This window comes from Heloderma suspectum, chromosome 2 (genome assembly GCF_057233095.1).
Source record: "Heloderma suspectum isolate Gila_16-S chromosome 2, 16-S_ref, whole genome shotgun sequence".
Classification (NCBI taxonomy): domain Eukaryota; kingdom Metazoa; phylum Chordata; class Lepidosauria; order Squamata; family Helodermatidae; genus Heloderma; species Heloderma suspectum.
This window is the reverse complement of record NC_139459.1, coordinates 17,953,714-18,025,802: the sequence shown is the minus strand read 5'-3', so window position 1 is coordinate 18,025,802 and position 72,089 is coordinate 17,953,714.

Sequence of the window (72,089 nt, the reverse complement as noted above, 5' to 3'; positions counted from 1 at the left end):
AGATTTAATTAGAGAACAGGTCTGGGTTTCTGGAAGAATTGTGGGGCATTTGTTTAGGACTAACTATTGTAATGTCTGCCACAAAAGTGAAAGGGAAATATGCTATAGCAAATCCATTCAAGCATCTGACGACACGGTTGTCACTTTACTGCCAGCCACGGCTGGTACAAAATTTCATGGAGAATACTGGAATAAAATGCACACCCTTTGGCTACAGAAATCAATATTGTGCTACAGGGTTCTCTCATGTCAATGAAGCCTATTGCAGTGGTTGGTTCAGCTGCACAGGTGTCACAGAGCCAGAGGGGTCTCTGACTGCCATTGGCTGAGTTACTCAGATGAAGTCCCCAGTTCAAATAACATCTCTCCCATCAACACACTAGATGGACCAAGGCTTCTCTCAGCCTCAGCACCTCCACCTCTGCAATACAGGATGATAAATAATATAGGGATGTTCCAAAAGTTATGGAAATGTTTATTATTTATTTTTTTATTTATTTGATAAAGTTCTGTGGCATTCCTGCCACTTCTCAGGGAGAATACCCCTTCTCTAAGGCTTTTCTCACCTTAATAATACCTTCCCCACACACAATCACACTGCCACCAGGACCTTTAAGGCTCAGGTCCAACCCACACTCAGTCCTCTATCTGTGAGGACACACTCCTTTATAATATCACCTGTATTATTTCCTTTATTACATTCCCCTTACATAGTCAAGAGCAGAAGGTGTAGGATTTGGTTAAACAAATAAACTTTTTAGCCACAGCAAATAAGTTGTTGAATTACCGTTAAGTAGCTCTTAATGGTTCTATTAATGTATGTTCTCTCATACACAATACTCCAGATCACACTCTCGATCAATCACTTCACAAATCACCACAGACCTCCCTCTCTCTCTCTCTCTCTCTCTCTCTCTCTCAGTTCTCAGTCCTAAAATCCTATATCCCTATCATATCATATCCCTGTCTCTATCTGACTCTCTCAAGCAAAGCACAGTTTATGTAGCACACACTCCACCCCCTTCACTTACTCAGCCAATCATCACATATAGGCAAATCCACCATTCTTCCTGTCACTCATCTCTCTCTCTCTCACACACACACATCACAGAAATACTCACCATAAAATACAGAAATAACAGGAATACATAACGATAGTCATAGACTTCTTATATACAAACGTGTAACATCACAAGTTCTATCTTGGTTTTTATGATATTCTCCCTCTGAAGGTGGCTTACAAACTAATTAGTAAAACAGCAATACAATAAACATTATAAGGTATTAAAACAATTTAGGGTGTAATTATATCCATGTTTAGACTGCACACTTAAAAAAAAAAAAAAAAGTAAAATCACCCCAAAGCAGACTGGAATAAAGATTTGTTGTGATCCTCCAATCATTGTTGGATTGCAACTCCCATCAGCTAGCCAATAAATAAATAAATAAATAAAATGGCACTATTGCAGTTCCTCAGACTTTGGCATTGTTGCAGTAGGATATGGGGGCTAGAGGGTTGCAGCAAAGGTAGGTCTTGAGGAGGGATTTGATGGAAGTAAGAGCAGTGGCCAGGGCCAGCATCAAAGGTAGGCACAGTTGGACACCTGCTCAGGGCCCACACATTGACAGGGGCGTTACTAACAGGAGTTCCCTGGACTTGCTCCTCCTCTTCACCATCGCAACCTGCTGGTTCACCTGCCTCTCTCTCTGGCCCAGACAATGGTTGGGGTGAGAAGGAGGAACAGTAGATGCCACGGCCTGCTTGCTCACTGGCTCTCTGCTTGTCAAGCAAGCACATGGTAGCAATGATGAGAAAGAGCAGTGATGAGGAGCAGTAGCAACTGATGACAATGGCAGTGAGAGAAGGTAGATTCCTTGCGGTAGTGGGGAAGCATTGCAGGTGTCTGGCCCAAGGGCCTCAAAAACCTGGAGCCAGTGCTGGCCGTGGCATCACAGAAGCATTCTGGGAGGAAATTCAACCTAAGAGACAGCAAAGGAGAAAGCAATCCACCCTTTGCCTGACTTTGCCTTCATAGGATTCCCTGCCAGTTTCAGCCAAGCCTCTTCCTGGACTCTTGTCACCCTTCAACCCATCCACAGTCAAGCAAAGGAACAGGCCAATTCCTGGACAAAATTAAACTGAGATTTTAATTGCACTCGGTACACCAGCAACTGGGGTACAGAGGCAGTGAGCCTATGTACACCACTTGCTGGGGAACGTGGGAGGGAGGGTGCTGTTGCGCTCATGTCCTGCTTGCGGGTTTCCTGCGAGCAGTTTGTAAACAGAATGCTGGACTAGATGGACCCTTGGTCTGATCCAGCAGGGCTCTTCTTACGTTCTTATGAGATGACTATGATCAGGTTAGATTCTTTGGCAGAGCTCTGCTCACAAAACAAGACCGAGGCAGCACTCGACAGCAGGCTACCTCGTTTAGTTGCAAAAATATGGATGTAGGTTGGTCTTAACCTCCCGGTGGTGTAAAGTGAAGATCCTGCAGCTCTGATTATATCAGGAAAAGAAAAGTGCTATTATTACCGAAATGAAGGATGAGGCGGGAGTGGGCAGGGAAGCCATTCGAAGTGTCTAGATTTAGTGCAAAACCTGATCTGAACAAATCTAGCAACACACAGTCCATACCAGGGGCAATGCTGTGTGCCATTTTTAGCTACCCTACCTCAAAACAGATCTAGCAGAGTTGGCAAAGGTACAAAGAGATGCAATCTGAAATATCAGTGGGATTTATTATTTAAGGGATTACACTCCACTGTCTTTTCCCCTCCAATAAGGGAGCCACTTAAAGCAGCTTACACAATATAAAACCCATAACCAAGCATTAGAACACATTTACAGCGAGTGAAGAGCAGCAGCGAAGGCAATCACAAAGAGCCCAAACTAACAGTCAATAAATAAAATTAAGCAAGAGTCAAATGCGTGTTTAAAGATAAATGCCTTCAATTACCAGCAGAACACAGATAAAATGGAAGAAGACCTCAGAAGTGTAGAGCTTCTGGCAGTACTCATACACAAATGCTAAAAAAGTATCCCTTGCATCCAAAGCAGCATCTATAGAGCAGCCACAGGTGGGTACATAGAGTTGTTTCAAAGAAAACTAAAATCCCACCGATCAGCTGTTTGATATGGGAGGGGATGACTGAATAACCAAGCAGCAGAATTTTATCCTTCATGAACAGGCTCTGCATGCATGCTGGACTGAAGAGGGGAAGCATAACCCAGCACCTGTTTACCTACACCGTTGCCCATCTGGCTAAGGTTATGTTCTGGGAAGCATGCTTCCTCATGTGTAGTGTCCTGCGCTGGGTCAGGGCATTTGCCAGCATTCCATACCTCCCTGTACCACTTGTGAAGATCAGGGTGGCCACTTATGCATTGCCAAAAAGAGGACTGTGATGTGCATAAAATTTGCATATGTTAATGTACGCATACAGATCATAGAACCATAGAATCATAGGGTCGGAAGGGGCCTGCAAGGCCACTGAGTCCAACCCCCTGCTCAGTGCAGGAAGCCTGATTCCCAGGCAGTCTCCCATCCAAGTACTAACCAGGGCTGACCCTGCTTAGCTTCCGAGATCAGATGGAGATTAGGTAATTATTACTACAATTTAGATAGAAATAAAATACACATCACCATGTTGAAGTCATCTGTGTGCTGTCCAGGTGCTACCTATTGATGGACAACTCCAAGGCCCATGCTCTTCCACTATGGGGGTTCTTTATCTTTAAACCAGCTTTGGACCGGACAGCCCTTCATAACAATGGACAGTCCTCTGGCAGCCCATCAAATAGAGGACTGTGTTCTGGAAAGGTAGGACACACGGCCACCCTGGTGAAGATGCTGCAGTAGCAGCCGTGACAGTGCAAGATAGACCAGGCCATCTTGCCATGTTGGCCTGGCACTTGCATACCCCAACCTTGAAGATTTTTTTCAACTTCTGCCAGGACCAGGGGAAAAGCTGGGGCTTCGAATGAGTTGCAGATCACAGCTAATTGCCTTCCTAAAGCTATTATCTGAGTCTCTCAGTGCACTTTTAAAGTCAGAATATGATTTGTCAATATTCCTGGAGGGCCATTGCAGCAGATCATTTTTTCTTCTTTTATTTTTTGGCAGCTAAAGTATCTGGTGTTTGGCTTTTGCCCTTTGCGGCAAAACATTTGATTAACTGCCGTCCTAAGGCAAAATCCGTCCCCTGAGCTGTATCCGGCGGATCACTCTTGATACACTGACCACCAAGTAATCCCATTTCTCTGATGGCCTTGAGCTGAGCAATGCAGGAGCATCGTGACTGCTCCTTACCCTAACATTGCAACACCAGTTATGACAGGAAATGGATCCAGGCAGCTTTGAGAGCATTTCGACTCAGCAATCATCATCATCAATATATCAAATCCTCCTGCTCTAGCAACGGATAGGTTGACCAGTAATTCTATTTATTTATTGCATTTGCATCCTGCCATTCTGCCAGGCAGAGACCATTCATTCTGTTTGTCTCGGTTCTTAGAGCAAACATGTAAGAGCCAGTGTGATGTAGCAGAATTTTAGGGCATTACTGGGGTGACCAACATTCTAATCCCCACTTAGCCATGAAGCCAGTTGCTCTCAGTGTCACCTACCTCACATGCTCGTTGTGAGGATTACAGGGGGAAAGAGCCACATATGGTACCTTGAGCTCCTTCAATGAAGCATGTGATAAAAAACATAATAAATAAGCTGTGTCTGAATCCACTGCCATAGAACCAAACTGCACAAATTCAAAACTTGTCCCCTGTTCCCAATATCAAAGGCAACTTTTTTTGAAATTCAGCTTTGAGAGGAGGCTTTTAACTCTTGTTTCTAAAAGGGCCAGAGACTAGAAACGAAAATCCCCCCCGCCCAAATCATCCTTTCCCTATATAATTACACACACAAAAAACCCTCTTAGAGCACAATCCTATGGTCTTTGGAAAGTGTCCCAGGGACCGAAAGATTTTTCGGAGTCCCCCTCCTGAAGCTGTAGACACTGCTACAACCTTGGGAGCAGGACTTCAAGATCCAATCCCTCCCCTGCTGCCCCACCGCAGAAAGAACAGTGGTGGCTGCCTCCCAAGGTCACAAATGCAACTTTGGGGAGACAGGAAAGCAGGCATTTCAATGGGTGCAGAGGGCAGCAGAGAGGAGAGGCCTGGATACACAGTGTCCTATGGCCTCTCCTGCTCCAGTCATGCCCCTGGCAGCATGACCTCTCCTGATGGACTCAGAAGCCCACCTAGAGAAAACAACAACAACAACAACAACAACAACAACGAAGATGGAGAGGTGAAAATCACCTCCATCACTTCTTTTGCTCTGCCAGGCATCTGCTCACTGAGCATAGGATATCCGGACCACTCTGACGTTTCGAAAGCATAGGGTTGCTTTGTTAAACAATGAAAATCTGAAAATCACCACTGTAGTTCCTGTAGTTTCACAGCATTCTACTGTTTCACCATGAGTAACCTGGTATTGGGTTGCTGCACACGGACTGCCCGTGCATGCACAGAATCTCACTTGACATTCCAAGTAGAAGAAGAACTTCTGCAGAAAGTAAAGAGTGCTCAATTTGTAATAGCATTTTATATTGTATTTTATGCTGTATCTTGTGATTTTAATTTTTGTGAACCGTCCAAAGAGCTTCAGCTATTGGGCGGTATAGAAATGTAATAAATACGTACATACGTACATACATACATACAGTACAGCCAAACATTTTGAGTTGAGTAGATTTGTATGCTTAACCTTGTAACATCACCTTTTGGCATCATCGCTATCTTTAAGGCATGTCTTCCGCCTCCACACATACCCTAGAGTAGCTGTGTTGGTATGTTATGTAGCAAGCCATTGTCCACTTCATGCATCTGAAGGAGGCTCTTTTCTTCTGAAAGTACCACAACACATTTGTTAGCTTCTGACAAATACGATTCATTGTTGTTGTTTTTCCACCCCCACCCCCCCACCCCAGTAATTCTTTTTCAGAGAAAGGTATCTGCAAAGCCATTAAAACCCTTAACATAATAACCTTTATACTAGAACATCTTGTCTAGTAGAGTGAAGTGCAATATTTCCATTGGCACAGTTCGCTAGAGATTGCTAAAGAAAAGATTATTTGTAGTTAGTTGTTTGGGATAAAATGTGAGAGTGTGTGTGCACGCACGCACACGGCAGGAAATAATGAGAGGAGAATGCATCAAGCAGAACCAAACCAAACTTTTACAGTTTGTGAATAACAATCCCATTTTGGAACCCTTCCATGTCTCTTGCTAATTGTGTCCATCCCTCTTGAGAATATGGTGATGACATAACTGGTTGGTTTGTTATGAGACCCTCGCCTCTGCAGCTCTTTTTTTTCTGGTGAATTGTAATGAAGTATCATGTGACTGGCTACATGAACATTCTCAACAGGTCACAATATAGTGTGTCTGTCAATTTTGGACACCGGTTTGGCCATTCGTACATTTTCAGTCTCAACCTCCTGCCCACCTCCCACAAAAGTAGGCTGCACTGGAACACGTGGAGAATGCAGGGATGTGATGGCAGGTTTGACACACCCTGTCCCAATTTCACAAGTGCTGTTGCTGCCAGAAGGGTGGTATCTGTGCTGGTACTGTTTTCCCCCTGCCGAGGCCTATGTATCAGGGGAGAGGGCTGCTGCCAACCCAGAGAATCTCCTGGGCCTTCTGCTCTTCCTTTATGCTGCTGCTTGTTTGAGAGAGTGAGCTGTGACAGGGAAGGCTGGTACAGCCCCTGCTTTGCCTACAAAAGGTCCCAGGTTCAATTCCTGGCATCTCTAAGGAGGGCTGGAAAAACTCCTATCTGAAACTGTGGAGAGCCACTGCCAATCAGCATAGACGGTACTGAGCTAGGTGGGCCACTAGTCTGACTTGGTCCAAGGAAGCTTCCTATGTTCCTATTCCTATGACTGGACAGGAGCAAGCCGCAGTCCCCATTCAGCATGAAGCCAACACTGATGCCTAGGACTCTCAGACTTGCTTCAGTAAACATTCTCCTTTCAGCTCCTCCTTGGCTTAATCTCCCCATCCCCACCACTCTCTTTTTTTCTTTTCTTACCCCATGGCCAAACTAGATGTTTTGAAGACTATAGAGCTGCTGTTGAGAGCAGCAGCCCTAAGCCTCCTTCCCATACCTCCCCAATCATGCCTAGCAAAAGGAGACACATCAGGACACTATCCTGCTTTGCATTTCCCCACCCCAGTGGGTAGCAGCCAATGAAGTGGAAGGGTGGGGAAACTGTCAGTGCGATGGTGTCATGGATCTTCTTCTTTCACTACAAGATGCACAAACTGGGGGATATCCCATTGTCTGTCCTTTGTTTACTAACTGTTACAAGGAAGACTGGGGGGGGGGGAGCTTTCAGTAGCAGGCCCTTATCCCTGGTAACATTCTCATTTCAGCCACCAATCCAGCCCCCCTCCCCCTGCCTCTCTCTCTCTCTCGTAATCTTTGGCTGACACAAATGCCCCAATCTCTTCTTTCCTCAATTTCCTGCAACTATTCCCTTGAGGGAGAAAAATATCCACCAGGAGGCTACGCTTACAGTGTAACATACCTTAGATGGAAGCTCTCCATTGGAATAGCAATGGCAGGGGATCGCACCACATGAAGGTACAAGCTAAGGGTTAATTTGTTCTTGGGGTTTCAAAGTGGGTCAATGGGTGCAATAGCAAGAGTCACTCAGGCTGCAGAGGTAATTAATAGCTCCGGATGCATCAGATCATATGCTCATCCTGCATTGAGCAGGGGGTTGGACTCGATGGCCTTGTAGGCCCCTTCCAACTCTACTATTCTATGATTCTATGATTCCATGAGAGCCTCAATGCAAACAGGAGTCACAAAGAGGGGGAGGGGGGATGTTGCCTAGCAGCCAGGTGAAGCCTGGGTTTCTTGTGTATTAAACACTAGCATGTTCGCTGTGTTCCATAGTAGTGGTGGTTTCATTCCTTTCTGTCCTGAAAGGCAACCTAGGAATATTTTAAATAAATAAATAATAGAAGCCGGGCCTGATTTGCTCTGCTGGTTTGTACTTCTGACTCCTTAGCTAGAGGACTATCTGTTCATGACTTTGTAAAGTTTGCCAGTTCCTTCACTTTCCAGATTCAGTCTGCTTTATTCAGCTACTTCTGCTACCACTCCTCACAACAATTTTAAAAAACATACAGCCATGGGGGTGGGGGGCTGTCAATGTCTTTAGAGAAGCAGTTAGAGGACAGGATGCTTAACCATTTCCCTTGCACTGTTTTTGCTTGTTCACCACTCTGGCTGCTGTTTGTACCTGTATTTTTTTTTCCCCACAGGACAAACAGCAGGGGAGAAAATTTGATCAGGAAAATGGTACAGGGCTTAGGATTGAACATTCCTTCCCCTTGCTACCTCTCCAAAGAAATGGGCAGCCCCTGCACTTTCAATTTCAGAAAAGTCAGGAGATGGAATCACACATCTCCTGGGCAGTGGGGGCTCCTGGCTTCAATTTTGGTGGGGCTGTAAATCCATTCTGGGTTTCAGTCAGAACCAGCCAGAACTCTAAAGGAGCTATCCAAAGTGGTGACCTCTACCCCCCAAATGGGTTCAGCACCTTGGATAGCTCCTGTAGAGTTCTGCCTGGTTCTGACTGAAACCCAGAATGGATTTACAGCTCCACCGAAATCAAAGCCAAGAGCCTCCACTGCTCCTGGATAATGTGTAATTTCGTCCTGAAGCCAGAAAAATCCCTATGGTAAATCTCCCAAAGATAACGTTTTCTTACTGCTACAGGCCCAATACACTCCATCCTGCATCTCTTTTCTTTTCCAGTTCTCTGCATCTCAGATACGATGTGCATTTATCAAGCACATCTAGGTTTTTCCAAGGGTCTACCCAACTGCCTTATGATTAGGATGAGAGTCAGGAGTATGAAGAGAAAAGATTTGTGCCATAGAAGGGTATTATTTTTCTGTTAAATGACAATTCATTGAAGCTTGATCATCTCTCCTTGGCTAACAACATTTTTATCCTTTCTCGCATCAAGTATATGCTAAATCTTTTCCTCTTCCTTCCCCCCCCCCTCACTATCCCTTTACCTCACCTTGTGCCACGAAGTTGAAATTCCACTATTGCGTCCAGTGGTTCTAATCAGCCATTTGAAAGGATGCAACTGCAGGAGAAATGAAGGGCAAATGAAAAAAGAATGTGGTTCTGACTTAACAGGAAATAATTCATTATATTTTCCCCAAAGAGAAATACTTCGCAGGGGGAGGAGATTTTCATCAGTACCCTTCCCCAACCTGGTCCCCTCCAAAGTGATCCCAGCGTTATTGTATGGGGCGGGGGGAGAATACGTTCCATGGGGGCAGACATCTTTTTTTCCCCAATCAATGATGCTAGGAACAATTCTATATCATCACATATTGATGTTCCCAGCCAGCACCATTCTTTAAAAGATTTTTAATCCTATTGGCAGCCACTGTTGAACATAGTGGCTTGCCCTTGTTTAATGTTTAAAAAACAACAACGAAAGGACTTCTTTGCTGCCTTGTTAAATTGTAAGGGCAGTATCCAAATGTGTCATTCCATTAGCGCAAATGATGTGGTGCTAGCGGAAACTAGGTTGTGAACTGTGCACAAGAGACGAATCCAACTAAAGTTACATTTGCGCAAGCACGGTTGCGCAAGCAGTTGTGCATTATGCTTGTGCATCACATTGTGCAACGTGTTGCCCATGTCTTGTACAACTGTTATGCACCCATTGTGCAATGTGGTGCAAATAACTCTTGTGCACCCATTGTGCAATCTGTTGCACATAACTCTTGTGCACCCATTGTGCAGCCCATTGTGCAACTGGTTGCACAAGTGTAATGGGCAATTGCTTGTGCAATGGAAAGATTAAGAAGATCTCTGCTAGCGCTATTTGAGTTTGCAGAATGACACCATTGGATATTGCCCTAAGTATCCCACATGCCCGAAAGTGTTGCAACTAGCGATGCTGCCAAAAATTTTAATTAATTGGATGGTTTGTCGAAACGCATCTGTACGTAATGCTTACCTTTGTAGAGAGCCTGGATTGATGTATTACAGCTTTGCTATTAAGTTCAGAATCGATTGCGAGCTTTGGAGCATGTGCACAGTACACAGATCCCCCCCCCAAAAAAAATTTTTTTTTAGTCGTCCTACCACCTACACTGTCATTCCCCCATTGGAAGACTCCTCTACGGAGGGAGAGTTAGAGGTCCAAGTAGAGGATGATACCCAGGCCCTGCCAGAGCTTGCACTGCGACAGGGGTCTGCGCCTGTGAGAAGCCCACTGAGGTCCCAGCCCCTCAGGAAGATGGGGTGTCAGCCTCAGAGGAGAAGGCTGCACATCCCCAAGTCAGGGAGTGACAGCACCAGAGGAGGCAGGACCAACTCATCGAACCTTGAGGGAGTGCCAGGCTGTAGCCAAAATCTAATAGGGGGGAAAGGGGCTCCTCATGAGTAGAAGCCTGTCCTCATGAGGATTCTCTGCCATTGAAATGAATGACTGCAGCTAGGGCTTGGCCAGGGCATTGGCAATCCCAGGATAAAGGGCCCAGTAGAAGCTTACAGAAGCTCCTGAAACAGTGTCTGCATTAGACTCTGACTTCAGCCTTCTACCTGTGGCCCCTGTCTTCTGCTTAGACCTTGGCCTGGGTATGACTACTTCCTCTGCATAACCCATTTGTCTATACGGCCTGGCTTGGTATTTGCTACTTTGGATCTCAGGAGGACTGTTTGTGGACTCTGACTTGGCTTGCCCCTCTGTTGTACCTTCTGCTACTGACTCACCAGACCACAGGCTAGCCTGAACACCTGGGGGGAAATAGGACATGGACCCCACCCCCCCAGTACTTGAAGCAGTATCCTTAGCTGCTTCCCTCATAGTTGTTGCCGCACTTCTGGCTCCCCGAGGAGGGTCCACCTTCATACCGGCAATTGGCAATGGTGAGCAGACATCGCATGACATCATCATGCAGGCAGGGAGGCCATGTGAAAACAGCCGATGCAAGAGGCGGCATAACAGGGTAACACATGTCATGCCACACCTCCTGATATCACGCTGCGGTGCCCAAGATATACCTTGATATTGCACATGCGCAAAAACTCATATACATGGAACGCATTATTAAAGAAGAACTCTTGTCCGAGCGCACATGGGCAAATTTGTTGCTTTCCGAGTAAATAACAGATTCGCGCGGGGTACGCTCATCCATCACCAGTCGCAACCATCATCAGAACCCTGCAAGAGCCACAGAAATTCAAGCCCAGCCTTCCTCAGTGGCCATGCTGGCAGGGCATGATGGGAGTTGTAATCCAACACATCTGGAGGCACCAGGTTGGGGAAGGTTGTTCTAATCCCACCTTTGTAGAAGGATGAAGGTCCAGCAAAGGTGGAAGGTGGGGTTCCATAAGCCCCAAGCAGTTGATACTGAGATATGCATGTACCACATGTACCCGCTAAGCTACTCTCATGTCCTCAGGTATGGGTGAGGATGCTTTCCCATCACCAGTGTTTAAGTAAGATTACCTGTCCAGTCAGTTTCTGTACATGGAATGGGGTTGAGGTGAAGAGGATGACACCATTTTGCCCTTCACTTCAGGCAATAAAATATCTTGGGCTGGCCCTGCAAACATGTCATAACTGTGTAGCCCATGCCCCAACCCCCCTCTTTTTCCTTTTTCTTACTCTCTCAGGGCCAGTTTGCGTGACAAGTATATGGCCCAAAGACTGGCATTTCCAGCTGTGCAGCAGTGGCAGCACACTTCTGAATCCCAGCTGCTGGAGACAAAGGGCAGGGCAGGGCCATTGCATTCATACCTGCAGGTGGCCACTGGCCACTGTTGGAAACAAGGATGCTGGACTTTGGTGACCCTGTGGTCGGATCCCACAGTGCTGTTCTCATGCTCTTGAAATGAACTTAACTGTCCATGTGAAGATAGCGCAAGGCATCCCTGATGAAAGAGGGAGGCACGATTGAGGAGGGGGAATTGGAACTGTGATTGAGGGGAAACTTGCAGGAGAGGGAGCGCCTATAATTATGGAGGCCCCAAGGAGAGATGGAACTGTGGCTAGAAAGACAAGCCAGACTGTAGAAACCCCATGAAGTTATTTGCCTGCCTCCTCTCCTTGCTGGGCCCAGGGACTGTAGATTTTCTCATTTGTTACCTGACGTGTAATCTTATTTCCTTGGCTCCCACTCCCTTGTCATTCCCTATGCTTCCTCCTTGCTACTGATTTCAATTTCCATCCCTTATAATAAAACAATATGCAGCACGCAGGGAGCTCACGGTCCATTAAACTTCCGCTGATCTGGCCCTCGTGATAAACTTACCTGCAAGTCCCTTATTAATGGTAGATTTGTTATCTGGAAGAAGGTTCCAAATCTGGCTAGAGATTTCTGGTGCCTTACAGGCACAGGAAACAACCGCAGCTAATTAATCAATTTTCTTTTCACCCATTAGCTTCTCTCCCTCCCTCCACTCAACCACCACAGTGTTTGCCTTACTTTATTGCAGTTTCTGTAAAGAGAAGATGTTGTTCAGTGCTTAGAGAAGACAGTATTCCAATCTCCTTCTCTGTACTTCTCTTTGGACTTGTAAGCAAGATTGCCACCATGAACAGGGAGAAATTCATAAGAGCCATGCTTTTCTCTTACCCAGAAAATGTTGTCATAGGTACATTTATAGACTGTAGGTTATAATTCTGATTAATTGAATAAATGCTCTCAGAATATCAGCTTGTTTATTTAGTATTAGAAACAATGAATCACAAAAAAAAACATTTCTCCCCCAAGTTGAGTTTGCAATTTAGTTAGAACTTATTAGCCAAGATAACAGCTGCAGCAGCCTTCCCGGGCTTGGTGCCCTCCAGATGTTCTGGACTTAAACTTCCATCAGCCCTAGCCAACATGGCCAATGGTAAAGAATGCTGGAAGCTGTAGTCCAAAACGTCTGGAGGGAACCAGGTTGGGGAAGGCTGACCTGAGGGATACAACTCTACTCACTGTTTTAAATTAAAAGCAGCACTTAAATATCAGAGAGGCAAGTTAAAGATACATATGTCATAGATTTGTCTGTTCATCAAACACTTAAAATTCACAACTACTTTTTTTTCCCCCAATAATGAGCATGGCCCATGCAAAGTGCTTCTTTTGCAATTTGCATGGAAAAGAACAGTAGCTGTGCTAGAAATCTTTCAGTATAGCTTTTGCCCAGGAGGAGTTTCTGCTGGGCACTTTGACTCTAAAAGGAAGATCTGGTTTGCTGCATATTTAAATTCCATAAAATCCTATGAGCAATTCCTGTAATAAATGTGATTTACATTTTCATCATTTTTCCTTGGTTTTAATTCCTGTATTATTTCTCATTCAGCAGTACAATAAAATACACTTCAGAAAATAAAATAAAATAAAATAAAAATAAAAAGAGCCATGCTGGATCAGACCAAGGGACCATCTAGTCCAGCATTCTGTTGACACAGTGGCCAACCAGCTGCCCATGGGAAGCCCACAAGCAGGACATGGTTGCAACAGCGCCTTCCCACTCATGTTCCCCAGCAACTGGTGTACATAGGCTCACTGCCTCTGGTAGTGGAGGGAGCACATAGCCATCAAGACTAGTAGCCACTGACAGCCTTCACCTCCATGAGTTTATCTAACCTGCTTTTAAAGCCATCCAAATTGGTGGCCATCACTACATCTTGTGGAAGTGAATGCCATAGTTTATGTGCTGTGTGAAGGAGTCCTTCCTTTTATCTGTCCTGAATCTCCCACCAATCAGCTTCATGGGATGACTCCAGGTTCTAGTATTATGAGAGAAGGAGAAAAATGTCCCCCTATCCACATTGTCCACACTATGCATAATTGTGTATCATTGCAAAAATGATACCATTGTGTACCATTGGCACCATTGCAAAAGTCAGGTGAGGGGGGGTAACCTGATTGGGGCCATTGCAGGGGCAAAGGGTTAATCCCACTCCCCCATGCCATGGTCCCAATCCAACTCAGTCCACCCACCTCGACGTCAGCTATTTATTAAGAAAAAACAGCAATACAATGGCAGACTATGTAACATTTGTTGTTGTTGTTGTTGTTGTTCAGTTGTTAAGTCGTGTCCGACTCTTTGTGACCCCATGGACCATAACATGCCAGGCCTTCCTGTCCTCCGCTCTCTCCCGGAGCATGCTCAAGTCCATATTCATTGCATCGGTGATGCTATCTGGCCATCTCATCCTCTGCCGTCCCCTTCTCCTTTTGCCTTCCATCTTTCCCAGCATCAGGGTCTTTTCCAGGGAGTACTATGTAACATGCTATAGAGCAAAAAACAGGGCCACAGTTGTAGAGAACCAATTATGAAACTGCAATTAGCACACAACTGAAAACTGGTCTCAGTATATTAATCTAATAATGTAACGATATTAAAACACACAATCATTTATACTTTTTGCTGATTTATCTACGTAAGGAGGCCAAATGGATTTTCAAATTGCAATCTGTGATCCCTAAAAGTTAGAATGCCTCTCTGGATTTGGCATCCTATTTGTAATATGCATAGGCACTTATATCATTGATACTTACTTGACCTTGTATGAAGACATACATTATACATTTAATGGGAACGTGGATGGATCAGCATTTTTCTAGCATGGGGTACTTAAAACCTTTTAGGAGTAGAATACTCACAGCTGCCGACTCAACTTAGCGCCATTAGAGCATGCAAAATTATCAGCCTGTGGTTTGAGGTTTGCTTGTTTGTTTTTTGTCTCATTCTAATTTTATCGGTACTGCACCGATATTATATTGCTTAAGTGTTTTCTTTTTCTTTTTTTTTAGTTCTGTGAAGCTGTACAAGACAAAATGCAATCAGCACCAACAGATAAAGCAGCCTAGTTCCTTAAACACACACACACACACACACACTGCAGTAGTATCATTGCCATGGCGTTTTTGTTGAGTCTGAGGAGGTCAATCTAAGCAACTTTGTTTGTTTGTAAATAGTAGCCCCTGGTTTTTTTTGGGGGGGGGGAATTGAAAATGTACTTGAAAAGATTATTGCAATAATTCTTTTAAAATAATTTCAGTGCTTATTTGAAAAAAAAATGCTCATATACATATGTAATTATAATAATGATTCATAACAAATATTGGTATATTCATTTAAGGAATTCATGCATAGATTCGATATCTGCAATATCTTTACAGTTTTTTCAAACGGAAGAAGCTACATATATGCGAAACAGGATCACACCAGGTGCCTGTAAAATTTTCAGAAAAGACTTTTGGAAACAGATCTACAGGAGACCTTCTGAAAAGAATTTTGGAAAAAGATTTTCAGGAAGACTTTTTGAATATACCTTTCAATATAGATGTTGAAATTTTCTACTATTATATGTATAATATTATACCTATATTGTTTTTTCACATTTATATTATTTCTGTTCAAGCACTAATCATTTTCACTAAAAGATAAATCAGCAAAAATTATGAATGGTACTGTGTTGTAATGTCGTTACGTTGTTAGATTAATATACATTAATACATTGTAAGTGTGTTTAAATATTGTTACATTAGATTAAGGGCACAATCCTATCCAGGTAGGCGGCCACCTCCAAACTCGGAGGTGACCGCCTATCCAAAGCAAGGCAGGAGCAGCTGCTTCTTCTGCTAGACAGCTGATTGCAGCTGTCTAGCCGCAGGAGGACGGAGTGGGGAAGGAGGCTGCCATATGACATATAGGATGCGTCATACAGGCAGCTATGCTCTCCCCACCCCAGAACGCCCCCAGCCACACCCCTTTCTGGCCACTCCATGCTCCTCTTGCTAGCACAGAGGATGGGGCTGTTCCATGCTGCCTCCAAGGCAGCGTGGAAGTGGGGGAGGAGGTCGGTTCCTGGATAACAGCATATCCTATGTAGGGGTGTATGGATTCCCCACCACCTGTTCCGTTTAAAAAAATAAAAAATGGCCATCAGCAGGATGTGCCCATAGACTTATACGCAAGATTCACGGCTCTATTTTGCATATAAGCCTAGGGCACATCCTGCCGATCGCCTTTTCTTTTTCTTTTTTTAAAGGAAAGACATGGTGATCAGCAGGGACAGGGAGGAGGCAAACAGCTCTGGCTGGCAAGAAGCAGCTGAGTGCCGTTCTGCCTCCAGTCCTCCTGGAGCAGAGGTAAGTGGTCCCGATCCACTGCGGATTCCTGAGGCCAGATTCCAAAGAATCCAGCCTCATTTGAATCCGCAGCAGATTTCTCTGACATCCCTAATCCTATGGCTGTCTAGCGGCCATAAGATTGCTCACTAATATATTTAGACCAGTTTTCAGTTGTATGCTAATTGCAGACTATGTAACATAGCATGTTGTTCGGCCTTGAGCAAGTGCATCTTGCAAGGTCTGAATCCTGTTCCTGATAATAATGGGTCTAGAAACCAAGTATTATGTAAGTACTAACCAGGGCCGGCCCTACTATGAGGCAGAGTGAGGCAATCTCAGGCAGCAAATTTTGGATGTCAAAAAAGGGCAGTAAATCGTTATTTATCTTGGTGGTATTGTATTTCTACTGCCACAGAAGTGGCATTCTCTGCCACATGTACAAAAATAATTCAGCTAACTTTGGATTCTATGCACCTTGACTTGGGGCGGGGGGAGCACCATTTGCCGCTCTGCCTCAGGCAGCAAAATGTCTTGGGCTGGCCTTGGCACTGGCCAGCATAAGGGTTTGCCAGGGTTAAACAGATCATGGGCTCAGGAACAGAAATCCAGACCACCAAAGGGAAACAGTACAAGTCAGTTCTATTGATTGCAAGTGTAGTGTGGCTTCCAGAGAGGTGGCCATGTTAGTCTATTGCAGAAAAACTATACAGAGTCTTGTGGCACCTTAAAGACTAACAAATTTGTTTTGGCATATGTTTCCTGGACACTTTCTACTTCAAGTGCATGATGCACTGGGCCATAAGGCCACCATTCACTACAACTCAATTGCCCACAAAGCCCCAACCACCACAGAGGATACGTTAAGTACACAATGATGGCTCACTGCAACCTGACTCAATGTCTTCAACAAGAGGGAAGGCAGCTCTCAGATCTTGGGTAGACGTGAGTCCCCAACCCTTCTGGTCAGTTCAGGTCAAGACTTTGATGATGGAACAGGCAGACTGACCTGGAGTCCGTTGACCAGGCAGTTCTCTTTTACAGCACTGGCCCAAAACAAGATGAAATGCAAGTCCTGAATTTCAGTACAAAGAATCAAAGCCACAAGTATGGGAAGTGGGAGACCTGGCTTGGCAGCAGTACATGTGAAAAATATCTAGGTGTCTGGATAGTCATATTCATGGACAAGAGCCAGCAGTGGAATGCAACTGCTAAAAAGGTCAATGCAGACATAAATAGAAACATAGCAACCAGATCACGAGAAGTCATAGTTCCACTCTACTCTGCAGTGGTCAGGCAGCATCTGGTGTACCAGATCCAGTTCTGGGCACCACTTTTTAAGAAGAACATCCACAAACTGGGGGCATGTTCAGAGGATGGCAACATGGATGGGAGCTATGCTTTTTGTACTTATGGTGTGGCAATAAGTTTATATCAGTGGATCAGAGCTTGCAGGGGAAGGATCATCTGCTAATGTGATGAGGCAAATATATATAACAACCTAATGGTGTTACCAGGGGACCATGGACACGAGCATGAAGGGAGGGCTTGATGAACTTAGGCATCATTCAAGATTTCTTCAGGTTGTAATAGTAGATCAGATGAGAATCTGATGTTACATGCATTTGTAAAATATTGGAGGATGAGGTGGATGGATAGCTCATATCTGAAAGTTTGTCAATATTTTTTCATGCAGACAAAAAACCATGCATCCAAAACCAGTATCAGTCCCTGAGTGTTCATTGGAAGGCTTCTACAAAGGTTGCCGCTTTGTTATATGGCCCTGCACCCACCACCAAGAAATGAAGCTGGTATGTTAATTGTAAAAATGTTTGTTTAAAAAGAAGCAGAGCAGCTGAATCTTTTACCCATCACTTTTCTCTTCATGCTGGGAATTGACCTGTATTGACTGCAGCACACTCTGAATGAAGGAGCTAACCAAAAAATAAGGTAATGAGACAGACAAATATTTGAGCATCCAAGTTTCAGTCTAATGTTGTTCAGGCTAAGGCAGGAGTGGTCAACGTAACAGGCAAAGGTCAAAGCACAGGCAATCCATCAGATATGTGGGGTCAGGCTAAAGCAGGAGTGATCAAGAGAGCAGGCAAAGATCAAAACACAGTTAGGCAGTCACATACGTTACACAGTTCAGAAGCAAGGTCAAGCAGGAGTCCACAGTCAGTAGCACAGCAGTTCAAACATAAGGTAGAATCAGGAAAACAGGATACAAGACAGCAAAAGCTGATGAGACATTGTTTCCAGCACTGGCTAGGTAAACACTGAAGGCTTTTATCACAGAGCTTGCTGAGCCTCATCCAGGGCTCAGCTGCAGTACATTAGGGTTCTCTGGCCAGACCTACTCATGAGGAATCACTTTCTCCTGAGGAGTCCTTTTTTGCAAGTAGGCATTCCTTTACCTGGCCATGGTCTGAGCCTGTACTTTCAGGCACCAGCATTCTTGGGGGCTGGGTGGTGCCTCAGCATCCCCCTCCAACTCAGAAGCAGAACTTTCCAACTTTTGAGGGGGACAGTCTGAAGTCCCCTCTCCTGAGGGCCCAGGACCATCTTGGTTAGCCCCAGGATCCCCTGAAGCATCTTGTTCCCCGGGGATGTTTGGATCAGAAGGCTCCAATTTGTCATCTGAGGAAGCTGCCTCGAGTGCCTCCAGAGGAGGCATGACAGGAATAGTTTTGCCTGCTTAATCTCTTTGTTATAAGCTGCAGTAAAAGAGGAGGAAAAGGCTTGAAGGTTGCCTTCACCCATATCAGCCCACCCATACTTTAAGATCAGCAAGACAGGCCCTTCTCATTTGCCCATGAGAGCAGTTTGGTGAGTGACCACATGCGAGAGGGCCTTCTCTGTGGTGGCCCCACATCTCTGGAAAAAGTTGCCAGCTGGGATCTGCCATGCTCCATCACTGACAGTTTTTAAGAAGGTTTGAAAACATTATTTGACTCTGGCCTTCTCTTGATATGATTGCTGTTTTTGTTATTGTTTTCATTGTGCTTTTATTGCTCTTACGTTGTATCAGTTTTATGTGTTTTTATTGTTCCATGCTGCCTTGGGAGGGCTTCTGCCCTGAAAGTCAGCCAAGAAATATGTTAAATAAATAAATGTCCTGTTAAAAGGGGAAAAAAATGATGGCAATTCTAGTTTCTGGAGGCAGCAAATAGGGTAGCCAATCAAGCACTAAAAGGTTTGGGCCAGGGTGTGCAAGTAGCAGAATTCATCAGAGCCTTTGCACTGCCATCATAGTTTCTTTGAAATCAGAAGACACAGGAAATGGACTTCTAGGTGTTTAGACTATTTGCTGATTTGCTCTCTGGCATCAGCTGTCCAGGCCTGGCCTCAGGCAGAAAAAGGGGTGGAGGGGATCTCACATCACCTGCTAACCTGATCCTTATACCTGGAAATGACACAGATTGAACCAGGGATCTTCTACACTGAGTAGTGATCCCAAATGGGAAATGGCATCATAATGTAAGGACATAAGAACTGTCTTGTCGGATCCTCTTGCAAGGAACCCAAGGCAGCTTACATTATCCTCCTCCTCTCCATTTTAGCCTCACAACAACAACCTTGTATGGTAGATTGGTCTGAGAGTCTGTGATGGGCCCAAAGTCACCCAGTGAGCTTCCATGGCCAAGTGGGGATTAGAACCCGGATCTCCCGGCTCCCAGTACAACACTCTCACCACTACACCACACTAGCATATGTAATCACCTTTCATACACAAGAGATCCCAGGGTGGTGTTCAGAACATTAAAAAAAAAAAAAATCCAACGTAAAAAAAAAAAAAGCCATGCAATTAGAAAGTAAAAGGCAAAACACAGCAACAACTTTTCAACAGCAACCAAACTGGTAACAAAGCCCTATGAGGAGAGACTGAAAGAACTGGGCATGTTTAGCCTTGAGAAGAGAAGACTGAGGGGAGATAGGACAGCGCTCTTCAAAAACTTCCTGACTGTTAGAGCAATGAGACAATGGAACCAATTACCTAGGGAGGTGGTGGGCTCTCCCATGTTGGAAGCATTCAAGACGAGGCTGGACAGCCATGTGTCAGAGGTGCTTTGACTTAGATTCCTGCATTGAGCAGGGGGTTGGACTCAATGGTGTTATAGGCCCCTTCCAACCCTACTATTCTATGATTCAAACAAGAACACAAAGTTTTTAAAAATTAAATTAAATTAGAAACTCTTAAAATGTTAAAATTCTAAATGTTAAAATATTTAAATGCCTGGGCAAAAAGGAATTATTCAATCTGCCATTAAAAAAAAAGCAAGCTAAGCCAGCACCAATTGTATGTCCTTTGGGAGGACATCCCAACCTTGTGCCACTACAGAGAAAGCCCTCTCCTTTCTAAGTGTATAATGTATGTCTCCCACTGATGGTATTCAGAGAAAGGCTTCCTCTGAAGAACTTAGGGCATAGGCAGGATAGTATGGGAGGAGATAGTTATTCAGATATTTGGGCCCTAAGCTGTCTACGGCCTTAAAGGTGATAACTAGCACATTGAATTGGGCTCGGCAGTGAATATGAGCTAATGTTGGTCCTTAAACATTGGTGTAATATGACTAAATTCAGTAAGGAGTTGGCAGCCAATGTCATTAGGAATTAGTGTAATATGGTTATTTAAAGGCCTGGCCAAAACATAAAGAGGAAAGCATTGGTTTTCCAGGAGACTAGTGGGTTTCTCAACAGTTCTTTCTAAGCTTGGTTGGATGTAATTTTTAATTGTATGGGAAGGCCAACCAAGAACAGAGCAGAAAAATGTGCTGACAGCACAATAGTATTTGATTATTCAACAGCGACAGATTGCAAAGAGGGTCTCACAAAAGCGGCGAACAAGCAGAATGATGGCACATGAACTTTAGCTGTTGACAAATGGAAGGCAATGAGTGCTGAGAGGAGCAATTCAAGTGGCTCATTGTTGGCTTCTAAATTAACTACACGAGCACTCGGATGTAGATTTTCATATTATTATCAGCGACTCAATGGGAACCTCAAGGTGCTGCTGCAGCACTTAGGGGGGGAAATAGACCAAAGTTTGAAATTCCCTTGTAAAAGGTAAGAGACAATCATATTGCAAAGGAAGCTTTATAATAGTACGGCACAAATCAAAAGTGCACTCTGACTACCATGTTCGGCCAGACACTTTATTTGAGAGAAAGCACCAAATAAAAAGTTCAGAGGTGGCAGAAACAGATTACCACACAAGGGAAATGAGTTCTCAGACAGATAATGGGAAGAGCATTCTTTGCCTAGTGCACAATTAACCTCTGGAACTCACTGACACCAGACGTCTCATTACATGATAAACTTTGCATGGGACTTTAGGCAGGACTCAGGGTTCATATGCCAAATATTCCTACTGCTGGATTATAAGGAAGAAGAAACAATGTTTAACTAGTGTGCTCACTCACTGTTACTCTCTCACACAATTCCATAAAGCATCTAGCATAACCCCTTCTGCTTCATCCTCACCCTGAATTTTTGGACTGCGTTTGCTCATATTTACCCTTTGTTAGCTGTGACTATTGCTTTCCTCCTCTTCCTTTCTCTCTTCTCCCCCATCTGCCATTTTCTTACCCTTGCCTTTGCCTTCTCCACCCCGACATCTAAATTTAGATTGCAAGCAGCTTGGGGCAAGCTCTTTTGCCAGTCAGGTGGAGGAGTGCTTACTGCTGTATGCACATGGGACATCTTACTCACCAACACCAAATGCATGGCTGCCCAGAGACATAGCCAGCAGTAGGGATATCGAAAATATCCGCAGCAGATTCAAACGAGTTTGGATTTCTATGCATCTGACCTGAAGATTCCAGAGCAGACCAACTGTTTCTGAGCCAGGTGGATTCTGCAGACTTGCAGACCAGGTTTTTTTACTTTGGGGGGGATTTGGGCAAATTTGTATTTGCACTCATGTGCATTAACGCAAGTGTGCACTTGCACTAGTGCACATTAGTGCTAATGTGCATTTGCGCAAGTGGGATGAAATTCTCGAACATCCCTAAAAAAGATCCAATTCCATCAATGAGCGAACAATGGAACAAGAGACACCTGACAATTTACAAAACACAGATGGAATGGATTTAACAGAATCTGTACATTCCTAGACAGCAGGCACGTCGGCATGGGCAGGGAACAGCCAGTGGCTGCATTCCGACTACCTCTTCATATGACTGCTGAATTCATGAGGAGGCCTTCATTTGAACATCCCTAGAGTAGAAACGAGATGCATCATTTCTAGTGTCAATGCATGCACATGCACACTAAGGTGGCATTGAGAGCCAATATGGTGTAGTGGTTAGCATTTTGGACTGGGACTCAGGAGATCCAGGTTCTAATATCCAGTTAGCCATGACACTCACTGGGTGACTTTGGGCCAGTCACTGACTCTCAGCCTAACCTACTTTACAGGGTTGTTGAGAGGATAAAAATGGAGAGGAGGAGGATCATGGAAGCTGCCTTGGGTTCCTTGCAAGAGGAAAAAAAGCAGGATTAGGGGTGGACGAAAGTCCCTTACCTGGTCCTGCAGCTGTTTTCGGGGGGAGGGGGTCCGTTTCTCCCCCCGAAATTCTTGGCGGGTAGGGAGGCACCCCACCCCTCCCCGCCAAAATTCTGGCCAGGGGGGAGGCGCCCCATCCCTCCCCGCTGAAATTCTGGCCAGGGGGGAGCGCCCCGTCTCCCCAGCCGCGAAAGAAAAAAGTAAAGTGTAAAAAAAAAAAAAAAACGTGATAGGCTACTTAAAGATTTACGTAGCCTATCACGGCTAGATTTTCAAAGTCAGCCGTGATAGGCTACATAAATCTTTACGTAGCCTATCACGGCTGACTTTGAAAGAGAAAAAAAAAAGCACATATCCAAATTTTGGATGTTCCTTATTTGGGCACGGGTAGTCTACGTAAAAATTTACGTAGACTATGGCAAAAATAAGGGCAACACTGCCGAAACGCCGCCGGGGCCCGCCGCCATGAGGGACATTCGCGCGAGATAAGTCCCATCCCGGGGGGGGGGTGTCAGAGAATTTCCCCACCAATTTCGGGGGGCCGAATGCATTGGCATTCGGCCTCCCGGAGATTCATGGAGAAAGTCTCCGACATCCCTAAGCAGGATATAAAAATGTAATAATTAATAAGTTGCAGCATATCACCCACCACTTCAGGCTGTGGGGGCGTATTTTTAACTGTTGATATCCTACTGTTAGAACAACTGTACTTCTTTCCAGTACATCTGTATAAGGAACAGACATTGTCTTTATATTAGTGGAAGACCATCAGTTTCTGAATAAATGAAAAAGAGCATACAGCAGGTGGAGGATTTACTAATATATGGCATGCTAGGGGCAGGGACTCGGGCAATTGTGCTTGGTATGAGATGCGGAATGTATCCCTATTGTCATTCGTAAAATGTAGGACGGCATGCCATTCCTTGCCAAGGCTATCCAGACCATAATGTGCCTCAAGCTGACAGGTGCTTGTAGAGCAGGGGTGGGGAAACATTTCCTGTTGTGGTCTCCATTATCTCGCTCGAAACCTGTTGCAGTCAGCATTCCATCAGTGGGCAAGGCCAGGGACAAAAGTGGGTGGAGTTACAGATGTGACTCTTACCTTGGTTCAATATGGCACAGGAGAGGGAGGGGGGAGATATTTGGATCCAAGCATTCTCTTTTCCCAGCTTGTGCAAAGCTCCCTCCATCAGCTTTGTAGCTGGGGAGACAGAGTAAGATAAAGTGAATCATATCAATAACCCAGAGCAGGTCTGGTGAGGGGTGGGGGGCATGGCCTGGGGAGGGCCTGGAGGTCTGCATTTGGCCCATGAGATGGAGGTTCCCTATCTCTGTTGTAGAGCAAATAAAAAAACCAAATCTCATTGCCTGAAGAGTTTATGTTCAGAAACATATAAATACATATGTTTTCCAATTGCTCTTTTCTTTTCAGACCAATCCTATTCATATTTACTCAGAAGTAAAACCCACTGAGTTCAATGGGACTTACTCCCAGGCAAGGGTGCATAGGATTGCAGCTTTAATTTGGAATAAATTGTCTGAAATCGAGGCCATTACATTTTTATTTTTATTTTTGTTATGGGAGAACCCAGCAGTTGTGTTTACAAACCAATTGAATTCCATTTTGTTTTTTAATCATTGGCAAAAACCAGTTCAGGTTGCTAAGTAACTTTATCCTTGGTAAGCCCCATGCACTTAAAAGTAATGAAAGTGATAACAGTCATTAAGGACATCATAACACTGATGTTGCTGGTATAATAAACCATCAGACCCATTAGTCCTATCAAGCATAATGAAATACATGTTGCTGTGACTGCATCCTTAACTCTGACCCAGGGATTATAGCAATTAATTTTATCTTGGTTTCCATTCTTATGGATTTCATAGAATCATAGAATAGTAGGGTTGGAAGGGGCCTACAAGACCATCGAGCCCCTGCTCAATGCAGAAATCCAAGTCAGAGCATCCCTGACAGATGGTTGTCCAGCCTCGTCTTGAAGGCCTCCAGTGTGGGAGAGCCCACCACCTCTCTAGGTCATGGGTTCCATTGTCATATTGCTCTAACAGTCAGGAAGTTTTTCCTGATGTTCAGCCGGAATCTGGCTTCCTGTCACTTGAGCCCATTATTCCATGTCCTGCACTCTGGGATGATGGAGAAGAAATCCTGGCCTTCCTCTCTGTGACAACCTTTCAAGTACTTGAACAGTGCTATCTTATCTCCCCTCAGTCTTCTCAAGGCTAAATATGCCCAGTTCTTTCAGTCTCTCTTCATAGGGCTTTGTTTCCAGACCCCTGATCATTTTTGTTGCCCTCCTCTGAACCCTCTCCAGCTTGTCTTCATCCTCCTTAAAATGTGGTGCCCAGAACTGGACACAGTACTCCAGATGAGGCCTAACTAGTGCTGATTAGAGGGAAACTAGTACTTCCTGGGATTTGGAAGCTATGCTTCTATTAATGCAGCCCAAAATAGCATTTGCCTTTTTTGCAGCCACATCACATTGTTGGTTCATATTCAGCTTGTGATCGACAGCAATCGTAGAGCCACGTGTCCCCCATCTTGTAACTGTGCATTTGGTTTCTTTTTCCTAGGTGCAGAACTTGGCATTTATCCCTATTAAATGTCATTCTGTTGTTTTCTGTGCAGAGCTCCAATCTATCAAGATCACTTTGAATTTTGTTTCTGTCTTCCAAAGTATTAGCTATCCTGCCCAATTTTGTGTCATCTGCAAATTTGATAAGCATTCCCTGCACCTCCTCCTTGAAGTCATTAATAAAAATGTTGAAGAGCACTGGGCCCAGGACTGAGCCCTGTGGTACCCCACTCATTACCTCTCCCCAGTTTGAGAAGAGCCCATTCAGAAGCAGTCTTTGAGTCCGATTCTGTAGCCAACTGTGGATCCACCGGATCATTGTTTCATGTAGCCCACTTTGAGCTAGTTTGCTCATCAGGATACCATGGGGCACTTTGTCGAAAGCTTTGCTGAAGTCGAGGTATATGATGTCTACAGCATTCCCACAGTCCACAAGGGAGGTTACCTGATCCAAAAATGAGATCAGATTTGTCTGGCAGGATTTGTTCTTGACAAATCCATGTTGGCTTCGAGTAATCGCTGCATTGTTTTCAAGGTGCTTCCAGATGGATTGCTTTATCATCTGCTCCAGAATTTTCCCAGGGATTGGTGTCAGACTGACTGGTCTGTAGTTCCCAGGTTCCTCCTTTTTACCCTTTTTGAAGATAGGGACAACATTAGCTCTCCTCCAGTCATCTGGCACTTCCCCCGTCCTCCATGATTTCTCAAAGAGAATAGACAGAGGTTCTGAGAGATCTTCTGCCAGTTCCTTTATTACTCTAGGATGCAGTTCATTTGAACTCATTCAAAGTAATTAGGTGTTCTTTGACCATATGCCTATCTATCTCAAGCTGCAATCCTGCCCCTTCAGCCTGTACTTCGCCTTTGCCAGGGGGCTCATAGACCCTCTTTGAGGAGAAGACTGAGCCAAAGTAGGAATTGAGCACCTCTCCCTTTTCTTTGTCATCTGTTATCACTTTGCCATCCTTATTTAATAGCTGAACAACCATTTCTTTCCTCTGCCTTTTACTATGCACGTAGCTGAAGAAAGCCTTTTTGTTGCTTTTAGCATCCCTCGCTAACCTCAGCTCATTCTCAGCTTTAGCCTTCCTGACGCCATCCCTGCAATTCTGTGCTACCTGCCTGTACTCTTCCTTTGTTGCTTGGCCTTATTTCCACTTCCTATATGTGTCCTTTTTTGTATTCAGGTCATCTCTAAGCTTTTTGTGGAACCACATTGGCTTCTTCTGTTGTCTTCCGCCTTTTCATCTTTATTTAACAGAAGCTACTGAATGGGAAACGCCAAGTTAGTTAGCAGTTGTCTTGCTCAGTGTACGTTGTCGTCATCATCATGTGATTGCCCGTGATACTTCATGCATGGCATATGAGAATATTTGGAGAGAAGGGAGGACTTTTTCCTTAAATTCCTCTGCCCCTTACCATCCCTTTCTCCTACTCTTACCTCCCTCCATATATCATCATCATCTCTTCTTCCTTGCATCTCCCAACACTCTGGAGGGAGGAGGTGTTGGATTGTGGTTTTCCTCCATTTCTGGTGGTGCTCCAGACCAAGCATGGCTCTCTGCCCAGGAAGCTCCAGACCATCCCAAGAAGCAGCTTTGGGAAAGGCCCATTATCTCCCTTCTCCCTCCATTCCATAAGCCAGTTCCATGGATTCTGTTTTTCTGGCATACTCAGTGTGAAACTGATAAGAGTGACAGACTCAAGGAAGCTGCTTATTATAGATAAAGATAATTAGACCAGGACCTGTCAGTGTTCTCTTCTTCCATCTCATGTCCTCCTTGCCTTCGGATTTCTTCAGTCATGCAATGCCATCTCCACCTGTGCTTCTGTCCCTTCTGTCTGCTTCAGTTCTTTGGATGCCATTGGCTTGCCTGTGCCAAGCAGCTGAGTGCTGAACAGAGCTTGGGAGACTTTAGCATTGGACATCTCAGGCCCAATGGACTTCTGCGAACAACTTTGATCAGAAATATGTACACTGGGTTAAAATGGGTACAAAAATTCATGTATTAGGAGAAATGTCCACAGAAATGCTATATATATCAAAATTTGGGAAGAAACAAACTTAAGACTGTTTCCCGCCTCCCATCTGAGCAGAGCAGAGCAGAGCAAGCTGCTCCAGCTGGTCCAGGGACTACAGAAGCAAGCAAGTTCCCAGAGAGCGAGCGACCAGGGGGAGCAAACAGGAGTTGGCCAGGGGAGTTCGGCAGGGGAGGTCAAGGGGGAGGCCCCTAAAATTTCTTTTTCATTTTTTATTTAATTTTAATTTTTAACTAACTTTTTTCCATTTATTTGTCTTGTAACACACACTTTCACACAAGTGGGACTCTGCTTTTAACCTCTACTGAGTAAAGGAACAGGAACAGGCTAGTCTAGAACAATCACAAAGCTAGACACAAAAAGGGAAAAGAGGCTATGGAAGGACAAGACTCTCCAGTGGTGGTGACCTGCAAGATGTGTGCAATGTTTGTTTTCTTGCCTGAGAACAACATGGCCTACACCTGCAACAAGTGCAAGTTGATCACGCTGCTGGAAGAAAAAGTAAGTGGACTGGAGCGGCGAGTGTCGACCCTCCAGGGAATAAGAGAACACGAAGGGTTCTTGGACAGAATGGGGTACTACAGCAGCAAAGGGAAGACCAGAAGCTTGAAGAGCAACAGCAAGATGAGGCAAAAGAGGAAACTGCTGAGGTGAGGAAAAATGAAGTAGAGGTTACTCCTTGGAAAAGAGTGATGGTTAGGAGCAGAAGAACTAGAAGACACTCAGCACCAGTGGAGGCAGTGGAACTAGGGAACCGTTTCCAGGTACTTGAGGATGAGACTGGAGGACAGCCTGCAGAGGAAGAATTACAGGGGAACCTGCATGAGAGCGAGCAAGAGGGCCGCTGAAGGTCAGCCAGGCAAGAGGTGATGAAACCAAGGCCTAAAACAACAAGAAGAGAAGAGAAGGAGTGGTAGGAGACTCCTTGCTGCATAGGATCAAAACCCAAGTATGTCGCAAAGACCCGTGGACTCGCCAGGTATGTTGTCTCCCGGGAGGACGAATTAGAGATGTGACTGAAAGGTTGTCTGCACTCATAAAGCCCACTGACAGGTATCCTTTTCTTCTCATCCATGTGGGAACAAATGATACCGCCAAGCAGAGCTACGAAGAAATCACGTCAGACTCTGAAGCTCTGGGAAGGAAATGCAAGAACTTTGGGGCCCAGATAGTTTTCTCATCCATCCTTCCAGTAGTTAGAAGAGGGATAGAAAGGGAACGAAAAATACTCCGGGTGAATGACTGGCTACGAAGGTGGTGCCGACGAGAGAGATTTGGATTCTGAGACCACGGGCTATACTTCCTGGAAGATGGGCTCTTGGCAAGGGACGGGTTGCACCTCACAAAGGATGGGAAGAATGTGTTTAGCCACAGCATGAAGAACTTCATCAGGAGGGCTTTAAACTGAATCCTACGGGGAAGGGAGATGTAAAGTTGGGCGTAACAATGGACGTAGGCGCACGCACTGCAACAGAGAGAACAGCTCTGATAGCGCCCAATAATAGTCTTCAGACGCATGTAGGAAGAAAGCCAGACTATGAAGCACATGGTCTTCGATGTCTGTATACTAATGCCCAGAGTATGGGAAACAAACAGAACAAACTTGAACTCTTAATACAGGAGGGAAATTATGACTTGATAGGTATAACTGAGACTTGGTGGGATGACTCTCATGACTGGAATGCAGCAATTGAAGGATATAACTTGTTCAAAAAGAACAGGAGGAACAGAAAGGGAGGTGGGGTTGCACTGTATGTGAAAAATACATATCTCTGCACAGAAATACAGGAGGATGAGCTTGGTAGCCCCATTGAGAGCATTTGGATCAAAATAAATAGAGCAAAGAATAAAAGGAACCTGGTGGTTGGAGTCTACTACCAGCCACCCAACCAAGGAGAAGACGAGAATGAAACTTTTGAAAAGCAAATAGCCAATGTTTTAAGGAAGCATGATGTAATAGTAATGGGGGACTTCAATTTCCCCGATATTTGTTGGGAGACAAATTCTGCAAAACATGGCCCCTCCAGGAAATTCCTGACTTGTGTGGTGGATAACTTCCTCCTACAGAAAGTAGAGGAAGGAACTGGAGGATCGGCTATCCTTGACTTGATCCTAACCAAAAGAGATGACTTAGTGGATAAAGTAGCAGTTACAGGAACTCTGGGGGAAAGCGACCATGTTTCACTTGAGTTCTTGGTTCTAAGGGAAGCAAAAGCCGAGTGTAGTCAAACGTGTACCCTGGATTTTAGGAAAGCTGACTTTAATAAACTCAGAACAATGATCAGTAAGGTCCCATGGCAAGCGACTCTAACAAGAAAAGGAGTCCAAGATGGGTGGGAGCTTTTAAAAAAGGAAATTCTCAAGGCACAATCACAAACAATTCCAACAAGAAGAAAAGGTGGAAGACAACAGAAGAAGCCAATGTGGCTTCACAAAAAGCTTAGGGATGACCTGAAAACAAAAAAGGACACATATAGGAAGTGGAAAGAAGGCCAAGTAACAAAGGAAGAGTACAGGCAGGTAGCACAGAATTGCAGGGATGGCGTCAGGAAGGCTAAAGCTGAGAACGAGCTGAGGTTAGCGAGGGATGCTAAAAACAACAAAAAGGCTTTCTTCAGCTACATGCACAGTAAAAGGCAGAGGAAGGAAATGGTTGTTTACCTATTAAATAAGGATGGCAAAATGATAACAGATGACAAAAAAAAGGCAGAGGTGCTCAATTCCTACTTTGGCTCAGTCTTCTCCCAAAAGAGGGTCTATGACCCCTCTGGCAAAGGCGAATTGCAGGCTGAAGGGGCAAGATTGCAGCTTGAGATCGATAGGCATATGGTCAAGGAACACCTAATTACTTTGAATGAGTTCAGATCTCCAGGGCCAGATGAACTGCATCCTAGAGTCATAAAGGAACTGGCAGAAGAACTCTCAGAACCACTGTCTATTCTCTTTGAGAAATCATGGAGGACGGGGGAAGTGCCAGATGACTGGAGGAGGGCTAATGTTGTCCCTATCTTCAAAAAGGGTAAAAAGGAGGAACCTGGGAACTACAGACCAGTCAGTCTGACATCAATCCCTGGGAAAATTCTGGAGCAGATGATAAAGCAATCCATCTGGAAGCACCTTGACAACAATGCCGTGATTACTTGAAGCCAACATGGATTTGTCAAAAACAAGTCCTGCCAGACGAATCTGATCTCATTTTTTGATCAAGTAACCTCCCTTGTAGACCGTGGGAATGCTGTAGACATCATATACCTCGACTTCAGCAAAGCTTTCGACAAAATGCCCCATGATCTCCTGATGAGCAAACTAGCTCAAAGTGGGCTAGATGAAACAACGATCCGATGGATCCACAGTTGGCTACAGAATCGGACTCAAAGAGTGCTTATCAATGGGACCTTCTCAAACTGGGGAGAGGTAATGAGTGGGGTACCACAGGGCTCAATCAAGAAGGCCAGGATCTCTTCTTGATCATCCCAGAGTGCAGGACATAGAATAATGGGCTCAAGGGACAGGAAGCCAGATTCTGGCTGAACATCAGGAAAAACTTCCTGACTGTTAGAGCACTACGACAATGGAACCAATTACCTAGGGAGGTGGTGGGCTCTCCCACACTGGAGGCATTCAAGACGAGGCTGGACAGCCATCTGTCAGGGATGCTCTGACTTGGATTCCTGCATTGAGCAGGGGGTTGGACTCAATAGCCTTGTAGGCCCCTTCCAACCCTACTATTCTATGATTCTATGATTCTATGATTCTATGATTCTATGATTCTATGATTCTATGATTCTATGATTCTATGATTCTATGATTCTATGATTCTATGATTCTATGACTGGAGAAATTGGCATGTACCAAACTTCTACTTGGAAAAATCAGAACCAGAGAGAAACTGACACTGACAGAATCATCTGTCCCTGGTAGAAGGTCTGAAGGGGGAATCTTAATGCACTCAGTGGAACACCCTTATAATCCTCCACGTAATCAGGAACATTGCACAATTGGGATTCCCAATCATGCAGAGCAGAGCTGTCGAACCTCAGGCTTGTCAGCCAAATCTAGCCTAACATGGGTCCTTACCCAGCTCTCTGGAGTTCCCCCAATGCCCTTTCTCCTGACCGCCACTCATTCGGTGCTCTCCCAAATTTTGTTTGTTTTTTTTTAATGCTGAAATGCTGAAATGCCTCTCCTAAGGCTTAGTTACTGGCAGTCAGAGCTTTAAGCTCAGATGTGCTGATTTATTGATTTATGTATTTTGACTTTGGCCTGCCTGCCACTGGAAAGCAGCCCCTGACAACTTCTCCAAGACTGAATTCAACACCCACCACCCCCACCCCACCCACCCTCCACCCACAGTGGTGTAGAGCATTTTAAGCACATTCAGCCAAATTTGTAGATTCCCACTTCAGACCATCCCACTCAATATGCAAAGGTCTAAAGCTGTAGTTGGTGGGACACGAATGCTGGGGCAGGGCTGGCACATGCAGCCCCTGTCCTCCATCCACATGTTTTCACCCAACTCCTGAATAGGGTGATGGACATTGTCATGAAAGATAGAAAGACTAACCTCAGAGTATTCCAAAAATACATTTTAAGCTAAAAGTTTCCACTCTCATCAGTAGCTGTGCTGATACTCCTGTAGGTATCAGGAGTGGCAGTTTGGAATGCCTGGAGATGAAAGTTCCTTAGGAGGAAAAAAACACACAGAGAGAGAGAGGCATGATTGGTATGATGCTTAAGAACTGTCCTCCAGATTAAGGCCATTGGACTAAGGATTCCCAGTCTATAGATTTTCCTTTTTTGTCAAGTGTGTCAGTATCTTTCGTTTGTTCTACTGGAAGCAACTCTGAGAGACTATGTGCTGGTGAGCTGAAATGTCTTGCAACAGGATGCTCCAGCTTTTTGGTAAGAATTGCAGCTCTGTGGTTACAGAATCTTGTTCTTAAGTGTGTTGTAGTTTTCCCTACATACTGCCCGTGACATCCTTTTTTTTTACGTTCAATTAAATAAACCACATTAGTAGAAGTGCACGTTAATGATGGCATAATGCAATAAGTTTTGTTAGTTACTGTGCTCCTGAAAGAAGTGGTTTCTTGGAGATAAGCGCAGGAACATGTTGATTTACAATGGTGGCATCCTGGGTGGCAAGTATCTTGTTTAAGTGCAGCTTTAACTAACAGTTTATGCAGATTGGGTGGTAAAACACACACACACACACACACACACACACACTTGTTTGCCTCTTGTGAATCTGTTATGTGCAAAACTTCAAGAGAGACCTTGTGTCTGGGACATATTTTGATTCTCAGCTCCTTTACTTTTCATTGTTGAGTAGAAGAACATTTGGGCAGGTGCAGCTTGTCATGTAGGAGTAAGGAAAGCTGCCATTGCTTCCATTTCTTCTTCTGGACAGGAGTGTGGTCTCCTTTTGAATACGGTCCCCACCTCCTTAGGGGAAATACTATATAGCTCAGTGGTAGAGCAAATGCACTGCATGCAGAAGGTTCCAGATGCAGTCCCTGGCTAGGGAGGTTTGAGGATTTCATTATTGCTTGCAAAACATGTCAGCATGGCCCGTTGGAAGCTCTGAACGTAGGGGTATACAGATTCCCCACTGTCTGTTCCAATGGGGAATCCATGGGGGGGGGAGGCAATCCGTTCCTCCCCCCCCCCGGAATCCTCCAGAGCGGCTACGCTCTGCGAGAATTGGGGGGGGACTGGCTTGGGGGCCGCTTACCTTCCCTCCTGCCAACCAGAGCCGTTCACCTTCTCCCTGTCCTTGCAGATCGCCATGTCTTTTCTTAAAAAAAAAAAAAATGGCGATCGGCAGGATGTGCCCATAGACTTGTACGCAAAATAGAGCCGTGAATCTTGCATATGAGCCTATGGACACATAGACTTAGATGCAAGATTCATGACTCTATTTGCATCTAAGTCTAAGGGCACATCCTGCCGATCACCATTTTTTTTAAAAAAAAGAAAAGACATGGCGATCGGCAGGGACAGGGAGGAGGCGAACGGCTCTGGCTGGCAAGAAGCAGCAGAGTGCTGTTCCACCTACAGTCCTCCTGGAGCGGAGGTAAGTGGTCCCAATCCAAAGAATCCGGCCTCATTTGAGTCTGCAGCAGATTTCTCTGACATCCCTACCTGAACGGGAGCACAAGTGCAAGCCATGTTTGCCAAAAATATTATCAAATTGTCAAGCACATGCTTGTCTCCATCTCACTCCCGATTCCCAGTTCAATTTGCGCAAATGTCCTCTGTAGGCTGAACCAGCCCCGCTTTAGTCTATGGAGGAAATTTGTACAGAGTGGGTGACATTTGCCCAAATTATGGGAGATTTGCGCAAATCTCCCATTTGATCACTGCTTGGTTTCCATCAGTTTCCTGTTCCCCCAAAGTGAGCAGTGACTACCAACAGGCATTGGGCACAAGATGAGTGGCGAGATGATGTTTAGAGAATCCTAGGTGATCTCGAACATCGCTCATTCATCCATCCATATCCCTGGCAGGTAAGACTGGGATATACTCCAGTTTGAAATCCTGAACAGCAGCTACCAGTTAGTATAAAGAGTGTGGGGCGGGGGGAACCATGCAATACCAGAAAACGATTGGTGGTTGGGTGAAAGGGGGTTGGCCAGGGGAAGGGAGCATGGCCATTTCAGGAACCCCAGAGGGCCAGATCAGAACCCAAGTTGGGCTGGATTTCACCTTTGGGACAAAGTTTCAACACCCTGGGTTTCAGTCAGAACCAGTCAGAACTCTAAAGGAGCTATCCAAAGTGCAGATAGCTCCTTTTGAGTTCTGACTGAAACCTGGAGTGGATTCACCGCCCCACTGATCAGAGCCACCAGCCTCCATTGGCTAGATGGTCTAACTCAGTAGAAGGCAGCTTCCTACTGTTGAGCAAGAACAGAATTGCCTTTTTTCCTAGCTGGGCTCCTGTACTTTTCACAGCTGCAGGAACAAGGGAGAAAAAATATATTCAGTAGGTGTAGCCTTTTCCTAGCCCAAAGATATGGAGAACCGGACCTGTCATGTAACTGTTAAAAACAAAGGAGCTCTGTCAAGAAAAAAATGTGACAACCCTAGGCAAAACCCATTAACTCTGGGGGAAGCTGTCACCTGAGAACACCAGCTGTAAATGCCGCATCGCTTTAACCTTTAAACACAGGTGGTGTACAACTCTCCAGAGTATTGGGAAATGAGGTTGATAAATTAATGCACGGAAATAATGCATTTCCCCTTAGCGAAGCCCGCTCTGCCTTGCACCTTTGTTTTCCACCTCCCTGCTGCAATGCTTTCTCATTCTGCCACTGCTTCCATTCGTTATGCATAACCTTGATTGATCATTTAGACTAATTTTAGATAAAACAAATGAATGTGGTGTGCCTGCCACTAATGGATATTTTTCTTCCTCCATCTACAATGAAAGGTTTGTACACAGTAGTTCAAACCATTTCTGAATTGGGAGGGAGATTCTTGAACAGTGGGGGGAGTGTGATATAATCCTGCTCTTTGCCTGAAATGGAATGAGAAATTGTCATCATGTCAAAGGACCTGCTTCCAATGTGACTGGCCAGCCATTGTGACTATTGAGTCGGAAGTACCCGAAACTCAGGGAGAACTGAGTCACAGGTGTATTATTTAACCAGATGATGTCTTCAGCAGGTGACAGCCTTTCCGATACAACTCATAGGTTTCCCAGCCAGTAAAAGTGTTTTCTGTCAGGTAACCAATACTGAGGTATGAAAAGCCAGTCAGCTCCAGTTTTTGTCAGGCTCCATCCATAAACTGCCAAGAAGGTGGCTGCTTATGAATCACCAAAGAAGAGGGCAAAAGAGAAAATTGATTTGCATAACATTTCCATATGCTAATAATTAATATAATTTCAATGGAAATATAATGCATCCTGGTATACTGTGGAAGACTGTGACCACGTGACCACTGTGCCTGCTTGTTCAACCTGCTGTTCAGGTGCTAAGTGGTTATGGGCAACAGTTCTAATGGTTCTGAACCTTTAAATTGGAATTAGACAGGACAGCCCTTCAAACAGAGGACACATTCAAATAGAGGACTGTCTTCTGTAAAAGAGGACGCCTGGCCATCATTAGCTCTGTCATGGGTCCCCCCCTCCCCCCTGGCATACCAGTTTCTGCTCCAGAAATCAGTGTTTGGCAACGTAGTCACAAATTTACATGTGTTGTCTGTTGAACCTTGGCTATTGTGTTCAAGCTATTGAAATGTCAGTTTGCAGAGCTCCTTCATAGTAGGCCTTAAGCGACCTTTCCACTTAAGATTCATGCTCTGCCTGTATTCATGCCCTTTGGCTAATGCTTGTTAGAAAATGAGCAATTGAAGAACACAAGAGCCCTGCTGGATCAGACCAAAGGTCCATCTAGTCCAGCATTCAATTCACACAGTGGCCAACCAGCTGTTGACCAGGAACCCACAAGCAGGACACGAGTGCAACAGCACCCTCCTGCCCATGTTCCCCAGCAACTGGTGTACATGAGTACACTGCCTCTGATACTGGAGGTAGCATAGAGCCATCAGGACTAGAAGCCATTGATAGCCTTCTCCTCCAGGAACTTATCTAACCACTTTTTAAAGCCATCCAATGTGGTGGCCATCACTACATCTTGTGGGAGCGAATTCCATAGTTCAACTATGTGCTGTGTGAAGTCCTTCGTTTTATCTGTCCTGAGTCTCCCACCAATCAGCTTCATGGGATGACCCCAGATTCTAGTATTTTGAGAGAGGGAAACAACATCTCCCTATCCACATTCTCCATGCCATATGAATTTTGTACACCTCTATCGTGTCTGCTTGTCTTTTTTTCCAAACTAAACAATCCCAGGTGTTGTAACCTTCCCTCCAGCCCCTTGATCATTTTAGTTTAATCTGAACCTGGTCCTGCAAAAATCAACTCCTTCCATCTAATCTTTAATATTTCCATTTTCAAAATCCATAGGAAGGAAGCCCATTTCCTGCACTAGTCTATGTGAAACCCATCCCAGTTTGATGTTGTGTTACATCTGGTGAACTTTGACTGCATGGTTCAAGTTCCAGTAAGGCTACAGCTCCCAAGCAAGGTTATTAACATCTGCCTGGAGCACAGTTTATAGTCCAAGAGCCGGGGGTTAGCTGGGGACTGGATGGTGCTTATTCTCTGTGCCTGAATGTACATACATTTGAAAAAATGTTATCCCACCGGTTGGTTCAACAACAGAACCTCCAGGGTAGTTCACAACTTTCCTATAACAATAACCAAAGTCAGCCAAGAACTAAGACAGCAAACGGAGCAGCTGAAACAGAAGAGACAGAGCAAGCAGAAGGGCAGAGATTAAGTTGATCATAATTCTGAAAGGTGCATCTGAACAAAAAAAATATTAATGATGTCTGAAGGCATAAAGAGAAAGAGGCCAGCTGAATCTCTGGCCACAAGCAAATCCATTGCCAGAGGGCCACGTCCAGGAAGGCCCTGAATTTGACAATGAAGAATTCATTTCCTCCCAATACAAATAGTCTCTTCAGAGGACAGATTTTCCTCAGGATCACAGCAGGGGCAGCAAGGGTGAAATCCTCTGTCCACGGGTGTTGCAATCCCAATAATTATCAGTGCCCCACACACACGTGCACACACACAACAGATGGTATTTTCTTTTCTTTTTAAAACCTGCACATTAAATGGAAAAAATGCATTTAACATTACATTGAGTTTGGTCCTGTGACTGCATAAGGCAGCCCAACATTCAGGTCACAGAAATGCCAACCCTATACCAACTTAAATGGCTTCCCATTAGTTTCTGAACTGATATTCATCCATATGTTCTTATATTTTATATTGTTACCTGCCAAATATACATTTATTTACTTGAATAATTACAAGGAAGTAAGTGACAATTGGTCTTGACCTTAAAGCTCTAAGGACTGCCTCCAGGCTAGAGTGTCCATGTGTCCTTTTTTTTACAGAGTTGTCTATTTGGGGCTGCATTTCCTCTTTTTTGCCGATTCGTAAGTGCCCACACTATGCCTTGATCTGCTTTGTGTTTCACCACCATCTGAGGTATGGGGATGGACACAGGAAATCCCCAGGCTGTGGAACATTCTGCCAAGGAAAATCTGGCAAAATTGTCCTAGGCATGCTTTTAAGTTAGGCACTGTCAAGGTTCCACTTATGACCTGGACGCCCTGAGCAACTCCTTAAGGGTCTTTTGCCTCCTTAAGAGTCCCACCTTCCTTCTTTTAAACTTTCCCGTTCCAGTGACATGGGGCTTAGGCTGTAGATGTGGGATGACTGACACTCTAGACACAGGGTTTAATCACAACAGTTTACTAGTAGATTTAAAGCAAACAAATTACAACTAAAGGTATTTACACAATAGGGCTGAGTTATACAAATGGCATTAAAATAAAATAAAAGTTGCAAAACACAAGTTCCTTTACCCTAGCTGTCCTTAGAATTTTCTAAGCTGCTTCTTCCTGCTCACTCTTCAGACTCTCGTCTCACTTCAAGCTCTGGCTGTCTCTGCTCTTACTTCAGCTGGTTCTGCTGTTCTTGGTCTTCCTGACTCTTCCTGACTCTCTCCCTCTCTTTGGGCATCTCTGCACCAGCCTAAATCCTGCATTTAAAACGGGGCTTTCTGCTTCCGTTTTAAATGCAGGATCATTAACTACTCCCTTTTTCACATGCTTCCCTTTCCCCCACCCTCTTCCCCCTCCTTCTCCCCATATCTGAGTCTTCCATTATCTGTCATTGATTTTGCTCCTCTTCTTGCCACTTTTTACTCTTTTCATGGAGAAACTGAAGCGGAACACAACAGGGTAATTTGATAGCTCATTATTTGTGATCTATTTAAAAATGGAACAAAGGGCATTTAGTGCTGCACAGGAGACTCCTTGAATGATCATGGCATCATGTAAAGAGCCCACAAACTTCCATGAAGGAGCAATCTCAATCACAGGATAAAAGCTCTGTGTGAAGGTGCCCTTTATATATCCTCCTCCCTCAAAACCAAAAGTACTGCTTCAACCCTGAAGAAATGAAACTTAAGTGGAGAATTGACACTGACACTTAACCAGAGAAATGAAACTATACTATTCCTCTCAAGGTTACCTCCTCCCAACAGAAAACTCCAGGCCTCTAAGCCTGACCTTTTTTCCCTTTGCCTCTGTAGGCCTCAAACCTTCACAGGCACACTGGGATAACTTAATATGTTTATTATTGTTGGCAGGATAGAGGATGGATGGATGGATGGAAGGCCACACACATAAAGTGGGCCAAGCTGACAATAATAAATAGTATACTCCAACTGAGCAAGGAATGAAGAGAGGGCTTCAAATTATCAGTCCACATGCCACTTTAAAAAGTCCTGAGGCTGCTAGATGTGCCTCCCTCAGAAGGGAGATCTATAGAGTGTGTGCCACCACAGAGAAGGTCAGATATATGGTTCCCTGCATGCATTCTTTATAGTGGATGAGGTGACCTTAAGGAGACAGACACACACACCTCATATGACCTCAGATTATGTGGGGAAACATGTTGATGTCTGTCACACATTTTTGGACTGGTGAGTTTGTTTCCTTTTTGGACAAATTGCCAGTGCATGTAGGAGGCAAGATGAATCATGACCATGGTGTGGAGGGTGGAGGACTTTAGCCCTTTGACCCCAGCATGGTCCCCATCAGAATGGTCCTGTGCTCCCTGCACCTGCTCTTCAGAATGGAAGGAAAGCTCCCATTGGTGGGAGAAGATTCCATTTAGGATCATGGTGGGGAAAAGGGTTAAATCCTCCCTCCCCACATGCCATGGTCCCCATCAGTCATGCAAGGCCACACCATGTGACAATGTCATGTCTAGTTTGGACCTAGATTTGGTCTAGTCCCCCACCCACCTGCGTCCCCCACTGTTATCTCTGATCTGTGATCAGAGAGATCAAAGGGAATTCCTGAAGGGGGCTGACTCGAAAGCCAAACTCCACCCCCTGGAGGAATGCAAGAGGGTGCCTCCGCATGCTGAATGGGGAACCTCTGCAGGCCAGAGCAGGCCTGTGGGTCAGAGGTTTCCCCCCACCCAAGCCCTAGAAGGAGGGCAAAAGATTCCTGTATCTGGGATGTTGGCAGGTATGATAAAAACCTTGTTTCCCTCCCTCTTCCTTGTGATGGCCCCATCTGCAGAAAGCTAACCTGTCCTTCCAAACATGATTTAATGGGAGGAATCCATCCCACCCACCCACCACCCCAAGGGATATGCAATTAGTTTCCCGGCCTGGTTTCAGGTGTTGTTTCTGACCTTTGAAAGCTTTCAGTGATTTGGTTCATGGTTTCCTTAGAAACTGCCTTAATGGGAGACATCAGCAGTTGCAAACTTCAGCAGAGGTGATAAAGAGTGTATGGGAGCGGCCTGAGGAGAGAGATTTCACATTTATTTTTTATTTCAATTTCAATTTGTACCATCCAAAAGCATTGAGGTGGTAGATGAGGAGGTAGGGAACCGTGGTTTAAAACAAACTCCTGCAAAATTGGCATTTTTCATGTTTGACTAGAGATGGAGAGGAAGACTGTATCTTTAAACCCAGGGTATAGAACCAAATCTGGACCACTTGGGGTCCTAATCCAGCCCTTGGGGGCTCTCCATGTGGCCATGCCCCACTTCCTTTCCCCTGAGTCCTGATAACATAAAAACATAAGACAAGCCATGCTGGATCAGACCAAGGGTCCATCTAGTCCAGCATTCTGTTCACACAGTGGCCAACCAGCTGTCAACCAGGAACCCACAATCAGGACACGATTACAACAGCACCTTCCCACCCATGTTCCCCAGCAACTGGTGTACATAGACTCACTGCCTCTGGTACTGGAGGTAGCACATAGCCATCAAGATGAGTTACCATGGATAGCCTTTTCCTCCAGGAATTTATCTAACCCCCTTTTAAAGCCATCCAAATTGGTGGCCATCAATACATCCTGTGGTAGTGAATTTCATAGATTAAGCATGTGCTGTGTGAAGAGGTCCTTCCTTTTACCTGTCCTGAATCTCCCACCAATCCGCTTCATACGTTGATTGCATTGAGTTCTAGTATTTTGAGAGAGGGAGAAAAATGTCTCCCTATCCACATTCTCTACACCATACATAATTTTGCACACCGATATCATGTCTCCCTCCCCCCCCCTTTTTTCCAAACTAAATAATCCCAGCTGGTGTAACCTTCCCTCAGAGGGGAGATGCTCCAGCCCCTTGATCATTTTAGTTACCCTTTTCTGCACTTTTTCCATCTCTATAATAATATCTTTTTTTAGGTGTGGTGACCAAAACTGTCATTCAGTAGTTTCCCAGCTCTTGCAGGCTTAGTTATTTTGGCTCCACTCTTTTTGCCTTTAGCCCCACTCACCACTGGAATGCGGCCCTTCGATTGCTTCTCAAGAGCTGTATTTGGCCCTCAGGCTGAAAGAGGTTCAGCACCCCTGCTTTAAATAATTGTGTACCAGAGAGAATTTGAGCAAGCACGGATTCTCTCACTCCTGCATGACAGGCTTCACCTGCTGACATCCCCTCTTCTATGCAGCTTTTAGCCATGCTCTCCTGCATGGTAGGGTGTTTCCAGGCAATCTTTTGCAAGGTCAGTTTGCTTGTTGGAGAGGTTGCAGAAAAAGAAGGAGGGGATCTACATATTCATTTATTATTGCAATTATATCCCACCTTCCCCCCCCCCCTCTTTCAAGGAACCCAAGGCAGCTTACATGGCCCTCCTCCTCTCCATTTTTTTCCTCACAACAACCCTGTGAGGTAGGTTAGGCTGAGAGTCAGTGCCTGGTCGAAAGTGACCCAATGAACTTCATGGCCATGTATGGTCTTGAACCCTGACCTCTGAAGTCCCAGTCCAACACTCTAACCACTGCACGACACTGGCTCCCTTAATGGAAAAAGGGTGAGGAGTGTTAAATCCTCCCCGCTCCCTGCTCCTTATCTCCTTGCAGCCTGTCCACCACTTCTTTTCTCCATTGATCTCTGATACCAAAAGTGCGGTTAGGTGGAAGAAAACATGCTTGGACATAGGGGATGTGGTGAGATAAGCAGTGAATGAGAAGAGGATGATATACCCATGATCCATTCACTACTTTCTCTGTTGGAAATGGAACACCACCACCTCCAGCATTCCCCTCTTCCTCGAAGTGACCAGGAAAGATCTTTCTTTAAACATATGACACTGAGCATTTATAACGGAAGACCACAACCCCCTGCACCTGCCCTGTGCTTTGCCTGCCAAACCCCTGATATTTACCTGACCCAGTGAACAGTGCAGGGTGAGCTAATGGGGCCATCGGGGAGGGCTCGGCAGTGGCATGGGGCATCTGCTTGTTTGGCTGCTGATCTGATCTCCATGCGACCCCCATTTTAGCACAAGATGGAGACTCTGTATTTTTCATAGATCTACTGCAGCGAACGATGGTGGCCATGAAGGGTCATTTCACCCATAATAGAGGCCTCTAATATGGCTGCAATGACCCTTTATGGCCACTGTTGTACGCAACAGGAGATCTAAAAAAGATATGGTGTCTCCATCTTGCACTAAAACGAGGTTTGCATGGAGACCGGGCAGCTGCTGTAAGTCCCGGCCTCTCACAGGGAGTGTGGGGTTCACTGAGCCAGGTTTGGGGGCATGGACCGGGGGGGAACTCGGTGGGTTCCCAGACCCAGTCTGGCATCCACATGTTCCCTAGCTCTTCTATCCCCAATGGAGATGACAGCCTTTCAAATGAAGTGGCAGAGAATTTCAAGGGCTGCTACTCCAGGTTGAACCATTGTACCATGGCATTGCTGGATGGTCTGAGATTATTTCTTCTATCTTGTCCAATAGGGACCTAGAGAGGATTGGTGTCGGGACATGCTGGAGCTGTGTATGGCAGGCGGCCCTGTGTGGTGAACCACTGAACTGCAGGTGGCAGCCTTCTCACTAAGCTCCGCCCAACCAGGCTGGCCATTGGTTCCTTCAGGGCAGGAATAAGTATGCAGGGCTTTCTGTTCCACCTGAGCCTTGCTGGAGCAACAAGGACTTCCTGAGCTTTGATTTTTTTCTGTATCTATAGTTATTCTTCGATGCTGGACATATTCGTAGCTCCTGACCACTGGCAGAATGCGGCCACCCAAGTATTGGTGGAGGCAAGGCGATCCGATCATATAATACCTACCCTGGCCCAGCTGCACTGGTTACCAGTGTGTTTCCAAACCCAATTTAAAGTACTGGTTTTGACCTTTAAAGCCTTAAACGGTTTGCAACCAAGTTACTTGAAGGACCACCTACATCCATATCAGCCTGCCCACACTTTAAGATCAGAAAGAAAGGCCCTTCTCATTTGTCCACCCCTGAGAGCAGTTAGGTGGACGACCACACGTGAGAGGGCCTTCTCTGCAGTGGGCCCACACCTTTGGAACAAGTTCCAATCGGAGGTCCGCCATGCTCCGTCATTGCAGGCTTTTAAGAAGGCCTTGAAAACATTTTTTTATCGTGGCCTTCTCTTGATATGACCGCTGTTGTTACTGGTTTAATTGCTGGCTTTTATTGTTTTTATTGTTTTTTATCATTTTTAATATTTTAAACTGTTTTTATGTTTTTATTGTTGTAAGCCACCTTGGGAAGGCTACTGCCCTGAAAAGCCATTAATAAATATTTAAAATACATACATACATACATACATACATAGTCCCATGTCTCCTAGTTCTAGAGTGCCACCCCTGGCCCAGTCCCAAAGGCTGGACTGATTCTGATTCCCTGCCCTAAAGATCTGAGGTCCAGGGTTCTGATAACTCCTCCTCAGAGACCGTTTCAGAGTGTTCCTCCAACAGGTCTAGCAGAAGCAGATCCCAGGCAGATGATCCTGGATCAGAGGTTATCTTGAGTGGATTCACAGTCAGAGGGATTTGAGGATGAGTCACAACAGAAGATAGGGCCAGACGGCCCAGTTTAAAAACACTTTATGTAGCCCAGGTAGCTGTTCCCTCACTTTCCCCCTCCACTCTGTGCTTCACTTGTAGTTTGCCAAGTCCCAGCTGAAAATCTTGCTGCTCACATAAACCAGTGACATAAGCAAAAGGGAACTAGATCTCTTAGATAAATCTGCCAGAGGGAAAATGTTTCCCATCTTCTCTTTCCAATTAGAGTTAATGGGACTTACACGCATGCATCAAATGACATTATGTACCACAAGTTCTCAAGAAGGAAGCAATTTAATAGTTCTTTTTTCCACTTGCCCACTTACCTTTTATTTTCTTTCTAATGGAAGCTCATAACATGCTCCCCCCATCCCTGACTTTTTCTTTCAAGTCAGGATGTTTCCAAGAGGTGGGGGATCACATTATTTAAACACAGTCACCCCCGCTGTCTATTTTCATTACTTATTTGGTCTTTTCAATGAATACCATGCCTTTTTACCATAAAAAAGGCTCACACAGTGGCATGCGTAAAAACAACCCAGCTACAACTAGCCAACACTAAGTAAGACACAAATGCCTTAGTAAAAAAAAATGATCAGATAGCTCAACCCCATAAAAATCGTGATGGATAGTGTCCCCTTGGCTGCCATCTAGGGATGGCGGAGAATTGTGCCATGGACTCCAATGAGGCTGGCTTCTAAAGAATCCAGCCCCCAGGAGTCCGTGGTGGAACAGAATACTTCCTCTGCCTCCCCGCGGAATCTTCAGCCAGATCCTCAGGCTTCAGATTGCCAGCGATATGGTCGCCATGCCATATCGCTGGCTGAAGGGGACTGACTGCAGACGCAAATGGCATCCAGGACACCATTTGCAGCTGGAAAGGTGTTAGTTTGAGGTAAATACAGCTGTAAACGGCTGCATTTAGCTTAAACTAAGACCTCTACGGCCGCACATGGCATCCCGGATGCCATTTGCGTCCCTGCTTTTCATTCACGCAAATATTAGACAAATTTCAAATTTCTCACTTTTCCAAATGTAAATTCGGTTCATCCTGAACTTTGAGAACTTCCCCAGTTTTAAGCTTGGTTCACCCATCACTTGGAGATGAAAAAAATAAAATTTAAACATGTTTGCATGAAAAAAAATTGTACTCATTTTTGTGCATATTTCTTTAAATATATGCATTTTTGTATGCAATTTTGCTGAATACACACATTTTGTGCAAGCAATTTTCCTAATATAATGTCCCTTGATTGGTAGTGTTGGTACCTCCTTCTGAAAACACCCCAAACAACCAGGGATATTATACCAGTGCTGGGAAGTGTACACTTGTACCAATATAACGATGAGGCCATAGTTGAGTACAAAGTACAAAGCTCAGTGGCAGAGTACATGTTTTGCAGGTCTGAGGCTCCATCCCCTCTCTCCTCAGTTTAAGAATCTCAAGTCCTAGGCTGGAAAAGACCTCTGCCAGAGGCAATGAGTTGGTGCTGACAGTTGAAATAGACAATGCTGGATAAGATGGACCAATGGCCAGGCAGTATAAGGCAGCTGTGTATTTTTAACCATACATCGCAGGGCAAAAATGGCAGGAGTAGCTTGGGCTGGATGGACCAAGGCTAACTCAGTGTAAAACAGCTTATTGGACTCATATGAAACCAAAGGGATTTCAGTTAGGGAATGATGAGTTCCCAACTACCTGTAGCTCACTGGTAGAACACATAGTTTGTGTACGCATGTATGAGGTCCTAGGTTCAGTCCCTAATGACTCTTTGTCATGGTCCCAGGTGTCGTGCAGTCACTGGAGTTGTCTTCAGAGGAGGATCCAGAACTGTCAGAGCCAGTTGGCCCCTCAGGAGACCATGGCACTAGCGAAGATGGCCCAGGACCCTCAGGGGTGATGTCTTTGAATCTGCCTCCTAGAAGGCAGAGAGTTCAGCTTCTGAGGCAGAGAAAGATGCCTAGCCCCCAAGAATGCTGGTGCCTTAAGGACCATGATATGGTGGTTGCCACCAGGCAAAGGAGTGGTCAAGGAAACAAGCAAGAGCTCAAACACAGTAAGGGCGCAATCCTAACTAGATAGGCAGCTGCCTCTGAACTCGGAGGCGACTGCCTATCCAAAGCAAGACAGGAGAGGCACAGGGGGATCGTTCCCTCCACGCCTCTCCTGCCTTGCTGTTTTTTGCTAGAGAGCCATTTTCGGCTATATAACAACACTCTCCGACTGGGAGAGGAAGCTGCCGTACGGCACATCAGATGTGTCATACGCGCAGCTCCGCTCTCCCTGCCCCAGAACGCCTCCAGCCACGCCCCTCTTCAGTCACTCTGCGCTCCTCTTATGAGCGCGGAGGATGGGGCTTCTCCGCACTGCCTCAGAGGCAGCATGGATAAGGGGGGAGGTCGGTTTTCCAGGAAATAGGATATGCTCTTTTTCGGTTCCCGGAAAAGAGCATATCCTATGGCCCTGTAAACAGTGTCTAGTGGCCATAGTATTGCTCCCTAAATCAGTATTATATAAATCAAATATTTGCGTAGCCTATCACGTAAAACAGGGACGCAAATTTGAGGAAAAAATGAGAGGGGGAAAATGAGAGGAAAAAATAGAAATTTGAAATTCTCAAAGTTCATGATGAACCAAATTTACATTTGGAAAAATGAGAAACCAACATTGGTAGATCCATCTATACCTTCTACATAACAACAAACTGCCCAGGCATTTAGTCCAATCAGACCATCACAGGATACTGACTAGGAATAGATTACCTGCCTTTTGCATACAACTCTGGGATTCACCTGCACTACCTCTGATAATGTAATAATATGCTTTAAATTTAGATCATATTCAACCAAGCCCCTGAGGGCATCACCTCACTCCCTGACAAGTCAAGAAGGTGTGATTTTGTCAAAGCAAAACGCAAAGCAAAACGCAAAGCAAATGCTGACTATACAAAATGGCCTTTCGTCTCAGTGACAACTGGGCATTAACGCCGAGCTAATCATTTGCTCATCCGTCTTGCTTTCCCTGGACTTGGTCTCTTTCGGAGACTGCCAGGCTGGATTTATTTCTTGGCTCTGGTGACTACTCTTGTCATCTTTTATGGACCTCCTCAAACAGACCACATGGCCAGTACAGACAAAACAAATCAACATAACTCAACATGTCCCCCAGAGAATTTTAGAAATAAGTTGTATATATGTAGGTGTGAAAGGCTTCGCATAGGTGGTGTAAGGTTTCCCTCTTCTGCTGTGGTTTAAGGATAAGGATACTTACTTTGTGAGAAGACCTTCAGTAGTGACTGCTCTAAGACCAGGAAGCAACAGGACTCTGGAGCTCAACATAAAACTTTATCAAGCTACAGCAGCAGAACAGCAACGAGCTGTTCACCATCTAGAACCAACAACAGACTGAACTATTCCAGCCACCCAGGGCGGGGAGTAGCTCCCCAGAATCACATGTCCCTTACAGAGAGAGGCCATATATACCACAGCTGGGATGTCTGTGTCACCTTGTAGCAGGAGTGTCAAACCTCTTTCAGCCCAAAGGTTCCATTCAGTGGGAGTAGCTCTCAGGGGCTGCATGCCAGTGGTGGGCGGGGCAAAGGCAAAAGGGTCAGAGCCAAAAATACCAGCATATTCTAGCTTAAAGTTCTTACTTCAAGTAGAATGCGAGGGGAGGAACTGCACAAAAGCCAGGAAATCCAGGTTGGGGGAGGAGGAGTGGGGCCAAGGGAAGGGGACATGGCCAATCTGGGAAACCCCAGAGGGCCAGATTGGTATCCCAGGTGGGCCAGATTTGACTGCAGGTCTGTGGTTCCCCACTCTGCCTTGTAGGACTAACGTCAAGGGGACCAAGATTGCCTTTAGTAGTTAAGCAACTGTGGAGGTAGGCCCTTGGCTCTACTTCTCTCCAGGGTGCCCAGCCGCTGCAGTCAGGATTCAGCCTTTCTTATCTAAGTCAGATAGGTCTGGGATCGCAGCATCTGTAGCCCATCAGATAAACCCCCCCTCCCCAGTTTAATAAGATCAACAAGACAAGCCCAAGTGCTACACCAGTTAGCCTTAAAACAAAAAAGGGGGAAAGTTCAAAGATGCTGATAAAAAGCTAAGGTGAAAACCCAAAGCATTTCACATCATAAATATCATTTTTTTGTTGTTCTGAAGGAAGTCTCCTCCCACATGTCTTTGAAAGAAAGAACTTCTTCGGCTGCAATCCTATACCCAGTTAACTGGGAGTAAACCCTATTGAACTCAGTGAGACTCACTTCTGAGTAGACATTATAGAACTGTGCTGTCGGTTCCTTATCCAGTATCTAAGGGCGCAATCCAGTGGGGATAGTTGGCTGCCTCCGAACTCAGAGGTGACCAGCAATCCAATGCAGAGTGGGCAGAGCATGGAGGGGATCTTCTCCTCTGCATTCCGGCCACCCTGCATTTGCACCTAGATGTCAGGGTGGACACTGAGCCCATAGAATCCCAGAGTAGTTCTGATTCGGAGGAAGAGCAGTCGCTCCTGGGAGAGGAGTGCACCCCTTTTTCCCAAGGCCCGTAGCTGACAGAGATTCCTCCACCCACCAAACTCCATTTTTTGCCAATTTTGGTTACCACCCCAAGGCCTTCCCGTCCACCCTAGCTCCCTCTTCTGTGCCAGTGGCCCAGGACTTTTTAGAGGAGTTGCGAGCAATGCACCACCTCTTATGGGACTCCCTCGAGCAAGCCAAGACAGCCTACAAGGCCTCGGCAGACCGGCGGCGCCAGCCGGGTCCGTCTCTGCAACCGGGGGACTGGGTTTGGTTGTCCACCGGATACCTCCCCTCTCACTCGCCCGCACGGAAGCTCGCGCCTCGCCGCACGGGGCCTTTCCAGGTTACGGCCCAGATTAACCCTGTTGCTTTTCGCCTGGCTCTCCCCCCCTCCATGAAGATCCATCCTGTTTTTCACCAGTCCTTGCTGTTCCCCCTTGTTTCTGGCGATCCTCATCGCTCAGTCGGCTCCCCCCCCACTGCCAGTGCTGGTGGAGGGGAAGGAGGAGTTTGAGATCGCAGAGATTCTGGACTCCCGCCTTTCTCGTGGCCGCTTGCAATATCTGGTTGACTGGAAGGGGTACGGGCCTGATGAGCGATCCTGGGAACCCGCAGAAAATGTGCAGGCTCCGTTGCTGCTGCGGCGCTTCCACCAGCTGTACCCCCACAAGCCCGGGGCCCCAGGGGAGGAGCAGGAGGGGGGGCCTCATGGAAGTGGGGATGATGTCAGGGTGGACACTGAGCCCATAGAACCCCAGAGTAGTTCTGATTCGGAGGAAGAGCAGTCGCTCCTGGGAGAGGAGCGTGCCCCTTTTTCCCAGGGCCCGCAGCTGACAGAGATTCCTCCCACCAACATTCCTAGATTAGAAAGCAGTCCAGGGAGTGACCCAGCACCGATAGCAGACTGGTTGGATGCGCGGCGCAGACGCAGAGAGCGGCGCCAAATGGAGAGCGCGGAAAGGAGGTGTAGCGCCCGGTTGCCGCTCAAAGAACAGTTGCGCCCAGAGGATCGAAGGGAAAAGGGGAGGGATTCTCCCTAGTCCTTATATTCAGGGGTCTGCCAGTAATTGCCTTTCAAACGGGGACCAACTGTTCCAACTTAGGGCATAGGGATGCTGCTGCTCAGATCTAGTTGCTACCTGTAGAGTTGTTAAGTTGTAAAAGAAGAATAAAGCTTTGAAAATAATCCCTTTGTCTGCGTCTGGACTTGGCTACTGGATTAGACTGAGAGAGCTCTCCAAGGAGCCCTTGACACTAGACAACCAATTTCGGCTGTCTAGCCAGGGTGCCTCTGAGCAGTGGGGGGAGGCCAGATGGTGCATAGGAAGCATAGTAGCAGTGTTTCTGCCATCACCTCCCCTCCCCACTCCCAAGAATGCCCCCTTTTCCCCTGCTCTGCGCTGCTCTTCCAAGCAAGACAAACTGCACCACCTACGAGGTGTTGGGGGAGGAAGAGAGGAGGCGGTTTTCTGGGAACCAACCTTGAAGGGCTGGCTCCAAGCTCAGTTCCCAGAAAACAAAAAATCCTATGGCCATCTAGCTGCTGTCTAGTGACCACAGGATTGTGCCGTATGCCTAACTGAAATAAATGCATGGCCTTCTCCTGGTGGCCCCCTGCCTTCATGTCCCTCCACTTCCTCTGTTGAATGTAAGACTGTAAATTCCCCAGGGTAGGAAAAGCATTAGCTGGACTGGAAGAGGGAGCCAAATGACAATATGAGACATGTATTTTAGTTAAAGGGTGATTTATGGATGTGTTGTTATTTTGTTGTTGTTGTTGTTATATTGGATTTTAAATTTATAAGCTACCTTGAGGGCTTTTGCTGTAAAGTGAAACACAAATGCATTATATATCTACACTCACAGTGAAAGATAGAAAAAGAGAGAGCCCTGCCCTATGGAGATCACTATCTAAATTTTGATGATTAGGGAGACACTGGAGGGAGAAGACAGGAGAAAAGGGAGAAAGAGAGGGAAAGGGAGATGGATACTCTAAAAAAACCCCTTCCAAATGTTAAAATCTGTGTAGATTGTGTATCGATTCACATAATTCACATAGGACCCGGAATACATTAAGTTTACAAATAAACGTTTAAATCATCAACTTTGGACTTCTCATCTCTTCCGGGGGCTTTGATGTATTGAAATCACACTTTGGGAAACTTTTGCTTAGGGCGCAGTCTAATGGGGATAGCCAGCTGCCACTGAACTTGGGCGACCAGCTATCCAATGCAGGGTGGGCAGAGCACAGAGGGAGTCTTCTCCTCTGTGCTCCAGCTGCCTTACATCCAGCTGCCCAATTTCAGCTGTCTAGATGTGAGGGGGGGGCAGAGTGTGGGGGGGGAGGCCAGATGGCACATAGGAAGCATTGTAACAATGCTTCCACTGTCCCCTCCCATCCCCACCCCCAGGAGTGCCCCCTTTTCCCCCACTCCACACTGCTCTTCTGGGTGCAGAGCCAGGGATGAAATGTGCCACCTAGAAGGTGACGGGGGTGAGGGTGCCGAGGTGGTTTTCTGGGAACTGACCTTGGAGTACTGGCTCCAAGGTCAGTTCCCATAAACCGCAAAATCCTATGGCCGTCTAGCCACTCTCTAGCAGCCATAGGATTGCTCATCTGGAGTATTATTTCTTATATCGTGCCATCCATGCATTTGGCACTTCACAGAATGACCTAAACAGATCCTTGCTCCAAGGAGGTATGAATCCAGATAAGGCAGAAGAGGCAAAGGGAGCAGAACTACAGAGAGAGGTGAAGACGGGGTGAGACCAGGGAAATGCGGGATGAATGTAAGCATATGCTATCTCATGAATTTTAGGCTATGTTTATGTTGAGGAGGATGACTGAGGGACCAAGGTTTGCAAAGAGATGGAAGGAGGGGCAGGTCGAAGGAGAATAGGTTGAGTTGCTTAAGAGGACATGAGAATTTCAAGCAGCCACGGGTTGTAGAAATAGATAACACCCTGCCTTGTTTCATTGAAGCAGGCAGGCCTGAACGCCTCTCCAACCGAGATTGCAAAGTGTGTGTGTGAGAGAGAGATCTTTGAAGCCAGTCACCTTGAACCAGGTAACGAGACTCCTATGACTCCTTAGAGCATCTATTATGTGCCAAAGCATTGTAACTAACTAATGCACAGGGAAGCATTTGGGCTCTGAGAATGACGAATATGGCTGCCATGGGAGGCCACAGTTTCAGACTAACCTTGGGCTCATCGAGATGATAGAAGCTGGGAAGCAGGTATGGTTTCTTCAGTCCTGCCTGCCCTTGACCAGCTGCCTTGGGCAGGTGTTACAGAATCAGATGGGAGACAGATGACAGCAACCTTCATAAGGTCAGATGAACTTCTGCAGCATTATCACAAAGATATTACACAGAAGGAGGGTCAAAAGAAAAACATTGGCATGGGGAGACTGGGTCTCAGGATAAACAGCTTGCAATTTTTCTGTTTCTTTCATAGGGATCATGGACAATGAATTGCTATCAAAGGACTATCACGCAAATGAATAAGGTGTGATTTGCAAGACTTCCATTAAAGAGCAAGAGCTCATTATTCAGGGAAAATGGGTAATGAGTCCCATGTATAAAAATCAGTTCCCAAAATTCTGTCACTCCCTTCCAACGTTCCATCAAACTCTTTCATGACCAAAACACCAAGTCACTACTAGGGATGTATGGACTGTGTAAAATCCACTCCATCTGGTTTCGTAGATTGTCAGGCGCCTTTTGTTCTGCCATCAGCTCACAGAGGGATGTGGATTTTTTTTGTCATGCAGAAAAATATGCAAATAATTACGTAAGAGTTTTCATAACAATTCACATAATTTACCTTAGTACATTACATTTAGCGTATTGTCCCCCATTCCATTCAGCTTTTCCTTAGCAGAAACGTGCATAGTTTCTGATGAATAAATATGCAGAAATTTGGAGAAAGTTAAAAAAAACATCCAAAAGTCCACGGACTCCACATGGCCTGAGGGCATCGCTCCGCAGCAGATTCCACAGGTTGGATTCTTACAAATCCAAGCTCATTTTAGTTTGTCTCAAGTTTCTCCAGTATCCCTAGTCACTAGGGTTCACAAATCCTCTGCGTTGCCTCTGCCCAATCCCAATGCAGCTTCAGGCTTAGTTATGGAAGTGTTCTTTACCTCCTTCTCAGGACTTGAAGGCCATGATCAGTTAAAGGGGTCTCTTCAATGGACAAGAAACCCAGATAAGAGTGGAAGAAGAACTTGACATGTTCATGTTACCCCATCAGTCACTGAGGCTATTGGCCATTGTAGGACTCAGTTATGGCAAAGATATGGTGAGTAGGTATATGGGATTGTGGTGAGTGGAGTTAGTGATTCCATCTTATCATGGATCATTGTTGGCAGGTCACTGAATGAAAGCCTTCTAAGGTTTGGGGGAACACAGAAACTGCAACCAAGAAGAAAGATAGCACAACAATAGCCTATGGCTTGCTATAGGAATAATCATTTTGTATGTGGATGATTGCCATGATTGGCTCTCTATCCAACTGAGTGCCCTCTTTTGATCACCTGTGAAGTCTCACCTGTTCTTTTCTACTGGTTTTCACTCTTCGAATCTGCAGGTCTTCATTATATCTCTCTGACAAATGGGCAACCCACCCCAATATCAAGCCTTGCTCTCCAGGAGCAGTGATGGACTCTTCCATTGCATAGGGTTGGAGATACCACAGCAGATGGCTAGGGCTAAGACAGTGCTAGCTGTCTTCAGTGTTACTCTCACAGGAAGCCAGGTGCCCCCAGTATCCCAGATTGGGACAATCATATTCAATCCTCTCCCCTGCACAGTGATGCCACCACTTAATTGCAGTGCAGCTTAATGGTTCAGTCTTGTCGTGGTGGGGCAGTTCCTCTTTTCTATGTGTGTTGTTGTTGTTGTTGTTGTTGTTTTTAATAGGAAATGATAGAGGGTAAAAGAAACAAATCAGCAATGCAATAGGTAGCAAATATGGAGCCATAGATAAAAAGGGAAACCAAAAAATGGAAACACAAGACAGATCTGAGCTGGCAGTATCATTAACAGATAGAGAACATCATAAGCATGAGCAGTTCACTGCGAGCATATTGCACATGCACTGAGAATCCCAATAGGCTCAACAGAGGTCTCACCACATGTGCGCACGGCTGTGCATGCTGGCAGAACAACTGACTATTAGAAGGAATGAGTGCTCTCTGCTTCCCAGATCCCCTCCAGTCATCTGCTCTGCAAGTTGTTCATGCTCTAGACCAACTTGGATCAAGGTGAGAGGGAGTCGGAACAAGAACACAGAAGCGGTGTGCTGTGCTGCACTCCCATTCCTCCTAACAGACCATCTTGTTGCCTGCGCACATGCCGGTGCATATGTGTACCTAGCAGGAGGGACAGGGCTCTCGTAAGACAATAAGAATCCTCCATGCACTGACAGTGTGCCTGCAGTAGACTGGATTGTGCCCGAATTATACTGTGTTAACATTTAGTAAGGAAGCCAGCTCCTCTATTACCTAGCCATAGGTCTCACATGCATTACTGTGTGGTATGGAAGTCAAAACAAGGGGAAGACAACATATGCAATGCTGCTGCTAACATACAGTGTGCAGTTGGCTCTGGTCTGGTGGTGTTAGGGAAAGTTATTGGTGCTGGCCTGCCGAGAGGAAGTGAGAAGTAAATGAAGGGCATTTGAGCGTGTTATCTATCTCTTCTAGAAGCAGAAGTGGTGGTTCCAGCACTTGTCTTTTGTCAGGATGGTTTTACACAAGAACAAATGACATGGTAGCCATTACGATGGGACTAGAGCAGAGGTGGGGCCCTCTGTCTGGACATTGTTGAACTACAACTCCCACCATCCTGGACCACTGACTATGCTGACAGAGGCTGATGGGAGTTGAAATCCCAGGGCAGGGTCTGAAGGCACAGGAGGCAGCCACCTTGCTGAAGCTAAGCAGGTCTGGGCCTGGTCAGTGCTTGGAGGGGAGACCACCTGGGAACCACATGAAGCCACCTTGAGTTCCATGATGGAAAAAAGTGGGGCTATCAATGTAAGAAATAAATGACTGGATGGCCAGTGGGTCCCCATCCTGGAGTACAGAGGGAAGGCCTATTATTTGTGTCCCTATGTACATGGTGCCTGGTATTGTTCTATCCCATAGAACATAGTAGAAGGCATTTCGGGTGGATCCTGATGTTATTTTCATTAACACTGATATTTTACACTGACAGCCAATTGATTCCCAAATCTGGATCAGGCTGCATTTTGCTAGTGGCAGTTCTTCCTAACTACTGAGAGCTGGCTCAACCACAGCTATATTTTGGACATGTGGATTATGTAGACCACCCAGAGAACTTGGGTTGCTGGGCGATTTAAAAGTGCAACGAATCAGTCAATAAACTACTGCCCCTCCACAGCCTAATTGCCTGGTCTTTAAAATATTAAGTTATGATTTCTAGACTTCATTATAACAACTTCAGCTCTTGCTGGAGGGTTTTCTATACTATCCCTGATAGGAACCTGTCTTTCAGTCCTGTGTCCATATTTGAACCCTCTTGGGCTTCTAGATCATTTAACACTAACAAGGCTTCTTGCAACCCTAGAGCATACTGCCAGGGCCTAGCTTCAGTACTGCAATGGGCCTTGTAGGTTATAGCCAGGATTTGATTAGAAGTACCCTGGAAGAGCTTGGGCCTCTTCAGTTTCTGGAATGTCAGAGTCTATGTGAGCTTATCTCTGTCAGTGTTCTCAGAGCAGAGCCAGGGGGAGTCACTCAACTCCCTGTCCACCTGCTGGTCTGGCCTTGGCCAGGGAGGCTGGAAGCTGTCCGTGAGAACCTGACAGAGGAGGGGTGCAGTTTGCAGAAGGGTTACCCAGGTTGAAGTGCCACTGGTGGAGGGCTGAGCAGTGCTGCCCTGTTCAGACAGGGGCCTCGCTGAAAGGCTAAAGGCCCGTGTCTGTCAAGGGATCTGGAGGGGGTGTCCTGCAGTCACGCTTTCCCTTTTAAGCTGATGCAAAGGCAAAGAGCCTTTGCTAGGAACATCTTGTCTTCATTGCCCAAAGCCTTCTCTGTTTGGATCCATCATCTCCTGGGCTTTTGGAAACATTCTGCACATGGACTGGAACTTTGCATGGTTAAGGACTCGCCATGAAAAGTACTGTGAGGCTTTTCGTAGACTCGAACTCTCGTTGCTGTGGATTGTGTGTCTGTGTTTGTAGCCAGCTCAGTGTACAGCAGGCTGAGTTTGATCTCCAACTTTTAGACTTCCCTCTGCCAGAACTCATGCAGCGTGGAGTTGCCAATGCGAAAGTGGTGGCCTGGAACTCCTTGCGTGTGTGGGTATGCCCTTCCCTTGATCTTGGTGGGCCTTGACCATGTAGCCTAGAGTTATCAACAAAGATTCAAAGTTGGATTCTCTAGGGCTGTGGGTTGTTAGGCCTTCCAAGAAGTTATCCCCTGATTGCCTGATGGGTTTATTCCAGGAATCATTCCCTTTCCATGTCTGGGGTTGGAGCCCCATGAAAGGATTGTCTGGGTTAGGTACCCAGGAATCCAGAGTCCCTTCCCTTGTGTTCAGAACCGTGGAGATGACAACGGAGAAATCCATGTTGAGGATCTCAGTCACGGTAGTAGTGTTTAGCTTTAGACTATTCTGGAATTACATAGTGCCTATACCTACTAACAATCAGCTATATGATTTCTGAAGAGTGTAACTGTTATGCTCTTGCCATGGGATTCCCTACAATAAAGAAATCTCACTGATTTGGGTGTCCAGTGTCAGATTGCCTGAGCGTGTGTGCTGAAGAGATCTGAAAGCCCGACACATACTATTCTCCGGCAGTGGAGGCAGGTGGCTCTGATTTCGGTGGGGCTGTGAATCCATACTGGGCTTCAATCAGAACCAGCCAGAACTCTACAGGAGCTATCCAAGGTGCTGAACCCTATCCCTGAAATAGGTTCAGCCCCTTGGATAGCTCCTTTAGAGTTCTGTCTGGATCTGACTGAAACCTGGAATGGATCTACAGCCCCACCCAAAACTGGAGCCACCAGCCTCTACTGCTCTCAGGCAAGGCAATCCTATTGCTAATTCAGTGTGTTCCAACATCAGAGAGCTCCAACATTTCCAAAGCCTTGCCAGCAAGATAGAAAGGAGGGAGGAGTGGCATTAGCCATTCCTTTCCTTCAAATTTTGAAGCATCTATTCCCCCCTCCCCCATTGCAAGTGGTGGAAGGGAACCATTTAAACCACTCCAGGGCTGGTATAAATGTTCCCCCATGTTGGCAGAGGGCCAGAAGGATTTTAGATTCTGCATGCCCAGAGTCTCCCGCACTCCACCCACACCACATCCCTGTTCCACCCACATTTTTCTCTCCTGCTGTCAGAGCTCCAGCATGAGGAAGGTAAGAGCTGCAGATCTTTCTGCAGTTGCAGGGAGCAACCTCTGAGGTTGGAGCCCTGCCTCTGACTTTGGAGTGGGAGATCTGATCTATCCAACATCATCCCAGGGACCACAGGATGGCAGCTTAAGACTTTCAATCAGTTCCTGCACTGGTAAATGCAACTTTAATGTTCATTCTGATGGGCTGTCATGGCTAAATATCCAGCCCAGCCTCCTTAAAAATTGTTCTACTGTTGCCTTCTCCTCTTTAGGCCAGGCAAATTCTTCTTTTCTTGCACTTCCCTCTAATTTTCCAGTCTGAATTTCTACCTTTTTCCTCCTGGGCAATTCATGTAACAGGAGTGTAGATTAGAGAGGCCTCTTAAATGCGCCCAAAGTAACTATAATCCAAAATGTAACAGATGACATAATGGAGTCTTTGCCCTATCCAGGGCATTGCATTTATGATGACTGTATAACTGCAAGCCATTCCATCTGGCTGCTTCTGGCCTTTCACCTTCTGCAGATCATTTCAAAGAGGCCAGGATTTATTCATTATTTGCTACCTCTGCATTGTTCTTCTGTTTCCTTTGCTTGTGTCACTTCAATGATTTTTCTCCACTCTCCTTTGCTGCTTGCTGTGCCTGGGATTCTCCTTCCTCTGCTATCTGCCATTCTGCTTCAAATTTCTGGAATAAAATCAATACAAGTTGAATAGTGTAGAAAGATGTCCCCTAAGACACTGGTGGCACTGTCAAATGCCACCTCATAGACTCACTCTATATGGCCCTTCCCTAGGTGAGATGGGGAAGCAAAAAAGTTTGAGTGATGGCTATAGAAAGCCTCCATGTTCAGAAACAATCTACCCCTGAAAACTAGTTGCTCAGGAGCAATAGTGGGAGAGAGTCATTGCCTTCAGGCCCTGCCTATGGGTTTCCTGGAGGTCTGTGGCTGGCCACCGTGGGAGGTTGGATGCTGGAAACAAAGCCCTATGAGGAGAGACTGAAAGAACTGGGCATGTTTCATCTTTAGAAGAGAAGACCGAGGAGAGATAGGATAGTGCTCTTCAAGTACTTTAAAGGTTGCCACAAGAGAGGAAGGTCAGGATCTCTTCTCTATCATCCCAGAGTGCTGAACATGGAATAATGGGCTCAAGTTACAGGAAGCTAGATTCTGGCTGAACATCAGGAAAAGCTTCCTGACTGTTTGAGCAATACAACAATGGAACCAATGACCTAGGGAGGTGGTGGGCTCTCCCACACTGGAGGGAAATGCTATTTTGGGCTGCACAGATAGAAGTATAGCTTCTAAATCACATGAAGAACTAATTCCCCTCTACTCAGCACTGGTTAGGCCTCATCTGGAGTCCTGTGTCCAGTTCTGGGCACCGCACTTTAAGAAGGATGCAGACAAGCTAGAGAGGGTTCAGAGGAGAGCAACAGAGATGATCGAGGGACTGGAAACAAAGCCCTATGAAGAGAGACTGAAAAAACTGGGCATGTTTAGCTTTGAGAAGACTGAGGGGAGATATGATAGCATTCTTCAAGTACTTGAAAGTTTGTCACAGAGAGGAAGGCCAAGTTCTCTCGATCATCCTAGAGTGCAGGACACGGAATAAAGGGCTCATGTTACACAGGAAGCCAGATTCCGGCTGAACATCAGGAAAAACTCCCTGACTGTTAGAGCAATACGACAATGGAACCAATTACCTAGGGAGATGGTGGGCTCTCCCACACTGGAGGCATTCAAGATGAAGCTGGACAGCCACTTGTCAGGGATGCTTTGACTTGGATTCCTGCACTGAGCAGGGTGTTGGACTCGATGGTCTTGTAGGCCCCTTCCAACCCTAGCATTCTGATTCTACGATGCTAGACTAGATAGGGCAATTGGTCTGATCCAGCAGGGCTCTTCTTATGAGAGCTCCCACCTTGCCTACAATGTGAATAAAGGATAAAATGGTCACTAGTAAATCACCAAAAAAGAGAACAGAAGAGGATGCCAATTTGCATAAAATTTGCATATGCTAATTTGTATGTATAGGTGAAAAATTAGAAATAATTATTATAATTTAAGTAGAAATACAGTATACCTCACCACAGTGTGGACTGTGATCAGGTGACCTGTGTGCCCGCCTTTCGAGTCTGTTGTCCAGGTGGTGTCGATGTGCAGCTTCAAGGCCATGCTCTTCATTCTGATGGTTCTTTATCTTTAAACCAGATTTGGACTGGACAGCCCTTTAAACAGAGTACACCATCGAAATAGAGGCAGCCCTTCAAATAGAGGACTGTCCTCTGTAAAAGAGGACACCTGGCCACCCTAACACAGATATTGTATGCACATGTGGCCGCATCATACATAATGTTGTAGGTGTGGTGGGAGTGTGTGGTAGCCAAAGGGTATAGCAGGCTGTTGAGAGTGGAGTTGATTATTATTAAAACTGAATTCCTAGAAGAAGGCTGGGTCTAGTTGGTGCTCTACATTTTCCTTGTAAGTTGAAGCCATCTTGCAATAGAATGCTTGAGCATTCATACTTCTCCACCATGCTTAGGAACAGGTAGCTTGAGGTGAGTAAATGAACACAACCTATGAGTAAATAGCTCTTGGGCTTCACTGGGACCTTTGGAGATCCACTGTGAAAAGAACTAAACCAAATTGCAATTTGCAGGCAGCCCAGCAACCTTGTCTCCTGAAACTAGAAGAGAAGACAGACATTGACTGTGTTCTTTCAGTCTGTGACTGGGTTGGCTCAAACCTACGAATTATTTTGGCACCCATCTGACAAGAGTGCTTACAAGCAAGCACTCTTAATTTCTTATTGCCATGTTATCCTCTTACTTGTTCTTCAAACTGCCATTCAGTTGAGAATGTCAGGCAGGAAAGACAAAAGCAAAAAAAAGAAAAAAAATCCCATTTGCGTTCCGATTTTCTTTTTAAAAATGCTAATTCCTTCTCTTTTACATTACTCATGGCATTTCCTCGAACCTCTTTTCTCTCCTCTCCCACTTCTCCATGCATGAAATCTGAATTTGGTTGCATATTTGCTGTGTTCATCAGTAATTTACATTCACTGGGCTGGAAGGAAATTGGTGCACATGGCATTGAACCGATCCTCGGGATTTTTCATCCTAAGAAAGCTTCTAAAACTGCATCATAGAAACCAGAATATGGCTGGAAGTGATGGACGTTTCTTGTTGCATGGTGTCAGCAACACTGACAGACATATGCAGTGTTATGTTTATACCTTTACAGTATTTGTTGTTGATGCTGCTGCTGCTGTTATCATTGTTACATTAATTAGTAAAGGAAGGAGAGGGTCCATCCAGCACTCCAAATCACCACCACAGTGTCACAGTGTCACAACCTGGAGGTTGCAACTGGGTTCCAGGGATGGATGCTTTCTCCCACCCCTGTGAACGCAGTTCTGACACATTTCACAGCTGCCCTGGAAGTTCTTCAGCCCCAGAGTTTCATGCTATTTCTAAGTTCTGGGTCTGCGAAATATGTGCCAAACTCACAAGAACAGATTGGCTGTAGGTCAATGGGTTATCTTTATAAACTCATTTAAGCGATTTCACATACGAACATACCGTAGGGCTGGGGTGGTGAGCCACGTTCAGCCCAAGGTATGAATTCTATTTTGAAGAAACTCTTGGGGTTCGAATTCCAGTGGGAGGTGGGGCCTGTAGAGGAAAACGCACTGGAAGACGCTGGTATCTCAAGGAGTTAGGCTGACTGGCACAAAACTATTTCTTCCATGCCTGAATCTCCTGAACGGCCTTAAGAACCAGGCCCCCTTAAGAGTTGTCAAGCCTCTTGGCATGACTTTTGTTTTGTCTTTCAAGGTTAGCTGCTTGCTTAGAAAGACACAACCTTGGAATACGGGAGGATCTCTGCATTTATTACGAGCAAAGGGCTGGATGCGCCCGATCTCGGCTGATCTCATAAGTAGGGATGGCAGAGAAATCCGCCATGGACTCCAGTGAGGCCGGATTCTAAAGAATCTGGTCTCCCGAAGTCCATGGCGGAACAGACTGCTCCCCTCCGCCACCCCACAAAGTCCTGTAGGGACGGAACCTACCTGGTGCCAGCCAGTCTGGGTCCATCCGCTGCCATCCGCAGCCATCCACTGCCGGGCTGTGGATGCAAATGGCGTCCAGAGTAGTGGACGCCATGTGCATCCCTGCCCTTGGCCGTGATTGGCTATGTAAATATTTACGTAGCCTATCACGGCCAAGATCAGGGACACAAATAGTGTAGCAGACGCCATTTGCGTCCCTGCTCTTTTCGTGATTGGCTCCGTAAATATTTACGTAGCCTATCACAGCCATGGGCAGGGATGCAAATGGCATCCGCTATGCCATTTGTGTGGCAGCAGCCGGAAGGCCGGCTGCAGACAGACCCGGCCAGCAGCTCCACAGACTCGCCGCGGAGCAGAGCTGGCCAGGAAGGATTCTGGCGGGAGGGACGGATCGCCTCCCCCCCCCAGCGGATGCCCCAGACCGGAAAGGTGAGATGCCCCGGACCAGATGCCCCGGACCGGAAATACACCCCTACTCATAAGCTAAGCAGAGTCAGCCCTGGTTAGTACTTGGATGGGAGATTGCCTGAGAATCAGGCTTGCTGCATGGAGCAGGGGGTTGGACTCAATGGTCTTGTAGGCCCCTTCCAACCCTATGATTCTATGTCTATGATTCTATGTTGGCTGCTGTTCACTTGTCTCCAGCTTACCTTTTGAGTGGTACAGGAATGTCTAAACACCATGAGACCTAAAAGTCAGACCACCACAACAGGTGGTAGGGTGCTGCCCAAAACTGTATGTAGCCAAAGGAGATGGTAGGTATATAAGTCCCCAAGGTGTTGTCACCCAGGCTGAACTTCAGCACAGACCTGGACTGTGGAGGTGCTGCATGCTGGCCATTCACTTGAGGTCTCTCCATTGCTGTTTATCTGGAGCTCCTGACAACAGGAAGGAGAAGGAAGCTATCTTGCTCTGCACTGGTATCACGGTATGTTATCATTTTGCCTGCTGTTTAATAAACTCCTTAAAATTCTATCCTCCTGGGTGTGTGAGTTGCTTCTGAATCCTAAAAAGCAACCTTTGCCTCTTGGCAGAAGAGGGGCAAAGGCAGAAGGCCATGACCAATGGGAATGGGATGGACCTAATATGCCAAAAATACTGGCGTATTTTAGCTTAATCATCTTACTGCCAGTAACTAAGCCTTAGGAGTGACATTTCAAATTTTTAGAAGGGGGGGATGCAAAATCCGAGAAACCACCAACTGATTGGTGGCCAGGTGAAAGAGGTGGTGCCAAAGGAAGGTGCATGACCTTCTGGGGAACCCAGGAGTGCCAGATTTGAACCATGCGCCTGAGGCTCAAAACCCCCTCCACTAAGGGATACCTTGTTCCTTAGTATCAACCAGTTAAAGAAAAGAAAAATTGCCACCCGCAGAAAGCATAGCTAGAAGAAGCAATGCACACTTTTCAGTGGGGATGTCTTAAAAACCCATTCAGCTTTGGCCTTCAGCCAGCCTTCACATGATTCTCAGCCAACTGTAACTGCACTTTTCAGCCTTCAACCATTTTAACACCTTCATTGGCTTCACTGCCCCTCTCAATTTCAAGTTTCCACCAGAAATCTTTAGCAGAACTCCAGAAAATCCTTCCAAGTCGGGGACACCAGCTTAATCACAGTCAGTGGGGAAATTATGTGTTCTCTTGTTTCTGTGTGCTGATCATGCCCAGACAAATGGCACAGAGCAGCATGGGGAAGTAGTAAACTCACAGGATTGGGTGGTTTCTTCTCCTTGGGTGGTTTCTAGACAGAGAACTTTTGATATAACATGATGCATTCTCCAGGTGCATCCTGTAACTTGTTCAAGGTCACTGCCAAATAATATGACCCATGAAGGCTAATGGCTTTAAGGCAAACAGTTTTTATGCCACCAAGGGTAGAAAAACAATAGTGTAAGTGAGAGAAAATATTTACTATAAGCCAATTATACTATATTTTGGATTTCCTGCTGCACAGGAGGCAGAAGAGCAAGCCATTGGCTATGCTAGCTGGGGATGATAGAGCATGTAGTCCAAAGCATCTGGAGAGCACTCAGGTTGGGGAAAACTAGTATGGGGTCATCAACTGAGAGACCTAAGGAATTACTGCACATTCCACACACAAATAATCCTCTTCAGAGATAGTTCATCCAGTCCTTTCTAGAACGTGGAGGAGATAGCTACACAATATCAGTCACACAGCAGGGGTGTCCAACCTCTTTAAACCCAAGCGCTAAATTCAACTTTAGAGAAGCTCTCGGGGGCCACATTTCAGTGGTGGGCAGGTCCAAAGGCAAAGGGTGGGGCCAAAAATACTAGCCTGTTTTAGCTTAAAGCTCTTACTACTAGTATGTAAAGCTTAGGAGAGGGATTTGAACCTTTTAGACTGGGAGAAAACCACACCAAAACCAGGAAATCCCCAAACAATTGGTGCTCAGGAGAAATAGGGGCATGAGGAGGGGGCATGGCCATCTGAGGAACCCCAAAGTTCTGGATTGGGACCCCAGGTGCCACAGGCCTTTCATATGGGATGTGCACCCTGTCTGTAACTTCTGCAGGAAAAGGCTATCAATGGCTACTAGTCTTGATGGCTATGTGCTACCTCCAGTACCAGAGGCAGTGAGCCTGTGCACACCAGTTGCTGGGGAACATGGGTGAGAGGGTGCTGTTGCACTCAAGCCCTGCTTGTTGGTTTCCAGTCAACAGCTGGTCGGTTGCTAGGTGGACCCTTGGTCTGATCCAGCCTGGCTCTTCTTATGTCCTTATGTTCTTAACTGATATGTGATTGTTAATTTTCAGTATTACTTATTTGACCATCAATATTTGATATTGACCTCTGATCTTGAGTGGTCTGCATTTGATAGTTGGTGTCTCATGTTCTGTCATTGGTATTTAGCCATGTGAGCATATCCAACATGTGTCTGAAAGTAGTCTCAGCTTAGTGAAAATAGTAGATTAGACGATGTGAGAATGGCAGGATAGTGATTATGTGTTGCATATGGAGCATCCTGCCTCAGAGGATAAGCTTGGACTAGAAGATAATTTCCATACTAAGTGTATTCAGTATTGCATGGTTGATATCCAGTAGTTGGTAGTTGATATTCAGCATTGCATTAACCAATGGGTCTGCTTAACCAACTGTTCTCATTCATGGAAACCCTTGGCCACCAACATACCAGAGGAAGAATCATGTCCCCACACTATACTTGGCATTGCAGTTAGGGCTGGTCTCCTTTCATTTCATGGCAGGGGGTTGCATGAATTACAGAGGTCATCAGGGGTTGAACCCCTGAATGAAACAGGAGGAAAGAGGGCAAAATGATTTTTGGAGGTGAAATTATTTAATGGAGGTGACAAGGTCAACATTGCAGGGGGGGGGGCTTTTGCCTTTCCTTCTTTTTTCACAGCTTTCTTTTTTATGATTTTCAAAGGCACAGGCATGGTGCTGTCCACAGCAGAGCTCTATTCACTGCCATTCTTCCTACTCTGTGTCTTTATTTAAATATCAGTGAAATTTAACTACTTCCTAGAGGTCTCCAACTGGATCCAACAAGTTGATGTATAATGCCTGGCAATGCTAGGTGCCAAGATGTGGTAACCAAAGGGGGGCAATGCCATCACCTGGATGCTAAGCAACAGCCAGGAGTTGGACATGGACAAGGAAAAAACAGCTGAATTGGTGAGCTGCCACCAGCAATGGTGTCACTGGACTTGAGCCCCAATAATGAGCCTGAACCCAATAAGCAGGAGCTCTGAGAGCCCCAGATCTCTGAACCAGAGTCCCTAAAACAGGACCCCCTGAGCTAGAGACTCCCCTGAGGAACCAGTTCCTGCTCACCAAATGCAGGGAGTGCACCAGGTGGGAACAGATAGAGAGGCGAGAGAGCATTCATCAGGCCCAAGGGCTGTCCCTTTAAGCTTCTCTAGCCCTCAGTCAGGGGATGGAACCTAGAGCAGTCAGGTGGTATATAGACGTTCAGTCGGAGCGGAGTGTTGGAACAAGTGATCCTGGGTCCTGAAATCTCAGTCTCTTATCACTCTTGTGTGAAAACCATACCTGTGCTTTCCTCTATATTTGTGCCCTGGGATCTGGAGCACAGAGTAGGTTCTGTCATTTGGATCCTGCTCAGCTCATGTGCTGTGGGATTGCTGACTACTATCTTGCCTCCTGTGGGCTCTGCATCTTTGGGAAATGACATCCAAGATGCTTCATGAGAGGAGAATCTCAGGAGGCACAACAGCGGCTCTTGAATTGTGCCCACTACTCCCTACGATGTGCTCCTTTTCTCATCTGCCTGCCATTAAGTTCTGCAGCTAAACCAAGTGACTCCAGATCAAAGAGCAGCCCAACAACATCAGAGAGCCCATCTGACTCTGGAGGAGAGGCTCTGCCCACAGTCTTTTCTGTTGAAGAGGAAAGATTGGCTGGGATAAGAAGCTGGGCAGATTTTCCCAAGCTAGCACCATCCAAATGTATTGGACAACAATGCCCATCAGCCCCAGATAGCACAGACACTGGTCATTCTGGCTGTGGATGGTGGAATTTGTAGTCCATCTGGAGGGCACCAGGTTGGAGAAGGCTGCCGTAGGGTGTGATCCATAATTATTATGCTAAATAATATTCATTATACCAAAACTGTCCTTCCTCTTAGATATCTGGCTCTTTAAGGTCTTCAGCTGTAAGGCTGGGATCCAAAAGTGAGTCATGTCCTGATGGGTCCCACCGCCACTTTTAAAGAAAGAAATGGAGAGGGAAGGGAGTCATAACATTCTGTTCATACAGAAGAAGACATAACGTTTTTGTCATTGTAAAGAAGAGGGAAATTCAGCAGGAGCAACTTCAGTGGCTGGACTGAAAAGCCGCACCTACCAAAAATCCCTGCTAAGGTCCTTTCTGAGTCATATTTTAAAAGCGAAGAGAAATATGAACACATGGTAAATAATCCAAACTAGGTCCCATGTTGTAGGTTGGAATTTAGGGGGGTCCTAAAACATCAAGACCCCTTCATGGATCACTGCCTTGTTGTGGTGAAGGGGCTTGCGTAACTCAGTGAAGCCATAAGCTATGCCGTGCAGGGCCACCCAAGACGGACAGGTCATGGCAGAGAGTTCTGACAAAATGTGATCCACTGGAGAAGGAAATGGCAACCCACTCCAGTATTCTTGCCAAGAAAACCCCATGGAACGTATCACAAGGCTAAAAGATATGATGCCGGAAGATGAGCCCCTCAGGTCGGAAGGTGTCCAATATGCTACTGGGGAAGAGCAGAGGGTATTTCCAAGTAGCGCCAGAAAGAGTGAAGCGGCTGGGCCAAACCCGAAAGGACACTCAGCTGTGGATGTGTCTGGTGGTGAAAAGAAAATCCGATGCTGTAAAGAACAATATTGTTTAGGAACCTGGAATGTCAGATCAATGAATCAAGGTAAGCTGGAGGTGGTCAGACATGAGATGGCAAGATTGAACATCGACATCTTGGGAATCAGGGAACTCAAATGGACAGGCATGGGCGAATTTAATTCAGGTGACCATCATATCTACTATTGTGGGCAAGAATCCCTTAGAAGAAATGGAGTAGCACTCATAGTCAACAAAAGGGTGGGAAAAGCAGTATTGGGGTACAATCTTAAAAATGATAGAATGATCTCAGTACGAATCCAAGGCAAACCATTCAACATCACAGTAATTGAAGTCTATGCCCCAACCACTGATGCTGAAGAAGCTGAGGTTGATCGGTTCTATGAAGACCTACAACACCTTCTAGAACTAACACCAAAAAAAGATGTCCTCTTCATCATAGGGGATTGGAATGCTAAAGTAGGAAGTCAAGAAATCACTGGGATAACAGGCAGGCATGGCCTTGGTGTACAAAATGAAGCAGGACAAAAGCTAATAGAGTTTTGCCAAGAGAACATGCTGATCATAGCAAACACACTTTTCCAACAGCACAAGAGGCGACTCTACACATGGACGTCACCAGATGGTCAATATCAAAATCAGATTGATTATGTCCTTTGCAGCCAAAGATGGAGAAGCTCCATACAGTCAGTAAAAACAAGACCTGGAGCTGACTGTGGCTCAGATCATGAGCTGCTTCTTGCAAAATTTCGGCTTAAATTGAAGAATGTCGGGAAAACCACTAAACCTAAATCATATCCCTGATGAATATACAGTGGAGGTGAGGAATAGATTTCCAGGAGGCAGCAACTCCATCCATCCCAAAGAAAAAGAAATGCAAGAAAGCCAAGTGGCTGTCTGATGAGGCTTTACAAGTAGCTGAGGAAAGAAGGGAAGCGAAAAGCAAGGGAGAAAGGGGAATATATACCCAACTGAATGCAGAGTTCCAGAGAATAGCAAGGAGAGACAAGAAGGCCTTCTTAAATGAACAATGCAAAGAAATCGAGGAAAACAACAGAATGGGAAAGACTAGAGATCTCTTCAAGAAAATTGGAGATCTCAAGGGAACGTTTTGTGCAAAGACGGGCATGATAAAGGACAAAGAAGGCAGGGACCTAACAGAAGCAGAGGAGATTAAGAAGAGGTGGCAAGAATACACAGAAGAACTATACAGGAAAGATCTGAATGTCCCTGATAGCCATGATAGTGCGGTCACTGAACTTGAGCCGGACATCCTCGAGAGTGAAGTCAAGTGGGCCTTAGGAAGCATTAGTAACAACAAAGCTAGCGGAGATGACAGTATTCCAGCCGAGCTATTTAAAATCCTAAAAGATGATGCTGTTAAAGTGCTGCATTCAATATGCCAACAAATCTGGAACACTCAACAGTGGCCACAAGACTGGAAAAGGTCAGTTTACATTCCAATTCCAAAGAAGGGCAACGCCAAAGAGTGTTCAAACTACCGCACAGTTGCGCTCATTTCACATGCCAGCAAGGTGATGCTCAAAATCCTACAAGCTAGGCTTCAGCAGTATGTGAACCGAGAACTACCGGAAGTACAAGCTGGGTTTAGAAGAGGCAGAGGAACTAGAGATCAAATCGCCAACATTCGCTGCATCATGGAGAAAGCAAGAGAATTCCAGAAAAACGTCTATTTCTGCTTCATTGACTACGCTAAAGCCTTTGATTGTGTGGATCACAACAAACTGTGGCAAATTCTTAAAGTGATGGGAGTACCAGACCACCTTACCGGTCTCCTGAGAAACCTGTACGAGGGTCAAGAAGCAACAGTAAGAACCAGACATGGAACAACCGATTGGTTCAAAATTGGGAAAGGAGTACGACAAGGCTGCATATTGTCACCTTGCTTATTTAACTTATATGCAGAGTACATCATGAGAAATGCCGGGTTGGATGAATCAGAGGTCGGAATTAAGATTGCTGGGAGAATTATCAACAACCTCCGATATGCAGACGATACCACCCTAATGGCAGAAAGCGAAGAGGATCTCAAGAGCCTCTTGTTGAGGGTGAAAGAGGAGAGTGCAAAAGCTGGTTTGAAACTCAACATTAAAAAAACGAAGATCATGGCATCTGGCCCCATCACTTCCTGGCATATAGAAGGGGAAGAAATGGAAGCAGTGACAGATTTTACTTTCTTGGGCTCCAAGATCACCGCAGACGGTGACTGTAGCCATGAAATTAAAAGACGCTTGCTCCTTGGGAGGAAAGCTATGGCCAACCTAGACAGCATAGTAAGAAGCAGAGACATCACCTTGCCGACAAAGGTCCGTCTAATCAAAGCTATGGTTTTCCCAGTAGTAATGTATGGCTGTGAGAGCTGAGCTATAAGCTCAGAGAGCTATAAGGAAGGCTGAGCGCCAAAGAATTGATGCTTTCGAACTGTGGTGCTGGAGAAGACTCTTACGAGTCCCCTGGACTGCAAGGAGGTCAAATCAGTCCATCCTAAAGGAAATCAACCCTGAGTGCTCCTTGGAAGGACAGATCCTGAAGCTGAAGCTCCAATATTTTGGCCACCTAATGCGAAGAGAAAACTCCCTGGAAAAGACCCTGATGCTGGGAAAGACTGAAGGCAAAAGGAGAAGGGGACGGCAGAGGATGAGATGGCTAGATAGCATCATGGATGCAATGAATATGAACTTGAGCACGCTCCGGGAGAGAGCGCAGGACAGGAAGGCCTGGCGTGCTATGGTCCATGGGGTCACGAAGAGTCGGACACGACTGAACGACTGAACAACAACAAAAAAAACTTCAAGAAGTACCAGCTTGCTGGAAGCCAGGAGGTCACTTCACATTTGATGCCCATCAGCAATACTTTCCAATAACAGAGGGATCATAGGATTGCAAATCTTCCACACAACTATTAATGCGCAGAATCCCCAAAGTCAAGTCTCCTGTAAATTATTACTAAACTGAATGCAGAAAGGGGGGGACCACCCTAAACGTTCACTCCTCTGCACACCGTCTCACAGAATTTGGAAGGACATTTCATAGCTGCTGACTTTGCAAGCGCTGTCAATCCTTTTCTCCTGAGCAATGTGTCACATCGACTCAGAAGGGACTGCAATCTGTGATCTGTACTTCAAAGCTACAGAAGAGACGTGCCCAGGTTTAGCTTGTCAGGAAGCAATATCCAGTATTAGGTATTTGACAGTCACCACTGGATATTTTGATCTTGGACAGTCTAGGTTTGATTGTCAGTGCTTGATATTTTAGGGTTGATATTCCATCATGCAAGCACATCTCAGGTGGGGCGGTCTGTCCCTGTCCTTCATTTGGGGCACTCAGTGGCACCTGGGTTGGTCTTCAGAAGATTTGTTGTGTGTTCAGTTGAGAGGTTGCTGACTTGGAGCACAAGACTGAAGGAGATGCTCTTCAGGTCTTTTCCATGTTTGAATATAGTTGATGCCTAGTAACTGGTGAATGATATTCAGCATCATATTCAATAGGTCTCTTTAACTAATAGGTACCATTGACCGATGAGTCACATCCTTAACAACCACACTTCCAAAGGAAAAAATACACCCTTTTCACACAAAATGCTCAGGTGCTCGACAAACGTGTGAGAAGGGCCATACCAGCTAGCCATGTCCCTTGAGGAGGAGAAGTCTATCAATGATGACTAGTCATGATGCCTATGTACTACTTCCAGTATCAGAGGCATGGATCCCCCAATCTGACTCACAAGCCAATTCGGCTTGGGCTGATTCAGGGGGGGCCCAACCCGCCTCGGCCTACGAAGCTGAATTGGGATTCAGACATCCAAATCCCACTTCAGCCCCCCCCAACATTCCACCCAGCCCCCAGCTCCTTACCTGGACCCTTGTTTGGGGGGGCACTGCCTCCAGGGGGGCCACCACTGCTTCTGGTGCTGCTGGGGGAGTTGTTGCCAGCACTGCTGGGGAAACTGCTGCCCATCGGAGCCCACCAACCTCCGACAGGAATGAGGCCAGGAGTCGCCCTCCAACTCTGCTCTCTCCCTTCCTTGCAAGGAAGGAAGGGCACCCAGTTGGGGGCCGGCTCCTGCCTCTGCTCCAGCCTTCATGGGTTCCATACTTTCAAGGAGCCTCTGAAGGCTTGAGTGAGACCAGCGGCACCAGCTTGCAATGAGGACGGGCTGCCCCCGGTGCCCCCAGGGGAGCTGCTGCCACCACCAGCTCCTAGGCCCTCTGGATGCACGCCAGCAGCCATCTTGTTCTGGGGAATGGGGGGAGCCATTTTTCCCTGGTTTTGCACAGTGGCTGTGCCCGTGAGCGTCGGCTCTGTGATTTTTCTGCTTCAGTCCATGGAGGCAGATGTGCTCTGTCATATGATGGTGGTTTGGGGGATTTGCTCTGCAAAAATCATATGAAATCTACAGGATCCCTGCCAAGGATCCATGTTTTTACACCATGGATGCACCCACAAATGGCAGATGCATCATGGTTCTGGTTCAGTCCATGGAGGCAGATATGCTCTGTGACTGGATGGTGGTTTTATGGGTCCCTCTTTAAAAATCATATGAAATCATGAGGATCCCTTTTTGATTTTATGGGTCCTCATTTTACCCAGTCCCCATAACACGTGCTTTCTTCTCAGTTTCGTTCTGCCAAAGGAGAGTGGGAAGGGTTGAGACTTCCTCTGCCATGCCTGGCACAGACTGGGACAGTTGCTCCCAGTGGCCGCAGCAGAGGCAGGATAGGGCTGGAGCAGAGAGAGAAATGCCATGGCGCTTCCCTCTGCTCCCATCCCAGCCTGCTGCTGCTGCTGCCGCCACCACCATCATTGCTCACAAAGGCAGCTTGTCAGGGCAGCGGGAGGCTGCTCAATTATGAGGCGGCTCATGCACCCCAGTGGATCGTCTTGCACACACACACACCCCGGTGGGGTGCATGCATCCCACTTTGGAGACCACTGCTCTAGCCAAAGAACATTCAGACAGTCCTCTCCTCTCCAGTAACACCACCTCTCTCACACTGAGCAAACGGACGCTGACTCACAGCAAAGCTCACTCCCTCTTCCTCCTCCTCCTCCTCCCTCTCCCTTTTCCCTGCCTCTCCCAGTGGCCGGATCTCTCTCAAATTGGGACATCTGGCACCTCAACATCCTCTCGCCTCCCTCCCTCCCTCTCTCCCTCCTTCTCCTCCTGCCCCTCCATGTGATCTTTCAGAAGTTGATACATTTTGGAGACAGCCTGTCTGGGCTGCTCAGAAGGCATAAGAAGAGCTTCCAATATACGAGGTGAACAAGGCGCTTTATGGAGGAGCCACTTCTCTTCAGGGTGGCTCGGTGCTGGTCTGAGTTGCTTCATATCACAACGAGGCACCTCCGAATCAGCCCGCTTCACCTTGTTATTCGAGCTTCATACCGAAGCGGTGCACAGCCCTGTCAGAGGCAACATACCTCTTAATACCAACTGCTAGGAAATATGAGCAGGAGAGTGCTATGGCACTCATGTCTTCCTACTCATGTTTCCCACAGGTGGCTGGTTGGCCACCATGTGAACAGAATGCTGAACTAGATGGGCCTTTGGTCTGACTCCACATGGCTCTTCTTCTGTTCTTATGACATTGGCATACCAGCTTGAAAATTTTTATTTTTTTTTTAAGTTCCTGCGCCCATACAGCTGTGTGCAAATAGGGGCATCCTTGTGATCAGGAACCCTGTGCTATACTTGCATTCAAGTGAATGCATGGATGTATAAAATGTGGCCAGAGGAGTGAATGGCCATTGGGGCCTCAGCTTGCTGGCATGGCCCTGCTAATGCGTTTAATGTACACACAAAGATTTCATATGACATTATGTATTTATTTGTTACATTCATATCCTGCCTTCCCTCCAAGGAGCCCAGTGCTATATACATGATCCTCTTCGTCATCGTGCTCCCCATTTTATCCTCACAACATCCCTGTGAGGTAGGTGAGGCTGAGAGTCAGTGCCTGGCCCAAAGTCACCCACTGAGCTTCATGGCCGAGCAAGGACTAGAACCCTGGTCTCCTGAGTCCCAGTCCAACACTCTACCTAGGAATAGGGATTGGCTGGGTAGTAATATAATGTGGAAAAACAAGTGGGACCTACAATATATATTTATTGTTGTTATTGTTATGATTATGACTATGATTATTAATTTCATTTCTATCCCACCGGATAGCCGAAGCTCTCTGGGCGGTTCACAGCAATTCACACACAGGAAAAGAACATACAACCTAATTAAAACATTATACTACATTACAACATTATAATAAAACATCATCTAAAATTGTTGAATGTACAAAATGTAAAAACAATTTAAATAGCTAAAAGCAATTTCAGTTTCAATAACGGACCTGTTCAGAACAGCTGATATAAGTGCCCAGTCATATGCCATTAACTGCCTGGGAGTAGAGGGCAGTCAGGCATCAAAAAGATGACAGTGTTGGGGCCAGGAGGGCCTCAGTGGGGAGCTCATAGTCAGGGGACCACCACTGGAGGGCCCTCTCCCTGGTTGCC